The sequence below is a fragment of the Culex quinquefasciatus genome, chromosome 1, assembly GCF_015732765.1.
Source record: "Culex quinquefasciatus strain JHB chromosome 1, VPISU_Cqui_1.0_pri_paternal, whole genome shotgun sequence".
NCBI classification, from domain to species: Eukaryota; Metazoa; Arthropoda; class Insecta; order Diptera; family Culicidae; genus Culex; species Culex quinquefasciatus.
Window position 1 is genome coordinate 72,444,456 of NC_051861.1, and position 65,173 is coordinate 72,509,628.

At 39.2% G+C, this 65,173-nt stretch overlaps 2 protein-coding genes across 2 annotated transcripts in view; one reads left to right on the forward strand and one right to left on the reverse strand.

Moving 5' to 3' along the window:
• The window catches only part of LOC119770379, a 15,838-nt gene extending 13,636 nt beyond the window's left edge, over positions 1–2,202 (forward strand). The window contains exon 3 of the mRNA XM_038265115.1: positions 1,931–2,202. Within this exon, the coding sequence (XP_038121043.1) occupies positions 1,931–2,202 (272 nt within the window). The remainder of the gene's footprint in view (positions 1–1,930) is intronic.
• An 18,341-nt stretch (positions 2,203–20,543) lies between these two features.
• LOC6031419 (acetylcholinesterase) lies at positions 20,544–45,951 on the reverse strand. The gene is given in 12 exon segments (XM_001842175.2): positions 20,544–22,066; positions 22,125–22,300; positions 22,373–22,472; positions 22,475–22,535; positions 24,453–24,605; positions 24,715–24,857; positions 35,936–36,143; positions 36,232–36,515; positions 40,982–41,219; positions 41,573–41,717; positions 44,995–45,704; positions 45,811–45,951. Coding segments are annotated over 11 exon segments (1,905 nt in total). The 5' UTR covers positions 45,276–45,704; positions 45,811–45,951; the 3' UTR covers positions 20,544–21,950.
• Positions 45,952–65,173: the final 19,222 nt, after the last annotated feature.

The following is a 65,173-nucleotide window of genomic DNA, read 5'->3' on the forward strand; positions in this document are numbered from 1 at the left end:
TCTGGTCAGTTTAGCATACGATGATTCAATTTGCTGTCTGGCTGGAAAGCTAGCAGTCATCTGAGACTAAAAGAAACAGATGCAACATTAGCCAAAATATATGACAATAAAATAAAACCGATGATATACAGCCGTATCACACGTGCAAAGGGAGCTTTCCCAGCCTCCCCAGTCCTCTCAACGATTTGATTACAGTCGTCCCGGCCATAGTTCGCAGGAGGTAGCTGAATTAGTGTTCGATTAAAATGTCAAATAAATTATCTTCACAAATCCAGGACCGGGTGATGTCAATAATCGTGCTGGCAATGTGTTTTTTATGTCAAACACATATACTCGATTATGGATCCACACGCGATGAGTCACACTCAATTTTGTATTTGAGTCCACGGCGGGGGTCGGTTATCTAATGGTCCGGTGTCCACCAGATCCGACACAGACATCATGTCTGCCATACGGTTTGATTTTGGAAACATCTTTCCATCCCTCATACCAACTCACTTTAAAGTTGGTGGCTTAACGAAGGATTAGCATGGAATACGGTGTTAACGAAGTGAAATATTGGCGTCATCAGCAGATTATCATAGCCAAACAAGACATGTAAGTTCATGTGTAGTTGTTAGATGATAGGTTTAGATGATTTCTAAAATAAACGCACTAAACTTTTGCTCAAGAGCATGAGAGACCACCCATGGTTGCCCCTCCGGTGCTGAACAGAACCGTAATATCCTTTTAGCACTACTGATCATAGGCTTCGACGATCTTGTGGTGTTTCCCTTATCAACAGCATGTATGAATGCGCTGAAAAGATAAAACATCATGATTGTTAAAGCTAGATCAGTTGCAAATAGATAACAGTCGGACAGGGAAGTAAATGTTGGCCCCGATCTAACCTAAAGGGTTAGGTCGATAGCTCAGTCCAGGTGTAGGAGTCGTCTCCCTGGGTCCTGTAACAGTTGCACTTGTTAGCATTTATCTATTTATTCATTTCGGTTTTTCCGTTCGTCTTTGAATGTAATTTGATCTCCGTTACCACGGTAATCAATGTAGGTGATGTTAGCCCTCACGATCGTTGGTAACTTTCGTTACCAGTTCAAGACCTGGAGAGAGAATCTCGCGGATGTCGCTCATATGTTGAATCCTTCGGGAAGACGGAAAGGGACGGTCAGAGCCATTGGCGACCGCTAGAGTGGGACGAGAACTCAGATCTTTAAAGATCCGAAGAAGCCCGAGGCAATCTCCGGGAAACGACGTACCAAAAGTACATCTGGGGCCACTTTCCCCGTTCTGAGGAACCTAGTACTCGTTCACTTTGTCCCAGACCTTTGTGAAGTGTGGAGTGCGCGGACTTTTATCCCGGGTTTCCTTTTTCCAGTCCTGAGGTTTGAAAGTGGCGTGGTAGCGTTTCTGGTTAGGTCTTAAATTCTAACTCCCCCCCCCCCTAGGTCTCGTCGAAGCTAGAATTGGGTCCTAAAATGAAGCTTAGATTGCTGATATTATTGTTTACAGCGATAAAGCTTATTTTTCTGCGTACAATGACCCTTTGTACATCCACAATGAATTTAAAATGGATTTTAAATCAATTTGGAAAAATTAACCTCGCGGTTCTTCTTGACAGAAAAGTTCCTACTTGACAGCTCGTTCCAAGGGGACCATAGTTGATCAATTGAAAAAGTGTTGTCTTGTCAATTTTTTTTGCATTATAATGAAAAAAATGATCAGAAATGGTTTTTAATCGTATTTTTTACCGTTGTACATAAAAATTTACATAGGGCTTTAGCACCCAATTGTGTGCGATAGTGTGTGCGGAGAAGTGAGCCTTAGTGCGGCCTAGCTAGAGATCAGGTAAAAACCCGTTACCCCATGCTATTATCCCCGTGCATGTGCTAATCCGTTGCGAAGTTCGTTGGCTTCGCCTCTCTCGCCCTACCAGCCAAGCAGCACCTGCAGGAGATCGAGTGCGCGTCCACCACCGCCCCGCATCGAGTGTGGGACAAGTGTTCATCCCGGCGCACGCTACATTGCCGGAAGGGACGAGCCGTCAACATCTCGTCCGAAGGAGTGTCTAGGACCTCCTGGCGGTTGAACCGCCCACGTGCTGGCCCGGATAATCCATCTCCGGCTCACGCATCGCCATCGAAGTCGACCTCTCAACCGCGAGTCGAACCGGCAGCGTCGTCCGCGCCGTCCGCGAACACGCGGTGAGGAACAGCAGCAGCAGCATCAGCAAGTAACAGGAGCAACATCAGCAGTCCGGTGAGTCCGTTCTATTTGCTCGGGGAAGGGTGACGGCCATGAAAGGCGTCATGAACGTTTTTCCGTTCCAGCTGCGGCTGTAGAGCGGACGCCATTTTGATGGAGGGCGTCCAGTTTGTTTAAGTGCGTGTTGCGTGGAGTGTTTATTGATACGCCCCACACGTCCACGACATCGCACTCTAGTGCTTCTGTCTGCCGCAGTCCGATTGACTGTTGGTGACGTCAGCGATCAGCTGTTCCAGCTGGCGAGCTGAAGATTTGAGGTTCGGGAGCAAGCACAAAAGCACGGGGTAACAGAAGAACGAAGAGTAGACAGTAGGGAGAGCAAACGCACACAGTAGGGAGATGTCTAGACGCTAGGAACAGAACAATGAATGAAATACAAAACCTTAGACCTTAGACTAGTCCAATAAATGAGCACCTTTTCTGATTTCCTACCTACTAAATAATGAGTTATTGTTTTGGAGTTATATAAAGTCCCTGCAGTTAAAATGAGCTCACGTGTTAGTTTTTCTGGTCGATCCGGAGCACTGCTTCCGTCACTTTAGGGTCCGTTCCCAGTCCTTTCCTCCCCAATGCAAAAGTTCTGCGTATCTCCCATGCTTCGTGAAGTTCTCTGGTGGCGGTTGTCGGCACTACCCATGATGATTGGCGGATTTCTGAGAAGCTTTTTCGGGAGGCTGAGCTTTCCGTACCGTTTTTGTGGGTCACTTTGGTACGCTGGCCGATTCGATCTTGCTTCTTCCCTGGGAAGAAGTTCAACCGAGCACCTCTTCGAGAGTCTCAAACCGGGCAAATTTAACATGGCGGGCAGTCTCCCTCACGGGAGTGGCGCATAAGCTGCACCGTTTCCAACCGATCGAATCGCAACGGCTACAGTCCCTCGGTGGAGTCGCTGGTAGGCAGTTGGACTAACAATCCAAAGGTCGTCAGTTCGAATCCCGTGGTGGATGGAAGCTTAGGTGTAAAAAGAGGTTGGCAATTGCCTCAACGAAAGATATACAGTTAAACCTCGTATAAGAGCGCCTCGCATATGCAACTTTGCATATACGAGTCATTCCACCTGATTCGGTTTTGTCGCAAGAGTTGCATATGCGAGGTACAGAGCTTATGGGATTTTGGCTATATGGGAGACATGGGCTATATTTTTATAAAAAATCAACTAAACTATACAAATTTATACTGTTTTGGAATCGTTATGAAGTCAGCTATACAGCTACACCAAATTTACATGGTTTACGATGTTCTAGGTCATCCGAAACTTCGTCAAGTTAAGGCCTATGTGTTCAACGCCGTACAAGTATGAGTTAGGCGATTTGACTGTGGTTTTTGACCACAGATCATATCCGGATAGCCTCAGGGAGGTTCAGGGACTAGTCTACCGATATGTGGTGATGTTCTGGGTCTTCTGTAGAGTCCCGGGAGGTACGACCGATGGGTCTACCGCCGTAACACGGCAGAGGTCGGTGTTTTTTGACCTCAGATCATATCCAGATAGCCTCAGGGAGGTTCAGGGACTAGTCTACCGATATGTGGAAATGTTCTGAGTCTTCTGTGGAGTCCCGGGAGGTACGTCCGATGGGTCTACCGCCGTAACACGGCAGAGGTCGGTAGTTTTAGACCTCAGATCATATCCAGATAGCCTCAGGGAGGTTCAGGGACTAGTCTACCGATATGTGGAAATGTTCTGAGTCTTCTGTGGAGTCCCGGGAGGTACGTCCGATGGGTCTACCGCCGTAACACGGCAGAGGTCGGTAGTTTTAGACCACAGATCATATCCGGATAGCCTCAGGGAGGTTCAGGGACTAGTCTACCGATATGTGGTGATGTTCTGGGTCTTCTGTAGAGTCCCGGGAGGTACGACCGATGGGTCTACCGCCGTAACACGGCAGAGGTCGGTGTTTTTTGACCTCAGATCATATCCAGATAGCCTCAGGGAGGTTCAGGGACTAGTCTACCGATATGTGGAAATGTTCTGAGTCTTCTGTGGAGTCCCGGGAGGTACGTCCGATGGGTCTACCGCCGTAACACGGCAGAGGTCGGTAGTTTTAGACCTCAGATCATATCCAGATAGCCTCAGGGAGGTTCAGGGACTAGTCTACCGATATGTGGAAATGTTCTGAGTCTTCTGTGGAGTCCCGGGAGGTACGTCCGATGGGTCTACCGCCGTAACACGGCAGAGGTCGGTAGTTTTAGACCTCAGATCATATTCGGATAGCCTCAAGGAGGTTCAGGGACTAGTCTACCGGTATGTGGTGATGTTCTGGGTCTTCTGTAGAGTCTCGGGAGGTACGACCGATGGGTCTACCGCCGTAACACGGCAGAGGTCGGTGGATTTTGACCTAAGATCATATTCAGATAGCCTCAGGGAGATTAAGGGACTAGTCTACCGATGTGTGGTGATGTTCTGGGTCTTCTGTAGAGTCCCGGGAGTAACGGTCAATGGGTTTACAGCCGTGACTAGTCTACCGATATGTGGTGATGTTCTGGGTGTTTTGTAAGATTTAGGGAGCTACGGCCGTTGGTTCTACCACCGTAACAAGATAGAGGTCGCAGGTTTTTGACCTCAGATCATATCCGGATAGCCTCAGGGAAGTTCTGGGGCTAGTCTACCGATGTGATAGGTCTTTTGTAAGATCCCGGTAGTTACGGCCGATGGGTCTACCGCCGTAACAAGATATAGGTCTGTGGTTTTTGATCTCAGATCATATCCGGATAGCCTCAGGGAGGTTCAGGGACTAGTCTACCGGTATGTGGTCATGTTCTGGGTCTTCTGTAGAGTCCCGGGAGGTACGACCGATGGGTCTACCGCCGTAACAAGGCAGAGGTCGATGGTTTTTGACCTTAGATTATATCCAGATAGACTCAGGGAGGTTCAGGGACTAGTCTACCGATATGTGGAGATGTTCTGGGTCTTCTATAGATCCCCAGGAGTTATGACCGACGGGTCTACCGCCGTAACAAAGCAGAGGTCGATGGTTTTTGACCTTAGATCATATCCAGATAACCTCAGGGTGGTTCAGGGACTAGTCTACCGACTTCTGGTAATGTTCTGGGTCTTCTGTAAAGTCCCGAGAGCTACGATCAATGGGTCTACCGCCGTAACAAGGCAGAGGTCGGTGGATATTGACCTCAGATCATATCCGGATAGCCTCAGGAAGGTTCAGGGACTAGTCTACCGACTTCTGGTAATGTGTTGGGTCTTCTGTAAAGTCCCGAGAGCTACGGTCAATGGGTCTACCGCCGTAACAAGGCAGAGGTCGGTGGATTTTGACCTCAGATCATATCCAGATAGCCTCAGGAAGGTTCAGGGACTAGTCTACCGATGTGTGATGATGTTTTGGGTCTTCTGTAGAGTCCGCTCCTGGGACTCTACAGAAGACCCAGAACATCACCACATACCGGTAGACTAGTCCCTGACCTCCCTGAGGCTATCCGGATATGATCTGAGGTCTAAAACTACCGACCTCTGCCGTGTTACGGCGGTAGACCCATCGGACGTACCTCCCGGGACTCTACAGAAGACCCAGAACATCACCACATATCGGTAGACTAGTCCCTGAACCTCCCTGAGTCTATCTGGATATAATCTAAGGCCAAAAACCATCGACCTCTGCCTAGTTACGTCGGTAGACCCATCAGGCGTAGCTCTCGGGACTCCACAGAAGACCCAGAACATTTCCACATATCGGTAGACTAGTCCCTGAACCTCCCTGAGTCTATCTGGATATAATCTAAGGCCAAAAACCATCGACCTCTGCCTTGTTACGGTGGTAGACCCTTCAGGCGTAGCTCTCGGGACTCCACAGAAGACCCAGAACATTTCCACATATCGGTAGACTAGTCCCTGAACCTCCCTGAGGCTATCTGGATATGATCTGAGGTCAAAAAACACCGACCTCTGCCGTGTTACGGCGGTAGACCCATCGGTCGTACCTCCCGGGACTCCACAGAAGACTCAGAACATTTCCACATATCGGTAGACTAGTCCCTGAACCTCCCTGAGGCTATCTGGATATGATCTGAGGTCTAAAACTACCGACCTCTGCCGTGTTACGGCGGTAGACCCATCGGTCGTACCTCCCGGGACTCCACAGAAGACTCAGAACATTTCCACATATCGGTAGACTAGTCCCTGAACCTCCCTGAGGCTATCCGGATATGATCTGTGGTCAAAAACCACAGTCAAATCGCCTAACTCATACGTGTACGGCGTTGAACACATAGGCCTTAACTTGACGAAGTTTCGGATGACCTAGAACATCGTAAACCATGTAAATTTGGTGTAGCTGTATAGCTGACTTCATAACGATTCCAAAACAGTATAAATTTGTATAGTTTAGTTGATTTTTTATAAAAATATAGCCCATGTCTCCCATATAGCCAAAATCCCATAAGCCCTGTACCTCGCATATGCGTGCTTCGCATAAGAAACCCCCATATGAGGTGCATATGCGAGGTTTAACTGTAGTATTCTCAAGGCTGGCAATCGGATGCTGCTGTTGAGAAAAATCTCGTTTAGGTTCTTGTATTTATTAATTTTAAGGAGTTAATTATTATTCTCTAGGCAAATATCTGATGCTAATTTAGAGTCAATTTAAATTTAAATGATGAAATATTAAAAATGCCAAAACGTTCTTTCTTAGACAGCCGGCTGTGGAAAAAAAGAACCAGAATAAAAAAGATTTACATAGTAATAAATTAAACTCAGTGTAACTACCCAAATTCTTTTATGATGTGTTTCCCGTTTAGATGCATTTTATTATAAAAGATTTTCTCAAATAATGCAAAACGCGGTACAAAAACTAATAAAACAAAATTACCCGTTCAAATCAAAGAATTCTACGATAAGTATTACTATTTCAGAAGACAACCAGCGGAGCACGACGCGATCTTATGATTATTATATTAAATTATGATATTAAACATGTGTAACGTGGTGCAATACTATGAATAGGAACTACAATCGCGTTGAATTTAAGTTAACCACCAACGCGCTTCCATCAGCAAAAATGTAGGGAGATTTCTCCGAAAACGCGATTTCCTACACTCGACGGGCAACTCATGAGCCACCCTATTCAGCCATCAAGAGCTTTTTGGAAGCTCACCAACACCTGGCTATGTCGCGCTTAATCTGTCACTCCCACACACTCGCTCCACACATTCTCATAATAGAACACACATCGACATACATCCGTAGCAAAGAACAAACTCACAAAATTTAAGATTTTTCCATCGCTTCATCACGACCGCCGCTAGAGGTTGGTGCAGAGGACACTTGCAATCCTCCGGCAACTTTTCCAGGAGACTTCTTACAATGAAAAACTGCTGTATTCACTAAATTTCTTTTCCACTTCTATTTTCCTCAATAAAACCAAACCACTTCATTTTTATAAAAACTAACATAATCCACCTATGTGGTTGGTGCCTTCCTCACTCTTTTCCAAAAATGGGTGATATGTGATATGATGGGTTTGGACACAAATTTCGTCTAATTTCGTTAAGTTTCGGAAAAACACACATATCACTCAAGGGCTCCAGAAGTACTCTATAATAATGTATCCCTGTTCAGACGTTGTCCCGATTCACCCCAGATGACGGTACCAGTGTTTGAAGCTATCCACATTTTTAAGCGAAGATAGCCTTATGAATGGTGCACGCCCAAAATGTCAAAATTGCGCAGTGGTACCAACATTAGAAAAAAACAAGTGTGGCAGTTTTTTTTGTCTCGACTTTTTGAGCTCATTTTTCTCCGTGTAGGCTTGGTTGGCCTTAAAGTTGTAGGTGCTACTATTGCAATACCTTTTCAAGTATAACGCTACCAAATTAATCAATTTAAATTACATTTCTTTTTTTTTAACCACTGAAAGAGAATTTGAGGAAACGTCACATCCCGCATCATCTGAACATCATCGATATTCCTGTGTAACAAGCCGCGCATCAGCAGCTTAATCTTCAATGGATGGGCCATTTGTTGCTAAATCGCCTAAATCAAGTTCTGACGCGGGGTTCTATTTGCCTACCGGAAGATTTATTGTCCGGTGGCGTGATGGATGATCCGACCGTTTTGCTCGTGGCACCAGTTAGTGTGCAAATGGGCGATGGCCAATGGTCAAACCACCTTGCTCTGGTGACTTCACCCTTCAGTTTGAAACAAGAAGCCATCCCGTCCCGTTATCTTATCACGCAAAGTTCGACATTTCAGGCACATGATTTATTGTTGACAGATCTGGCCAACAATCCTGTCACAAGTTCCGAATCGTCCGGAAGCCCGGAAGGTGGCTTAGTAGATCAGAAATTCTGAAAATCTCAAACAGTTTGACCTATGTCAAGAGGACCGTTGCGACGTGGGCCGCGATTAGTGTCGTGAGAAACGCGCGGGAAATACTGCTCGTGTTGGGATTAGCATCCATCAATTTGGCTTGCGGCAGCGGGTCTTGACGAAGTGAGTGCTGAAACATCAACCTCGTGGTCGAGAACGCGATTGGATTCGAAGCCCCGGAAGGTCAGGGTCGGATCGAATGGGCCGCAAACAAACGCAACAACAAGAAGTACAACAACAAAAAAGAGGGGTAACCCAGCTGTGTCATTAATGGTGATGATTGAATATATCAGACAAATTGTATAATGAAAACGTTTGCAGCAAGCTGCCACTACTTACTGACAGCGCGGAATGAATGGTTTTGATGGACAAATATGGCCGATTGGATGATTAACTAACTGGTACTTATAAACTAGTCATCGGCATGAGCATGTTCAAAAGAAATCATAACATGAGAAACATGGCAGGCTAATTTAAAACAAGTGGTGGTTTTGCATAGTTTGATAAATTTGGTACAATTGCCCTTCACAACATGTATAATTAATCAAAATTAGTTAAAACAAAAAACTACTATTTAAAAAAAGAATTCAAATTCTCTTTGTAATAACAATAACAAATGGCAAAATGTCATTTTTGATTAAAAAATAGACAGGGTTTTTTTCGAGAGGTATTGTAGCTGGAGTTCTTGAACTGATCCAGCTTAAAAAAAGGGATGAGAACTCACTCATCGACACCTAATCGAAACCTAGCCAATGTTTATGACTGTTCGTGTCCCAACGAAATTGGTAAGCCAGTGCAGTTTTGCTCTAGTACAGCAGCACAAAAATAGACAGCATAACACAAATTTAATAGAAGCATAGCATATCCAGTGAGTGCCTGGAGTTCTTTAGTTAAAATTTAGTAGCTTTGGGCCAACTGGTCCTACGAGGCTCTAAACCTAATGAAAATACACAGATATTTTGAGATAAATGTGCATTTTGTGCATCAGGTTATTGCGCTCTACTTATGTGTATTGTTCTCCTTTTCTTGGGATATGGAAGTGTCATCCAAAATAACGTAACTGAAGCGTACTTTAAATTGTATTTATTCATTTTTATCATTTGATAGTCTGTATTAGATGCTGTCAATTTTGTTACCATGTATTTTTTGTAAGCCTTTATATTTCTGCTACCTTCAACTTGCGGTAAATACCACGCTGAAAATCAGCATTTAATAAATTGTTGAACTAGATTCTTGCTTGATAAGTTGTTCTCCATTCAAGTGGTATTTACTTTATAATTTTGTCCCTTTGTTATCTTTAGTGAAACATTTTCTGTGTGTTTTTTATTTGCATTTCTTGTTTTTTTCTGCTTTCGTTTTATTTTTGATAAAATATGGATGTGAGGGTAGCATTTAAGTTTTTTTTTCATATTTGTTCTCTAAATATATATATATTTGTTGTGTTACATTTTCGTTTACCGTTTTACTCTGTTATTTCCTTATAAAATATTCTCTTCATACTTTTTCCGTTCGCAACGGCACCTTTTTATTAAAATAATTTATTCTACAAAATACATATGTCGTATGTATAAATATATAGTAGATATGTATTCTTTTCCTAGTCTCTGATACGTGTTTGGGTACAAACATTGTTTCTTGTTGCTTTTCCACTAACTTTTTTTCTCAGTTTAAACATCTTCAACTCGATGTGATGTACACAGAAGTGCTGGCTAAAGAACATTTTCTTTGTATAGATCTGCTAGAAGTTGCTAGTATATAGTACGGCCCTGCGGTGTGCCTACCTACAATAAATCAATCGTTCTTGGTTTTTTTAAGTTTACTATTTCCGTTCAACACGTTTGACGGTTCGACGGGCAAGCCTCCGTGTGCAACAAATGTTGCACGCCTGAGGGAAGCGTTGCATGTCAAGCGTCGCGAGACGCAACTGTTTCAAGCGAAGAGGCAATTCGCATCGAAGTACAGTATGCGAAACGTTGCATGGCATATCGCTGTTCGAGTCTAACGCGATCAACTTTCATTTCTGAAACGCTTCGAGTTGGTTAAGCGCTTCAGCAATGTTGCTATCATCACGTGCCGTCGTGTAAACAATAAATGTTTTTTTTTAATCTACTCTCTGATCGGGCTCGAACCAACGACGTTTAGAATGGCAGGCTAGCACCGATTCCCTATTGTGTGTGTGTGTGTGTGTGTTGTGTGTGTGTGTGTGTTTGTGTGTGTGTGTGTTTCGTTGTGTGCAGTGTAATTCCACAATAAAAGCATTTGTCTTTTTTATCGTATTTTTTTTATTTGTTAGTGTGGATTTGGTATACACTAGATATATATGATTTGTGATTTAAATAAAGTAACAATGCTTTCAAAAGAATGGAATCGTTTTTATATCATATTCATCTCATACTAAAAAAACATTAAACATGTATCATATATAAAAATAAGAACTAGGCTTTTGTTTGCAACTGATACTTTTCACTTTTATATATCTTTGAATTAGACCACGGAAAATAAAAACTTATAATGTTGTTGAAACAAATTGGCAATTAATAAAACTTGCCAATAAAAATGTGAACGCATAAATTTGTTTTCCCAATTTTAATTAATCTAACAAACGGTTTTTTGAAAAAAAATGTCAAATAGATTTCAAAAGAAATTCCTTTGTTCCATCACGGATGAAAGCACTGAAACTGTACAGCCTACTTGGGTGAAACTTATCTTCCTGTGTCAGGACAGATGTTTCCTTTTGAACACATAATATTTGCAATGTCACGTGTATGCCTGTGTGATGTTTGTGTATGTGTATAAAAGAACAATAGTGTGACAAAACTTCATACACTGCAAACTCTCAAATGCATATAAAATAATGCGATAATTTCCAAGATCTTGTTGTCGACTTGTTGAGCATAGATTTCACACAAAGGTGTAGTGTTCGTCTTTTTTAACTTTTCTTCCTTTGGAAATGCATTTTTTTAAATTATTAAAAGCTTAAATTTGGCAAGTTGCACCTAAACTCAAGTTTCCTTTTTTGGTATAAATATGTTTTGTTTCACATGCCCTCATTATGATTTGTTTTCCACTAATAACTAGGATTCTAAAAGGATAGCCTATAAGGTGTTTGTAAAAGTCATCATAAGCATCATTGTTATGTGTTATTACTTTATTCTAATTGTTTTTTTTTTCAAATGATTTTCGCACTGATATAGTATTGTATTTTATGTGTAAACACGTCATGCGTTTTAAATTTTACCGAGAATAAAGCACATTAACAGGCTTATTGATCTATATACGGTTGTTCTTTAAAACCATTTTTGTTGTGTGTGTAGCTTACTTAGCACATTTTTCGACCTCTACGTTGTGTTTTTTGTTTGTGTTGATATTGTTTTCCTTTATTTTTCTCTAAGAGCCTTGCACAGATTGTTCTATAATATAATCACGTTTAGTAGATATGTTTACCATGCATCTTTCGTAATTATTTTGTTCATTTTGTTCGAATACTGGAGCGATCACTCTGACTCATTTTACAAAAAGATTTCGATCTGAAATCTGCTAGGAGTGCGTTGGTTTCCTTTTTGTTACAAAGTATTATGACAGGTTTCAAATAACAAAGCCTTTCAAATGCAGAAATTCTTTGTTTTGTTTTTGCTTCTGAATAATACAACTTTTATGCATTTTTATTCAGAATTAATTACTCGCTACTATGCTAATTCTCTACGGCATTCTTATAGTATAGGTAGCAATTTTCTTTCAATATAGAGTCATTCATATGTATAAAGCGTCGTATTATATCAATTTTACAAAATACCAGCTCTAAAAGTGTGTACGTGTGTGAATGCATTGATGAGTTTAGTTGCTATTTATTGTTACGATAGCTAGTACTCTAAATACATAAAATTGACATTTGTTTGCTGCTTCATTTTCTCTATACTTTTCCATCATGTAGTAATTGGATACTTCTATTGGATCTTTCAAGAATTCAACAAAGTAAGATTGAGTTTTGATTGTTTTACTCACTCAGTTCAAATAGCCAGCAACTTTATCCATTTGTTGGAAATATAATTGAATGCAATTTAAACTAAATCAATTTTGTTAAAATAGTTCTCGAGATTTCTACATGAACTTTTCAACACCATGTAACAAAACAAAACATCTTACCAAATGAATCAGTTTTTTAAAAATCAAGTTTCTCTTATTGATCTGACCAATAAGCAGCTATTAGACTATGAGAAAAAAAAAAACAAATAAACTCGCCCTTTTCAACAGTTTGAGAGTTTTCCTGCATTTTTTTACAGAAAAGTCTGCATGAATTTGGCTATGTTTGCGAGTTGACCGCGCACAAGTTTGTGATTTTGGCAAACAGTCAAACACCAAACATTGCGAGTTTATTTGTTTGTTTGTCATAGTCTTATACCTTCTTTATGTGGCAGAACTATCGAGCATGAGGATTTTCAATTCTTAATTCCAGCTATAATTGTTTAATCAAAGCAGGCAATTATGAGGATAAAAAATGGCCATCTAGTTGTGAACAAGCACACTGAACAAAATTACCGTTAAATTTTTGGTTGATGGATTTTTAATCAGATTTACATCTGTTTATCTGTGGTCATTGCATCATTGTCTTGGCATGTGACATGATTCCACCAGTTTCTTTTTGTGTAAAAATACTTTTAAACTTTTAAACCTTAATGCATTAATGGTGCATTAAATAATTTAGAAGAAATATCTACACCGTAAAACAATTTTTGGTGATTTTTTATTTAACCTTTTGTCACTAAAACTTGATTTGCAAAAAACAGTATTTTTATTTTTTTTCATATTTTGATATGTTTTAGAGTACATAAAATGCCAACTTTTCAGAAATTTTCAGGTTGTGCAAAAAATCTTTGACCAAGTTATGAATTTTGGAATCAACACTATTTTTGTCAAAAAATCGAAATATTGGTCGCAAAAAAATTTTGAGGTTGAAAAATTTTTGCGACCAATATTTAGATTTTTTGAAAAAATCAGTATTGATTCTCAAAGATTTTTTGCACAACCTGGAAATTTCTGAAAAGTTGGCATTGTCATGTCCTCATGTCCTCTAAAACATATGAAATGAAAAAATAGTGTTTTTTTTTAAATCAAGTTTTAGTGACAAAAAGTCAAATAAAAAATCATGGCGGTCAATTATGTGGCATTGTGTGTGAAAAGAAGAGAATTTTATTTCGTGTTTCATCCTGGTTGGCTTGCCCACAAGCAGAAGAAAATCAGTTCAATTTGTTGGGTGGTGACGCGTGGTCAATTATGTGGCATTGTGTGTGAAAAGAAGAGAATTTTATTTCGTGTTTCATCCTGGTTGGCTTGCCCACAAGCAGAAGAAAATCAGTTCAATTTGTTGGGTGGTGACGCGTGGTCAATTATGTGGCATTGTGTGTGAAAAGAAAAGAATTTTATTTCGTGTTTTATCCTGGTTGGCTTGCCCACAAGCAGAAGAAAATCAGTTCAATAAGTTGGGTGGTGACGCGTGGTCAATTATGTGGCATTGTGTGTGAAAAGAAGAGAATTTTATTTCGTGTTTCATCCTGGTTGGCTTGCCCACAAGCAGAAGAAAATCAGTTCAATTTGTTGGGTGGTGACGCGTGGTCAATTATGTGGCATTGTGTGTGAAAAGAAAAGAATTTTATTTCGTGTTTTATCCTGGTTGGCTTGCCCACAAGCAGAAGAAAATCAGTTCAATTTGTTGGGTGGTGACGCGCGGTCAATTATGTGGCATTGTGTGTGAAAAGAAGAGAATTTTATTTCGTGTTTCATCCTGGTTGGCTTGCCCACAAGCAGAAGAAAATCAGTTCAATTTGTTGGGTGGTGACGCGTGGTCAATTATGTGGCATTGTGTGTGAAAAGAAAAGAATTTTATTTCGTGTTTTATCCTGGTTGGCTTGCCCACAAGCAGAAGAAAATCAGTTCAATTTGTTGGGTGGTGACGCGTGGTCAATTATGTGGCATTGTGTGTGAAAAGAAGAGAATTTTATTTCGTGTTTCATCCTGGTTGGCTTGCCCACAAGCAGAAGAAAATCAGTTCAATTTGTTGGGTGGTGACGCGTGGTCAATTATGTGGCATTGTGTGTGAAAAGAAAAGAATTTTATTTCGTGTTTTATCCTGGTTGGCTTGCCCACAAGCAGAAGAAAATCAGTTCAATTTGTTGGGTGGTGACGCGCGGTCAATTATGTGGCATTGTGTGTGAAAAGAAGAGAATTTTATTTCGTGTTTCATCCTGGTTGGCTTGCCCACAAGCAGAAGAAAATCAGTTCAATTTGTTGGGTGGTGACGCGTGGTCAATTATGTGGCATTGTGTGTGAAAAGAAAAGAATTTTATTTCGTGTTTTATCCTGGTTGGCTTGCCCACAAGCAGAAGAAAATCAGTTCAATAAGTTGGGTGGTGACGCGCGGTCAATTATGTGGCATTGTGTGTGAAAAGAAAAGAATTTTATTTCGTGTTTCATCCTGGTTGGCTTGCCCACAAGCAGAAGAAAATCAGTTCAATAAGTTGGGTGGTGACGCGCGGTCAATTATGTGGCATTGTGTGTGAAAAGAAAAGAATTTTATTTCGTGTTTCATCCTGGTTGGCTTGCCCACAAGCAGAAGAAAATCAGTTCAATTTGTTGGGTGGTGACGCGCGGTCAATTATGTGGCATTGTGTGTGAAAAGAAAAGAATTTTATTTCGTGTTTCATCCTGGTTGGCTTGCCCACAAGCAGAAGAAAATCAGTTCAATAAGTTGGGTGGTGACGCGCGGTCAATTATGTGGCATTGTGTGTGAAAAGAAAAGAATTTTATTTCGTGTTTCATCCTGGTTGGCTTGCCCACAAGCAGAAGAAAATCAGTTCAATAAGTTGGGTGGTGACGCGCGGTCAATTATGTGGCATTGTGTGTGAAAAGAAGAGAATTTTATTTCGTGTTTCATCCTGATTGGCTTGCTCAAGTCCTTCCTACATCATCGTTGATCGGGAGGCACGACGTCGTGTGAATTGTTGCATTAAAATAAGTTTAATTATTACTGTAAATGACTGTAAAAAAGTCCTTCCTATATCATCAATGTCGTCTGGGTAATCGTGATGAAAAATTACATTTATTCAATATTTAAATACCTGTGCGCGAGTGTTTTGGTGTGCTAATAAGAAAGACCTTCCCATAGCATCGTTGCTCGGAAGGCTCGCCGACGGGTTTGTTATGAAAGTCCTCCCCATAGCATCGTAGCTCGGGAGGCATCGAAAAGCCAATACCTTATCCTACTAACCCAAAAAAAAATCACGTGATGCTTGAAGGAGATGCTGTGGATTCAACGGTCTCAAGCGGTATCAACAAGTATATAGCGAAAAACTATGTGCTTGATGAGTCTGCAACTTCAACTATCGGACTAACATTCCTCCCTTTTGTTGAACTGCAGGCTTCTTGGGAGGGCGCCGGTATTGACTAATAAAGTCGGGGTCTTCAGGGGTTAAACAGTGAACGGATGGTTGGCTCCCACTGATCATTTTTGATTCATTGTTTAACTTCAGCTGATCTGTCAATAACGGAGTAGCAGCTCATTGGCAGTCAACCATGCTCATGCTCATGCTCAAAAGTCAAATAAAAAATCACCAAAAAATTTTTTACCTTGCATAATTTTTTTTCAGTGTAGTCCATATCCATACCTACAACTTTGCCGAAGACACCAAATCGATTAAAAAATTCCTTCAAAAGATACAGATTTTTGAATTTTCATACATCGTTTTTGTATGGACAGCTGCCAAATTTGTATGGAAAATTATATGGACAAACTAATGATGCATAATGGCTTCTTTTGGCATACTGAAGGCACCAAAAAAGTTTCAGTCGGATTAAAAAATACAAAAATTAAAATGGAAAAAAAGACCGATTTCGTAGAGGATTGTACTTTATGATTAATTTATTTTGAATAATGCGTTTTGATTGATAACAACAAATAAAGCAAGCAAAATCAAATTTAATGATTTTTCCACTCAATTCCTTAGTCCCAACCATTTCAACAAAATTCATTCATTCGTGCATTTACAATAACTGATGTCTTCTGGAGACCTTCTATAACACGATACCAGTGTGCTATCTTGTACTATCTAAATAGCAATTCCAAAAGAGCACAACGGCATCGATCAATTCTTTCTTCGTAGTATACAGTGATACAGTACTTGTTCGGTAACTTGGCGTTGTTTCAATGGGCTGTTTTTCAACTAGGCGCTCGAAAACTGGGCGTCAAAAATACGTCAAAAAACCAAAACAAACCTAAATGACCGAGGAGTAATGGATGCAAAAATCATGTTCAATAATTTAAAAAAGACTTTTTTTAAACTCTTATTTATTTTCAAATCGCAATTAAAGAAATATGAAAAGCAAGCATTGTGAACAATTTTGAGTAACCTTTATTTTAACATTTCATCAGGAAAATATTATGCATCTGTGGACCACTCGTATTTTTTCATTGAGCCCAGTTAGCGAGCAGCATTCGGTGACTAGCTACGTTCTCAGCCCAGTTCGGTAACTACTGTACTGTATTATTATGCCAAATATGAAGCGCATGAAAAGTTTTTAAACTTCAACAAATCGGTGTACATGTTTTCAACAAATATAATTGATTGAACTTTGTCCAGAAATAGCATGACTCGAATGCTATAATTTTTCAATCAATTCCATAACAGAACTTTTCAACCAAAATTTCTTATTCTTCAGTGAGTTTGGTGTATTTATGTGTACATTTCTTAAGATTTGTTTGATTTTACTGATGTCGGTAAACGGCTCGATACATTCCTACACATCAAAACTTTCTCCATGTACATTGCAATGGTTCATTTGTCCCATTTGCCGCATAATTTCTACGTTTTTTTGTATTATCAGACCAGCTGATCATCTATAGATGCACATTCACTAGCTTATTATTCGTGTGCTTTATTTTGCCTATATTTTTACACTTAATTTTCCTTTTAGCATATTTGTTACTGGATGTGTTAGTTTGGTTTGAATATGGATTTATCAAAAAAATGCTTTGCTTACTGGCTACAGAGATATCCACGTGTATTGTGTGTGTATGTAAGAATAATATTTGCTGCATTTAAATTGTTTCTTTTTTTACTTTGTATACAATTTGTTTACAAAATGGTGTGTCCTATTAAATCTTGCTAGATAAATAAATAGAAAACTCTACTATCAAGTGAAAAGGCTCGGCTTGTCTAATATGCATGTTCTGTGTGTTTTTAAGCACTTGCTGTATTTTTTCAAAATTGAGTTAATACGGGCGATCAGTTAGAGGATGCATCCAATAAGGAAGTGTGAGTTGTAGTGCAAGCGTGTGTGTTTTGTAAGTGTCTATTAGCAAATCTACCAATCTACCATAAAATTCAGTTTTTTTCTTTTTCTTGCCTTAAATTACATTTGCGTTTTCATTTAAATATTTCCAAGAGTTATTGGTTTTGTTTTTGTTTCTTCACTAGAGTGTAATTTAATATTGTTTCTCACAGAACAGATTTCGTACAATGATTTTATATATACAGCAATTCCATTTGAAAAGAGCCTAAACCGAAAAAAAATGTTGTCCGATCGGGTGCCAGAATAATTAGACCCATATTTTTTTTTGGTCATTAGGGTGACCTACATCGTGCTAAGTTGGTTCGAAAAATGGCAATTTTCGTCATTATTCGCAAAAACCACTTTTTTCAAAAAATCATATCTCCTCGTCATTTTATCCGATTTTAGCTGTCTTAGACGCAAAAGAAAAGTGATTAGTTTGGCTATTTGGAAAATGACGAAATCGGCAAAAAAACTACTTTTTTTACTAAAACAGGAAAATGACGAAATTACAAAAAATCAACATTTTCACTAAAACTGCGATAACTTAAAAATTTCAGCGATGACCCAAACATGTAATTAAAATACGCAACTTTTGGTACCCTTAAATGAATAGGTCATCGCTGAAATTTTTAAGTTATCGCAGTTTTAGTGAAAAAGTTGATTTTTTGTAATTTCGTCATTTTCCTGTTTTTGCGCGTGGAGCGTCGAAAAACTCAGTTTATATTTTCAAAAAATCATATCTCCAAAACGTACGGTTTGACATCGCCAATTTTTTGATATGTTATGTGAAATTTTACAAGGAATCCGATAAAAATATTTTCAGACATAGGCTCTTTGGTCCAGACACGGTCAAGTTTTCATACGACTTTTCAAATATTAAGCTAGATTTTTGAAACTTGTTTCTATTTTTCTCGAATAGCGAAACTAATCACCTTTCTTTTGCGTCTAAGACAGCTAAAATCGGATGAAATAACGCGGATTTACTATTTTTTGAAAAAAGTGGTTTCTGCGAAAAATGACGAAAATTGCCATTTTTCGAACTATCCTAGCACGACAAAAAAAATCGGGTCTAATTATTTTGGCCAAAGAACCCCCAGAAAAATTATGAGCCCGATCGGAGAACTTTTTTCGGTTTAAGCTCGTTTCAAAATGCTGTATATGTATATATATTTTATTTGATATGTTCCAGTTTGTTTGCAAACACTTGATACTTTTTTGTTGTTGTACATTTGTTTTGAGAACAGTGCATTCCACATTCTATCGCCTTTACTTCTGCACATTCTACCGCAGTTAGGCACTAATCTAACCAGTTAGCATTAACTTAGATATTACAAAACGATACAATACTTAACCATACAATTACTAACAGCCAAACCTCGTTTTACGCAGTTACATTACTTTTAGGTTTTGAATGCATTTCTCTAAAACATTTCAATATATCTGCATTTCTTGTTTTTTTTGAACAAATTAAATTTTTATAGAAGACATGCATGCAAGCATACAAGAACCAAAAAGAACAAATTAATATGCATTGCTATCTCTACAAGGTTTTCCACAAACCTTTCAAAACCAGTTATTTTGGAAAATGTTAGTTTACTTACATATAAAATATTAAATCTTCAAAATTTTTCAACAATCTTTTTGTCTCTTTATAAATAACAATTTCTCAAATATTACTGAATACAGTCCAAACGCGATTATCCGAAGCCTCGATAATCGTTTGATTATCCGATGGTTTGTATGGGACTTCGGATAATCGAATCATGATCAAAATATAGAAAAAAAATCTTTGTTTTCTTATTTAAAAAAATCAGATTCAAGTTCTACTACCCCATTTTAGTGCAGCTTGCATGGTTGATTACCTATTGAAGTACATTCTATATAATACAAATAATAATATTAATATTAATAAATACAGATTATGTTATTTGTTGCTTCAAGGACCGTCAAACATTCGTCGAATCATGTTTTAAAATTGCAAGTAAATATGGAATATGATGAAATGTTTTAGAAAACTCTGGGAAATTAAAGCATTGCGAAAACAGAGGTTTTGCTACAATAGAAAAAAAAAACAAGCTGCAATAACAATTTAGAGCTATTCTTTTCAGTCAAAGGTAATATTGATCAAATTTAATATTTTGATGTAAGAGAAAACATACGATCAAAGCAAAACGATACTTTCAAAATTATATTTTGTTTTGTTTAAGACATACGATGAGATTCATAAGTTTCGATGAGTTCTGTTTTTTTTTTATAAAGTGTCAGCTTATCTAAAACCTGCCAATATTATCATAAGTTTTGCTTTGGGGAACGTGCACAACTAACAACAAATGCACTTTATTTCTTCACTTTCTTTTTCTGTTATTTGGTTAGAGCTCTTTTTATTACTAAAATGTGTTTATCATATAAGTTATCCTCTATTTGTCATACAAGTTGGTGGAAGGATAGTGAAATCAGTTTGTGGCTTTTACTTTTTAAACTGGTGTATAAAATGGTATGTATATAAAAGGAGGGTGGGTTATGGCGTTTCAAAACGGTTATTTCATCATCCTACCTTCCACGAAGTGTTACGATATTAGTTCGCTCGTTTAAATTTACGACACACAAAAAAGCGTGCGGCCATTTATATGTTTTCTTCGTTTCGTTTTTTTTCTTTCAATAATAATGATATGTTTGTGACTTTTCCTGCTCATTGATATGTTTTTTGTTTTGTTTCACATTGTTTGCACCTTGAAGAATTTTTTTTTGTTCCAAATAAAAAGGACATACTGGTTAGGTCTTTAGAAAAATCTTCTGTTGTGTAATTTTACATACTAATACCCTTCAGAATAATACTCATTTTGTTTTTTTCTGTCATTTTGCTATTTTCAGTGAAAGTTTGCATACTTAAAAGCAAATAACTTGCTTTGCACTTACGCGAACTGAAACAAAATCAACGTCAGTCAAGGGTGATACGTTTGTAACTGTTGAACAATTTTACCTTACACTTGCCTCGGTTATCAGTAATACACTACACTTGATATGCATTCTGTATGTGCAGTTTTATCTTTATTTCTATGGTTCCACAATATCGCATATTTATATTCTATAACACTTAAAACATTGAAACAGCTATTCATTGCTATATTGCTGCAGAAATAGAAAATAACGCATGTCCAGCTGACATGACTCTTATCAAACTGAGAATCTTTCAACAAAAATAAAACAAAAAACACTTGATGCATTTGAACCAATAGTACATCTAACAAGAATTTTTTTACACGTTGAATTCTGAACGTTAGCTTACCTCCACATTTTTTAACTTTCATAAAACACGTGATTCGACATTTCCTTTGATCATGCAAACAGTTAATGGTGACTTTAGCGATTTGCATATACTTACTTCTCTAACAAACATTTGTTTATTTTTGTTCCTGTGAGGTTACGGGGGAGTATTTTGTTGTGGCCTGTACCACGTGTATTTGTTTTTTTTTCTGATGTGTTGCTGTTTGTGTGTCTTTGTTTTTGAACAAAAATTTTTTTATGGAAAGCGCCCGCGCCTCACCAGTCAAGCTCGGAACATTCACTTCATATACTTTCTCCGTCCAAATCTCATCCCTCATCTTACGCACAATCGGAAAATCAATCGCTTCCATCCATTCGAAACAACAATCGCGGCATTCTAAGGTCAGCAAAACCTCGATATCAACATTATTTGCAGATTTTTTGTGTGTCTATTTTCTCATTCTTCTTGTTTGTCTTATCATTAAGGGTCTCGTCACCGCGTGCCACCATGTGTTGAGAATACTAAAAAAATGGTTATATTACTATGTCCCTTGTACTAAAGTTAATCCTACGAGTGGGTGTGTAGGATGGTCACGTGTAAAGCTCTGCTTCACCTGCTGCTGCCTCCTCTGGCATCCTTCTCGGGTAATTTTGGTTGCTGCTGGTAGTTAGTTTATTGGTTGTGGTGGGTGGTGTTTGTTGTACACATTATCTATTTAGCTCAGCGGTGTTTGAGGGGATGGTGGGAAAGGTCCAGATAGGTGTGATTCATGGCGTTTGGATGCGTTTAGAATAATCTCAGCACGATTAACACCGTTAAAACTGTTAGCACCTTAATGTCCACGTAGCGCACTGGTGCTCCCGACGTCGGTTCTAGCAGATTACACGAAGATTTTGGTGGAACTAGAAAAATAAATTTGCATTAAATCTAGTTTAGAAAGGACCCCATACAGCCACTCACTTGACCATGCCCTAAGTCGGGGCAAGAAATCGTTCCAGAACGCGCACGACGTAGCCATCGGACCCCGGCCGTATTTCTCTCCCCGCAGATCGTCCTCTCCTTCCGCGTTGAAAATGAAGTAAATCGGATTCTCTTTTGTGTACAACGGCCAGTGTTCACCCTCCAACGCTGGATTGCTGCAATAACCAAACAAAAAATTAAGTTAAATCATTATCTCAAAGCACCACGAGGACAATTCAAAGTCTTACCCGGATCGCGCAAATTCACTCACGGAAAGGACCATGCGCCGGCTAAGGTCACGCTCTCGCTGTCGGTACTGCAGGGTTGCGTTCATCGGCTGGCCAAAATGTACTCCACTTCATCGCCGTGCAAAACGCCCATCCATTCGCCCCACAAAGAGGTGCTCGTGCGCTGGAAGTATCATAAAAAGAGTGTTTGAAGCTACCTTATATTTAAAACCAATAAATGTGTCAATCTTGTGTCAACACTCCATATTAGATGGTGTAACCTTCTTGAATCGATCTATATATTATGGATCGTACTCAATCCGGATTGACAAGAATAATTGAAGAAAGTAATTGAAAGTGCCTTTTCTATCAGTATATCGTCGCTTGTGTGTGGTGTGAAACATATTTGCAACGACTTTACTAGAGGTGGGTAAAAAAAGAGCGAGCCGCTCAAAGAGCCGGTTCACTAAAAAGAGCGAACAAACTGGAGCTATTGATACTATCAAAATATGTAAGAATCCTTATTTTGAACCAAATTGTACCACCCCAATTTTTTTTAGATTTTCGTCATTTTTCAAAAAACCTCTTTTTCAAATGTCCATATCAACATTCATAAAGCAAAACTTGACAGTTATTTTTAAAGGAAATTTGACGTTTTTTTTCAATACTTGTGCTCGTGGACTTGTTCTTAAATTGAAACCCCATTTCGCAAAAAAAGCGTAAAGGTTTAGTTTGGAACAAAACAAACATTACTGTACACTCAAAAAAATGAGTTCGCGTAAACGTGAACAGAGTTCATGCCAACGGGAACCAGGAAGCAAACTATTCACTTTCATGGTGCAATGCACTATAAAAGTTGAACAGTTTTCTTCCAGGTTCCCGGTAGCATGAACTCTGTTCACGTTTACGCGAACTCATTTTTTTGAAAGTATATTTTTAATAAAGTGGATAATAGCAACATAACCAAAGCTTGCAAACTCTCAAAAAACAAGTTGAATCGCCAAACCCATAATATCCTAAACATTTAGGAGTTCTTTACAATGCTTTTTGGAAATCTAAAATTGGTTAAAAATAATGAATTTCGATTGCAGACCGCCTAGAAACTCCAAACTCGATTCAATCTTTCTTCATATGCAACGTAGTTTCGATCAGATCAATATCTTGGACACACCATGCAATTGCGACAAGACAATTTTAGTCAGAGGCCGTTTTATCATAGTTGATTATAACTTGGAACTCCCGCCCAAAATTTTGAGACATTGCATAGAACAATCAACGGAGCCAAAGTGATTGTTGTTTACATTGCGTGATCTAGATTTTATTTATTCAAGGTCAAACATTAAAACGCGTTTTGCTCGAAACGTTAAAAAGTGACATAAAACAAGATAACAAATTCACACCATGTTGCTAGTGATTGTTCTGAACCACATATTTCAAAAATTCATACTCGATGAGGCAGCAAATAACCGCCTGGGGTTAAACTTGTCAAACATTAATAATCAACTAATTAACTAACTTCTGAATGTCATAAACTATTGTAAAACAAGGGAATGGTGGAAAGAGAGGAATCACAAATCCGTATAAATAATTTCAAAATTTTTCAGGTGTAAACCGAAAATGCGATCAAAAATTAAAGTGGAAAAATAAGACTTTTAATTGCTTATTTAATTGTCGGTGTACAGGACGCCGCACTTTTTAATCATTTTCTGACGCGTCCATTCAATTTTGCAGTCCAAACCCAGTCATTGAATTGGGAAAATAAAATTCTTTTTCAAATTTTCTTTTCTTGATTTGTGCGCACCTACGTCGAAGACCAAGATTGTTTACTTTTTGCTCTTTGGTCTGACAGTCTTGGTCTGACAGTCTTGGTCTGACAGATTCGGTCTGTCAGCTTTATCATGGATTTTGGTCTGGTCTAGGCGAGGGATAGGACACAGCACCTTCCTGTTGTAAAACCATTAGATGTATGATTGAAAAACATGGATTTCCCCAAAATCATGAAAAACGCATACTCAAACATTCGAAGTTTGATAAAATGTTACTTTCTCACAGCTTCTCAGAATTGCTGTTAGCCCCAGCGTTAAAACATCCAGTTACTTACATGCGTAAAGTAGTAATAATGCACCGAAGCACCCTGCTCTGTAAGACCCAGCGCAAACTCGTTGGTAGGACAGATGAAAAAATGATCGCCGACTGCTCGCCCGACTTGTTGCTGATTTTGGTATCCATCGTTGCCACTCTCCCAGCCAGTGTACTAGAATAAAAATTTAACAAAAATAACGTGCAAAAACGAGCGTGTTAGTCACACCGAAATGAACCATCCATAGTCATAGTTCCATCCCTCCCACTCCTCCCCTTAATACCTGGAATATAATCGCTTCACGCTCAGGTTCCGACGCCTTGCTGAAAATGGTGTTCATTATTTCCAAGAACTTATCCCTCGGCAACGACGTGGCTGCATCCTTCTCGAAATAATCGATGAAATCGTACAACAGGAAGTATGTGCCTGTAGAATTGAAAGGTATGGAAAGGTGGTGGTAAAAAGAGAAAGAAAAATACGTTAAGTAAATAATACTAGCCCGTGTAGAGCGCGAAAAGATGTGGTATCAACCGTTGTCTGCCGGCATTCATTCCTTGGGCGGCATCGTTTGACTGAAATATTTAGTACCCACCTTTATAAAGATACGTCAGCTTAGATTGCCTCACTACTCACATTTTAAAACCATTAACTGCCCCTGATCGCATGAATGTCCCATATGCACTTTCATTGCTTTTGAGATATTGATGCGATTTGGTTCAACATCTTTTATCGCGAAAACTTAACACGAAGCCTTATGTGTGGGACAAACTTCAAATGCGTTTTTCTCAGCATACTGTTTTTGCATATGGGACATTTATGCAAACATTGATAGTTAAGGTGAAACGGAAAGAAGCTACCTCCATCTCCTCCCCCGTTAAAAAAATCAGGGGGCAGTGCGTGGCCGAATGGTTACGCTGTCCGCTTTGTAAGCGGATGATTCTGGGTTCGATTCCCATCTGCTACAACCTTCCATCGGATGAGGAAGTAAAACGTCGGTCCCGGCCTTGGTTGTTAGGCCGTTAAGTCATTCCAGGTGTAGGAGTTGTCTCCATGCCATAAGTACAAACAACACACCAAATCAAGCCTACTCCGGTGGAATCGCTGGCGGCGGTTGGACTCGCAATCCAAAGGTCGTCAGTTCAAACACTGGGGTGGAAGGTTCCTTGGAGTAAAAAGAGGTTTGGGTGTTCTCCCCATTCAAGCCTTCGGACTCCTAGGTTCGAGCAGAAACTTGCAATAGAGACCACAAAAGACCCGGAGGTCGTTAATGTGGATGGTTTGATTTTTTTTTTCCAGATAGCTCAACTTTTAATGCATTCAATGTACAATCACCTTTATACTAGCCGCTCATTTTCGTACGCTCATTAAAAAGAGCCGCTCTTTTGAACGGATCTTTCGCTCATTTTTCAAAATATGAATAAAAAGGTTATTTTAAAAAATGGTTTGATTTTGTAAGCTATTTCACATTGGAATTATAATGTTTTTTTTTTTTAATTTTGTTTAGGAAATCATTTACTTTGATTTTTTTTTTCAAATAGTAGGAAACTTAAAATCTGGAGTTTTTTTTGAAAAGGTCCAATAAACCAAATTTCCAGTTTTTTCTTTTTGGGTGTTTTTAGAACCGCCTAGAGTCAGGGGTATTAAAAAACACCCAAAAAGCAAAAATTGAAAATTTGGTTTATTGGTCCTTTTCAAAAAAAACTCCAGAAATATGAGTTTGAAAACTTTTATGTGGTGTTCGAAAATTGACATCAATGCTTTTGAGAGTTTTTCAATATATCGATGCCAGTGTTCTCTCATGTACTATCTCGATAGGAAGCTTAGTACAAAAGAGCACACCGGCATCGATATATTGATGAGAAAGTTGCTATAGACACCTCAAAGAATTATGACGATTCAGATCTGAAAATGTCGGGACCTCTTTAACCTGCTGTTTTTTTATCTTTAGGATAAAAAACAATTTTTTTATTGGCATTAGCATTAGCAAAACAAATTTTTACACTACAATTGGTTAAAAATTCAATATATTTATAACAAGTTAAAAAAATATTCCATCTTGGAACGGTTCTTACAAAAAACCGGAATTTAAAAAAGAACCACGGTTATGTATGTTTTTCCTGTATTGATAATATTTCATTAAGGGGTTAAATACACGTGAATCAAAAAAAAGTCAGAGGTTGGTGTGAGCACACACTTAATTTTATTGCAAATCTGTTTTCAGAGCATTAAAATACGCATTTTCATCTATCATCAATACAAATTTGAAGACATTTGGTAGTACCCATGAGGAGATATAGCTATTAGGGTGGGTACGGATTTTGAAAAGTTCTCAGATCAAGTTCTGGTGTGGTTCCCCTTGTAGGAAATACCCATAGGGACTCTCATGCCAAATTTCAGCTCATTTGGTTGAAAACGGGCTTGTCTCAAGCTGGTTCAAGTTTACATGGGATTTACTATAGGAAATTTTGAATTTTCGTTCATTCGCTCCTACAGGCCTGGGAAAAACACGTAGAATCTTCTAGGATGGCCAGAAATGAGTGGAATCGTCTGGAGAATAACTTACCCTAAGAGACCAGGTCGATTCGTTCAACCCCCATCGAGCTCAACGGCCATACATCCGGGGTTTTCGGAACCAACGGTTTTCATCAGAAAAGCATAAAATTTTCCTTAGCATGCTATGAATGCTTGATGAACACCACGACGCCACATGTCAAACAGCTGAAGATTCGTTAAACCGGTGTTGTGAGCATGACGAAGGCCGATTTTCAATAAACTTATTTAAAAAAAAGATAAAAATATTTTTGTGTATTTCATATAAAAAAATCGTTAGTTTTTGATTTTTGTATTTAAAAAAAGCAAAATTTCAAAATCGGGCTTCGTCATGCACACGGAATATGTCTTGAGAGTCTTCTCCCCAAATTTTAGCCAATTTGGTCCATCCCATCTCGAGACATCGTAGCACCCGTAAATCAACTTCTCTTCTCTAACTAACTTCAATCATGTAACATCTTCATGAAACTTTCAGGAGTCATTAAAAATCATCTTTTTAGTGGATTCAATACATTTTCTGTAATATAAAATTTTGTGATTTTCTTCATGTATGTAACCCCTTAATACCATATTACTGCCCATAATTGAAAATTCGGCTATTATGCCAAATCAAGTATTCCGAGAAAAACGCGTTTTAGTGTTTGTCACAAAATCTCCGTCAAGGCAATTTCCCATAAGAGTGGCATATTAGCCGTTTGGTTTTTCGCATCGGCAGCCAAATCTAAACATTATTTCTGTGAAATTCAAGGTTCAGAAGATGCATTGGAACATCCTCTGCAACCTGGTGCTAATATCTCGTTTTTGCCAAAAGTGGATATTAGCCGTTTTTTCAATGGTGGGCAGATTAGGACTTATTTAAAAATATTTGTAATAGTTGTTATTTTTCGTATAGAAAAGTAAAAAGATTTTTAGCTTAGCGTTTCTATTTTAAGTCTAGTACGTAGCTCCACAGGAAAGAGGTTGAGAAACAGCTCTGCGATCAGCATCGAATTCTTGGGGCTTATTTTTACACTCTCTGGCTTGCTTTCGCTACCGCTACTGCCCAAAGGAATTAAATTTCCTTGACTGGTTCCTTACCAAGTGTGTCCTTTCTATCCAAGAGTATTCATCAGGAAATGGTGACAGGTTTCGTGTCAAAAAATGTGTAATATAACATCAGAAAATGAAGAATTTTCATCAGTTTCTGGTGAATATTTATCAGGTTCACATTTTTACACATATTTTAGATAATATTAATAAAAAAGAGGTAATATTCAACCTACCAAATTTTCAAATTTCCTAAATTCATCTTTTTTTTGCTATGTACTTGAAGAGAGTATTGTAGAACTTTTTAAACGTTTAGCATCTCGGATATCTCAACTAGAGTCGACGGACAAAACTTATAAATTTTCTTGCTTGCAAAAAATCCTTATTTATGAATATCAAATATTAAATTGATCAATTTAGTTTAACAACATTACACGTGTTTATTAAGAGTAAAAAATAAAAAAGCAATGTATTCACCGTAGATAATCATGCTTACGCGCTGGGTACATTGACCGCCCTTCTCCAAAATCGATGATATAATCCAACCGTATTTTTTTCGGCTCTAGGCATCCGTAGTAAAATTGGTACGCCCACGCTTTCGTCTGCCATGTGCTGGCTGAGTCTGATCGGGGATTCGTTTCGAGATAATCCCTTTCCCAGTGCTCAGCTGCTATGTAAGGTAAGCTTTCTTTCAAAGAGGTCCTTTAACGGATGATGTTGACCGCTAGAAAAGTTCCCAACAAATGTGCGTGCTTTTATTCCTAACTAGATGAATTATAACCTCAAAGGTCACTCACAAAAATTGGAAAAATGTCATGATATCATGCCTCGGTCAAATACAGCACAGCTAACCTTATCACGAAATGGCATCAAGGTTATTTTGTCTATCTCTCTCTCTCTCGACTCTCTGTGCACGACTCTTTTCTGGGCTCAGGCGTTCAGCGTGGTATCGAGCGAATTCCCAGGACGAGCAAAGCGTTTTCGGAGGAAGAGTAAACAAACGATTTGGCGATGTCTTGACATTGAACACGCCGCACCGCTTGGCTGTCATATGATCTTGGCCACTTGAATTTTCTTTTTGCGAATTTTCTTCTTTGCGAATTCGGCGTACCAACAATTACCTGGCTTAGAAGATTCCGATATAACTTTAACATTGAAAAAAGGTTGAAGGGTAAGATTTAAGATTTAAGATTTTAAGGTTGAAGCCAATTTTTTAAAATCTTGAAGCAAAAAAAAAATGCTGTAGGCATGACAACAGTTATATTAATGTTCAGGTTGTTCAGGTATGCAAAAAACTACACATCTCAATTTTCAAAACTTCAGGAAAATTTAGCTATGTTCAATGGTCGTCGTATTTCCCAACCATTTTGAACTGAAAAAAGCGCTCTCGGTTCAAGTATCAGGTAAGCTTCAAGAAGAAAGACACGGAATGAATTCACGATTGCAATGTGGCCAGGCCTCCAGCAGAAGTGACGGGTCTTTATATATCGCGACTGATTTTTTTGTGAGTGAAAGAGCGCTTCACAGCTGGCAGGACATTGTCAGTTAGAACGCGGCAGGGCGGGCTAGGGCAAAAAAAGAAGAAACGTTAGAAATGGCACAACTGAAGTGTGCACTTCTCCCGCTCTACATTTGCATCACTAACGACAATGATGACGATGCAGCCAGAACTTGAAGATCTTTGTAGCACCAAATCTGTGTCAGTTTGCTCGTTTCGAGGAAAAGTTAAGATTTAGTTGGCGAATAATTTTATTTGAATCATTATTGGATCATTTTCTAGCAAAACAATCCCGATAGCGTCTTTGAATCATGTTTCACGTTGCTGTGGGACACGTGTTCTCGTCTGTTAAATTGTTGTCGACTGTGTTGGAGCTGAGTCACTCTTCTTGTGATTTAAAGTAGACAAAATTCACGGTCAGACATTTTTTGTAGTGCATAACCGAATTACGCTGGAATTGTATGGAAGAATTGGCAAAAGTATTCAAATTGGCGAATTTATGCAAGTACTGTAATCTGGGGTGAATCGGGACTATAGTTTAAATAGGGACAGCAGTTTTTAGAGCACTTAAAGCTTTTAAATTTAGAAATGGATGTACACATTTTGTTGGCCTGAGTCTGTTCTAACCGAAACCAACTAGAAAAATCAAAATATTGTGCTCCAACATGGTTACTGCTGTCTCAATTCGCCCCATGTGTCCCGATTGACCCCAGTTTACGGTATATGATTCTAGGAAAGTGTGGAAAGTGAATTAGAGCTGACAAACAGCTGAGTTGCTACTTTAAGTAGTTTCACTTGTAAGGTATTACATTTACCTAATTTTGCATATTTCTTTCTTAGAATATTACATACGAAACATTATAGGGTAGAGGACCCAGTTTTCGCCCTGCTCCAGTTTTCGCCCACCTACTGGATTAAATCTGTATTTAGCGAACTTATACCATTTTTTGTTTGAATTAATTATGCAGGTTTACATATTCATTCATTTCTAGTACTAATTGAAACTTTCCTAATGAATTTCTATTGTTTATCACATTTTATAAGCACGTCTAAAAAAGCCTTTTTACAGCCGCCATATTTTTGTCAATATCGACTACAGCGGGTAATAATGTTAATGAGGGAAAACAACTCATTTTGTCCGAAAATAATGTAAATGTGTAATTCATTAGTTCACTGTTTGTCTGAATTTCATGAAAATCTATCGATTTACCTGTTTTAAACGTTTACCAAAGGTTATTTCAATTGAATATAGTGGGCGATTTCTGGGGTCATGAAAAAACAAATCAAATCAAATTATTCGCTCTACAGCATTGCCTTGGCGTTCTCGATTACGAGATTCCTACTCGAAACTAGGTGTCCGAAGGCTTGATTGTTGAGGCAATTGCAAACCTCTTTTTACACCTGAGCTTCCATCCACCCCGGGATTCGAACTGACGACCTTTGGATTGTTAGTCCAACTGCCTACCAGCGACTCCACCGAGACAGGACCCAGGGAGACGACTCCTACACCTGGACTGAGCTAACGACCTAACCTTTAGGTTAGTCCGGGGCCAACATTTACTTCCCGTCCGACGGAAGGCGTGGTCAGACAAATCTCGTCTCGAAAAATGCCACCGGGACCGTCTGGGATCGAACCCAGGCCGACTGGGTGAGAGGCAATCACGCTTACCCCTACACCACGGTTCCCGGCATGAAAAAACATGAGATCCAATTTTCGCCCAGGGCGAAATCTAGTATTGCGTTTTCAGATTTTATCTAGAACCAGTTTTCGTTTGCCATAAAAACTAATCTAATCGCAGCGAAATGTGCTTGAAAATATATTTGAACATTCTAGATTTTTTTAAAGTTAAATAAACATTTCATTTTATTTCTTTCATTAGGAACCATCCATAAAACACGTGGACATTTTAGGGAGGGGGATATGGCGATTGTCCACGATCGATACAAAAATGTTTTTTTTGTATGCACAATTGTCCACGAGGAGGGGGGAGGTAACAAATTCCCAAAACAGTGTCCACGTGGTTTATGGATGGTCCCTTAGTGTGTTTTGGTATAAACAACCTAAACTTAAGAGCAATTCTCTACGAAATCGGTCTTTTTTCTTCAATTTTAATTTTTGTATTTTTTAATCCGGCTGAAACTTTTTTGGTGCCTTCGGTATGCCCAAAGAAGCCATTTTACATCATTAGTTTGTCCATATAATTTTCCATACAAATTTGGCAGCTGTCCATACAAAAATGATGTACGAAAATTCAAAAATTTGTATCTTTCGAAGGAATTTTTTGATCGATTTTGTGTCTTGGGCAAAGTTGTAGGTATGGATACAGACTACACTGGAAAAAAATGGTACACGGTAAAAAAAAATTTGTGATTTTTTTATTTAACTTTTTATCACTAAAACTTGATTTGCAAAAAAAACACTATTTTTAATTTTTTTATTTTTTGATATATTTTAGAGGACATAAAACGCCAACTTTTCAGAAATTTCCAGGTTGTGCAAAAAATCATTGACCGAGTTATGAATTTTTTAATCAATACTAATTTTTTTCAAAAAATCGAAATTTTGGTCGCAAAAATTTTTCAACTTCATTTTTCGATGTAAAATTGAATTTGCAATCAAAAAGTACTTTAGTGAAATTTTGATAAAGTGCACCGTTTTCAAGTTATAGCCATTTTTATGTATTTTTTTTTTCAAAATAGTCGCAGTTTTTCATTTTTTAAATTAGTGCACATGTTTGCTCACTTTTGAAAAAAATATTTTTGAAAAGCTGAGAAAATTCTCTATATTTTGCTTCATCGGACTTTGTTGATACGACCTTTAGTTGCTGAGATATTGCAAGGCAAAGGTTTACAAACAGGAAAATTGATGTTTTCTAAGTCTCACACAAACAGCCCACCATTTTTCAATGTCGATATCTCAGCAACTAATGGTCCGATTTTCAATGTTATAATATGAAACATTTGTGAAATTTTCCGATCTTTTCGAAAATAATATTTTCAAAATTTTTAAACCAAGACTAACATTTTAAAAAGGCGAAATATTGAATGTTTTTTTGATTGCAAATTCAATTTTACATCAAAAAATGAAGTTAAAAAATTTTTGTGACCAAAATTTCAATTTTTTGAAAAAAATAGTATTGATTAAAAAATTCATAACTCGGTCAATGATTTTTTGCACAACCTGGAAATTTCTGAAAAGTTGGCTTTTTATGTCCTCTAAAACATATCAAAAAATAAAAAAAATTAAAAATAGTGTTTTTTTGCAAATCAAGTTTTAGTGATAAAAAGTTAAATAAAAAAATCACCAATTTTTTTTTACCGTGTACCATTTTTTTCCAGTGTAGTCCGTATCCATACCTACAACTTTGCCGAAGACACCAAATCGATCAAAAAATTCCTTCAAAAGATACAGATTTTTGAATTTTCGTACATCATTTTTGTATGGACAGCTGCCAAATTTGTATGGAAAATTATATGGACAAACTTATGATGCAAAATGGCTTCTTTGGGCATACCGAAGGCACCAAAAAAGTTTCAGCCGGATTAAAAAATACAAAAAAAATCGAATGACCGAAATCCTAGAGAACTGCTCTTAACCTAAACTGAGATATGGGACACCTATTTCAAATGTGATAAAAGTTTACTGGTACATAGAAGAAAAAATCAAGCAGACGATGGAAAAATAGGCACAAAATATTCTTTAAAATAGCACATATGCTTTAATATTTTTATTAAGAGGTACTTGAAGTTTGCTATTGAGTCAATTCGGGAGCGAATAAACCATAGGGCTACAGCTCCCCTAATAAAATCAACAACAACATGTAGCTAATTGTAACTGTGTGCTCTTATCTTGGGTGAATAGGGACAAATGAGCTCTATCAGGAATTTTGATTTAGCCATATTTTTCGTTTTAATTAGAATATACAGACAACCTCAACATTAGTAGGATATCTGTTAAAAAAACTCCCAGGGTTTTATAACCTTCAATTACGACAAAATATGTGCACATCAATGAAATTGAGCTTTGGGAACATGTTGTGTACCAATAGGAGACCATATTTGCTTAGCTTTGTACCATAATTTCATTTTATTTCTTGATTTTTGTCGTGGACGAAAACTGGTTCCAAGGGTGGGCGAAAATAGGCACTTCAGAGCACTTTATTAAAACGCAAAATTTTAACAAAAATGAACTTGTTCATGATAAAAACCTTGTGGAAACTTAAAATCAAATAGTTTATCAACACTCTACAACAAATAGAAACGAAAAAAATAAATTATCACTAATTTCTCGAAAAATTTCCTGGCCTCCTACTATAAAGTGGGCAATTTCTGGGTCCTCTACCCTATGAACATTATTTTTCCAATACTACTCGTGCTGCTCGTTGTTCTAGGAATCAATATTATTAAACACATTGCGAAATTCTCACGCAACATTCGTCGAACCATACACATCAGACAAAGGCATCGAGCCGATAAAAATAATAATACTCCCATTGGGAAGTACTAAAAGCGAGACACTTGATAACAACTACCAATCTCATCTCATGCACTAAACCCGACCAGGACAATTACAAATCGAATGGAAAGCTTTACACTTACACTGAAAAAATCAATAACTATTAGTAGAATGCTTTGAATTATTTCATATGAGGCCATAGGTAGATACACCCTAAACACTTGAATAAAGCATAATGATAGGACATAACTTCGAAAAGTAGAATCCAACGTGACTTGACAAAGTTTGGTTTTCATTCAATTCCAATATCACTACACTTAACAAGCACTTTTTTATATAATTTAAATAAAAAAACTTCAATCAATGGGATGTAATCGACAATTTCGTCGACGTTACTTAACCCCACCACACGATAATCGGGACAACCTTGAGCAGGAATTAAAGTGGTCACGAGACTCACAGAACCCCGTGCAAGTTTCCCACTTTATAGTTCAATCAAAGGTACTACACACTCTGTGGTATCGCGCGTTACGATATCGAAATCTTATCCCCATACATTAACCTTTCGGTAGGGAGTAGTAGTGCACGGAATGATGGATCAAAAGTATGGCCATAGTCGAGCGTCGGTTGTCTACCTACGATTTCATTTGAGTTAAATTTTCAGTTGAAAATGCCATGGTTCAGATTGAAAACTGCTTTAAACTTGTTGTTTCATGTTTTTAATTTACACTTATTAAAGGTGACGACTCCCATAACTGTCATAATTTTTCATTCGCTGATATTGTCCCAAAATCAGACATTAATTTAGAAAATTTTAGTAAGAAAAAAAAAATGTGTACGAACAAATTGGATTGGTTATTCTTATTTTAATAATATTGTTCTACAATATTGATAATAAAATTAACAAATATTGATTAAAGAAGTCAACTCGTATGACACTGCTTGCGAGTTATTACACATTTGAAATCAGCGTTGATAACCTTCTCAGAACCAATATCAACCTTAAATTATTATTAACCTTAAAGTCCTTTACAAGAAAGCAAAAGTCCACCCACATCAGGTCGACAAAAATCTTCATTCCAGACACGCCACGCTTCCAAAGTGTGCAGTTCCCTTGTATTCCTTTCTTCGGGTCACCCCGGGCCACGCGACTCCGACGCTAATGGTCACCACCATCCGAGGTTCCTTCGTTGTACCCACCCTCGAATTTATCGATTGCTCACAAGCATTATTAATTTATGTGCTTTGCTTTCATTTTCCTGCGACTGACCCGATCCAACTCGGAGGGATGGATATCCTAGGACCACCCGCCGGTCGGCCGGTCAGTCCTTGAAGAGACGATGGAGCAAGGTTCTTGCAAGATATTCCACCGCCTGAGCCATTATCCGACTGAGGCCCTGTCTGCCGGTGTCTATTGTGTGTGTGTGTGTATGTGTTATGCAAACACACATGACCGAGGCAGGATAATGGATTGTCATCCAGTGGTGTGAGGATGGGCACTGCCATTGCCATTGGGCAGCTTTTCATGCGAGGTATTTTCTTCATATTAGTGTGGCCCAAGTTTAAGTATGTGTGTTAAATGCGACAAAGTGACAAAAGACAAAAACTTCTTTAAACTCATGTGACTCACGCAAATATCAATGCATACATAGCATAGCAACATATATTTTTAAATTTAAATTGTTATTGTTCGAGTAAATTTCATAGTAGTTGTATAACAAAGTTATGATTTTTGCATTAATCAGTGTTTCGGTGAAGATACTTTGTTTTGAAGCTTGGCAACTCTCCAAAAAATCACTACCCAAGATTCCAATAAAAAAAAAATCAATCACACATTTACGCAAGAACTTCGGAGTGTTTATTTTTTGTTCCAAAAGTTCGAATCAAACCAACCGGCAGAATTTCAGTCAAACGATGGGGTCGTCAAACAATTTCCCATGAATAAAGAACGGCGGGCGCATGCATTAAACATACCTTCGTCACGGTTACTTCCCACCAAAATGTCGATTCCCTCCAAATTGGCCTCGCGCAGCATGGTCATCGGGTCGGCCGTCATAAACACACCGTCGATTGTTGGCGCCGACGGGAATCCCAAAATGCCTGAGTACGAGTTCCACTGCTGGACCGAGATGGTTTTTGCGTCCACGTTTCGCATGCAATGCATCACTGAGCCGGGTGAGTCCTGGTTTCCGCAACAGGAGAGAAAACGGTAAAGTTAACTCTAGGTCAGCCCTTCTTTTGCGATAAAGTCTACTTTTAAAACAACAAACCTTCAGCAGGGTGACGTTGCAGTTGCAATCGTCGATTAGCGATTCCGCCACCGACAGGGCCTTCTCCGCCGTCATGTGGCTCCAGGGTGCGTTCAGGGTTCCAGACTGTAGGATGCCACGGTGGGACAGCCCACGCGTTGCCGGGGACAACAGGTGCAAGCTGACCGAACTGCCCCCGGCCGATTCGCCAAACAGTGTGATCAAATCCGGATCGCCGCCGAAGGCCTTGGCGTTCTCCTTGAGCCACCGAATAGCCAGCGCTTGGTCCCAAAGTCCGACGTTACCTGGAGGAAAGGAAGAATGATAAGAGTTGTATACAAAGCTCAGAATGGCTGCTTTTAAAACAAATCCTTGATAAATATGTATTTTTTATATATATTTTTTTGATTGCGCATAACCATAAAAGTGATAAAAAAAATTTAAAATTTCCGAAAATCTCAAGATATACCCCCTGACTCGATTCTTTAGGCAAACATCGGTAACTGTTCCAATTTTGAGACAAATTGGTTAAGGTTAATCGGTTTCAGAATTTTGGCAGCAGGTGGTGCAGTAAATTTAATTTCCTACAACTTTATCCAAGGGTGCAAGAAGATCCGAGTTGATCCTGATGAGTTATTAGCAGTGCGACGAAAAGAAATCGGCTTACAGTATGTAAAAATTAGTATTTACACCCCTTGGGCATTATGCAATTGTTGTGTTGAAACATCTAAACAATTTAATACCAATGTCATTTAATGTCATTTAATCTGCCCATAATTGAAAATTCGGCTATTATGCCAAATCAAGTATTCCGAGAAAAACGCGTTTTAGTGTTTGTCACAAAATCTCCGTCAAGGAATTTCCCATAAGAGTGGCATATTAGCCGTTTGGTTTCGTTTTTGCCAAAAGTGGATATTAGCCGTTTTTCAATGGTGGGCAGTAATGTAGTTAATAAACTTTATATTCAATCCAAATATTTCCAGTCAAGGATGCCTATTTGCAGTTCAGAGACTGGATTTATGGTCACCAAATAACTTTATTTATGTTAATTTTTCCGACAGGTGTAAAATAGGGTGCCCAGAAAAAATGACCCCCTGCTACACAAGCGGAAAACGGTTTTCTGGGTTATTTTAAGCATCTGTTTAAATTTTGAGAGAAATTGGTTGAGATTAACCCATTGATACCCGAGCCAAAAGATGGACATGTTTTTCATAAAGATAAACATGTTTTTCATACAAAAATGACTTTTTTAAATCGCTAATAACTATTTAGGATCGAGTTTTACAGCTTTGGTATGTTCTACAAAGTTGTAGAGCATTCAATTTCAAATGAGAATCTCACTTTTGAAAATATCTGGATGGAAGTAGCACACCGCGCAGACCAAACCATAAGAAATTTGGATTTTCCATACATTTTTTCGATTTTTTTTCCATACGAACTCCACCTTCGAGTATCAATGGGTAAATGTTGACCAATTTTGCTCATATTTGGCCCAGAGTCCTAAAATATCACAAGGAACAATAATCAGCTTGTGGAGCGAGGTTTTGCGAAAAAATCCCATATTCTGGGCACCCTAGCGTACAAACTTTTTTTGCACCTTTTCTGATTTTTGTAATAGTTTTTTGTTATAGAACTTTTTATAGAAATTATTTGATGACTTTTTACTATACTTAACCTTCCGACGGTAGACCCGCTTGGATCAAGTAACCCTTGTCAGTTACATGATCTCTAAGTATGGATTGTAAGGAGTTTTTTGTTATATTATTAAATATTAGTTGTAACAGATCCTCGGTCCTATCCTAAAAAGCACCTAAAAGGACCTAATAAAAATAAGTTGGGAACCTTCCTTCCTACGGTATTGGGGTCCTTTTCGGCCTTTTTGAAAATTAAATTTGTAATGGGTAATTCTCCGCCAACTCACACAGCAGTTGCCCCGACCCCTCTTCGATTTGCGTGAAACTTTGTCCTAAGAGGTAACTTTTGTCCCTGATCACGAATCCGAGGTCCGTTTTTTGATATCTCGTGACGGAGGGCGATACGACCCTTCCATTTTTGAACATGCGAAAAAAGAGGTGTTTTTCAATAATTTGCAGCCTGAAACGGTGATGAGATAGAAATTTGGTGTCAAAGGGACTTTTATGTAAAATTAGACGCCCGATTTGATGGTTTACTCAGAATTCCGAAAAAACGTATTTTTCATCGAAAAGAACACAAAAAAAGTTTTAAAAAATCTCCCATTTTCCGTTACTCGACTGTAAAAAATTTTGGAACATGTCATTTTATGGGAAATTTAATGTTCTTTTCGAATCTACATTTACCCAGAAGGGTCATTTTTTCATTTAGAACAAAATTTTTCATTTTAAAATTTCGTGTTTTTTCTAACTTTGCAGGGTAATTTTTTAGAGTGTAACAATGTTGTACAAAGTTATAGAGCAGACAATTACAAAAATTTTGATATATAGACATAAGGGGTTTGCTTATAAACATCACGAGTTATCGCGATTTTACGAAAAAAAAGTTTTGAAAAAGTTGGTCGTCATCGATCATGGCCGTTCATGGTCACCCGCGACAGACACGGACGACGAAACTAAGAGAAACGCAAAAAGTAACTTTTTCAAAACTTTTTTTCGTAAAATCGCGATAACTCGTGATGTTTATAAGCAAACCCCTTATGTCTATATATCAAAATTTTTGTAATTGTCTGCTCTACAACTTTGTAGAACATTGTTACACTCTAAAAAATTACCCTGCAAAGTTAAAAAAACACAAAACTTTAAAATGAAAATTTTTGTTCTAAATGAAAAAATGACCCTCTGGGTCAATGTACATTCGAAAAGTACATTAAATTTCCCGTAAAATGACATGTTCCAAATTTTTTTACAGTCGAGTAACGAAAAATGGGAGAATTTTTAAAACTTTTTAGTGTTTTTTATGATGCAAAATACGTTTTTTCGGAATTCTGAGTACGCCATCAAATCGGGCGTCTAATTTTACATAAAAGTCCCTTTGACACCAAATTTCTATCTCATCACCGTTTCAGGCTGCAAATTATTGAAAACACCTCTTTTTTCGCATGTTCAAAAATGGAAGGGGTCGTATCGCCCCTCCGTCACGAGATATCAAAAAACGGACCTCGGATTCGTGATCAGGGACAAAAGTTACCCCTTAGGACAAAGTTTCACGCAAATCGAAGATGGGTCGGGGCAACTTTTCTCGATTTCGTGTGAGTTGGTAGAGAATTACCCTAATAACTTTTGCTATACACATGCTAGAGCCTAAAAATTTTCTGACATTAAATTCATAGCATAAATACACATTTCACAAACCAAATAAACCTCGGACAACCCCTAGGGGAGCGTCCATAAAAAAGTTACTTTAAAGGTATTGGGGTCCTTTTCGACCCCAAACTTTAAAAAAATCGTTAAAAATCCAGTTTTTGACCGATTCCGGTTCTTTTGGTCATAAATGAAAGTTTAGGACGTCCCCTTCCCGAAACCGACCTGGAAAACCGGATTTGGTCACTGTGGCCACCGAGAATCTGCTACAAACGAAAAAGTCCATGTTTAGACCCCAACTTTGACGACCTGTATCTCCGGCAAAATCCGAATAGTTCATGTTTTACTGTTTTTCACATATATGCGATATCAATACTCTCATGATAGTTGAAATTGATCCATAAAACTTACTTAAAACACAATACACGATTGCCAAAACCACTCTGGAGTGTTAATGGCCACTTCCGAGTAACCTGGAACCGGTTCCCGGGTACCCGATGAACGGCCAACTTGACTTTTTTGGTGAAAACCCATCATGTTGCACATCAAACTCCATGGAATTGAAAGATATGCCAATCTACGGTCATGCTATTGTTCGCTGACCCATTTTGGCCAATCTGGAACCGGTTACCGGTGGCCTCTTGGGGACACTTCCGGAATATGAGAGAAACCCTATCATCCGACATATGAAACTTCATGGAATTGAAAGATATGTCAATCTATGGTCATGCCGTTGTTCGCTGACCCATTCTGGCCAATCTGGAACCGATTACCGGTGGCCCTTTGGGGACACTTCCGGAATATGAGAGAAACCTTATCATCCGACAACTCAAACATCATGAAATTGAAGGATATGTCAATCTTCGAACATGCCGTTGTTCGCTGACCCATTCTAGCCATTCTGGAACCGGTTTACAGTGGCCCCTTGGGGGCACTCCCGGAATATGAAAGTAACCCTACTCTGACCCCTCTGGGTTCGATACTTTCCCAGAGGATACTTCATAAAAAAGAAAAATTGAAAATGCAGCAGCACCAGTATATGTTGATTAGCATGCACCACTAGGCTGTAATAACAAAATTGATTTTCCAGCAGAGCAATTTTTTAGTTCATTTTAGGATCCTAAAAAACTGCCTTAAGTTTTGGAACGAGTGGTTCAGCAAAGCGATTCAATTTTTCATAGAAATTTGTATGGGAAAAGCATTTTTTCAATCTAAATATTTAACAAATCCACGTATCACGCTATATCAAAACCGGATTCAAATTCGAAAGCTCTGGAAGGTGCTCTACAACTTTCCCCAAGAGAGTATGGTTCTAACTTGCTCCTAAAAAATACAAAATTGTAAATGAGTTCAAAAACCAGTTTGGAAATCTCTTGGCAAACAAAAAGTGCTACTAAGGAAGGAGCAAACTACTATCAACTCAATTATCTATACCGATGAGTGCAAATTAAACCGCGCGCGCGTAAAGCATCAAAACATCGCCATCATTAACCCACCTGGAGCCTCCTCTTCACGGCCGTTCAAGTAGGGCGAAAGGTAGAAGAAACCGAATGCTCCCACTCGGTACTGCATCGAGGCCACGATTACGTTTCCAACGGCCGCCAGTATTTCTGCGTTGTAAACGTCCAGCGTTGATGTTCCGCTCATAAACCCACCCCCGTAGATCCAGACCAGCATCGCGAGGCCGCCCTTGGACTGGTGCTGCCGCTGGAAGTCCTCATCGTCCTGGAAGTACTGCAATAAAGAGGTTGCCACAGCCATTCAAGAAGGGAAAAACAAGAAAAGAAAAAACCTTGTGAATTATCTCCTTTGTGGGTGCATAAACGCCTACGCTACTACTAAAAAATACACTCTGGACCTGTCTCTCTCAGAGCCGCGCACAACTAAATCACCACAAGCACAGCTCGACAGAAAAATTTTAAAAGTTCAGTTAGTTCTCATATTTAGTATCATGCGTCTCAACCATTTTACTATAAATTCCTTCGAATCATCGAAGAACCAATAAGCGATTGTCAAAAAAATCCTAACAGAGCATCATCGATATTTTTCTGGCGTTCTGTGTACTAACAAGAAGAAGTAGTACTTACATCGTTGTTTCCAAAGTTTAGTCCTCGTCCATGGCGCAAACGGGTCTTCGTTGGTACCCAAATGTTCAGATACAGACAGTCCTCCGATACGTTCGTGTTGGGATTCCACATTTCCTCGCCGGCAAAACCCGGGAAATATTCATATCTGAAGAAAGATAAAAACACAAACACACACACGGAAAAGAAGAAATAAAAATTGATATAGAGCTCATAAAATCAGACATTCACCGCGCAAAAGTCGTTGGGTATTAAAATCTTTATGGAACTTGCAACCAACTTGCAACCACAGCCATCGATCAAGTTATTTAACCAAATTAATTAACTATTTGTACATTGCCACAGGGCAACTGCTTTCACCAAATTTTAGACAAATCAAATCATAAATATTTAGCTCGTTGCGAGAATTCTACGTTTCAAAATGGGTAATTTTATTTGACAGATTATTCACAAATCCCCCAATGTCTAAATCTCTAAATAATGCGCTGCAAAATCGATTCATTTTTAGTAAAAAAAATGGTAGAATTACATCTGGGACATCTTTTATATCAGGAAAAAAAATAATTTTACCTCTGAATATTTGTAAAAACACCTTTGTAATTTTCCATCTAAAAAATATGTAAATTTGTCACTTTTTTTCCATGGCACTTTTCTAGTCGAATGAAAATTCACGAGTTCCTGACGTATAACATATTTTTATTGACACCAAATCTGTAACCATTTCCTTAATAGCGTCATCCATAAAGTATGTCACGCTAAAATCGGCCAAAATAAACCCCCCCTACCTCCTATGTCACACTTTGTCACGCTGGCTCCGACTCCTCCTCGAAAAGTACGTTACGCTTAGTCGGACACCCCCCTCCCTACACCATCTTGATTTTTTATACAATCTAGATTAAATTTTCAAAAGGTTCTAACTGTTGTTTTGAAAATTTACCTCAAAGCAATTGTTGCATGATTTATAAATCTGGAGCAACACGAGAAAAGGGCGGATAAGCATTTTGATGGCTGGAACTATTTCGCAAATTTCAAGCCAACAAGTAACTTTTTTACAAAACTCGATGTGTTAAACAATAACTGGCCTTCCTAGCTACCTTCTGACGCTGCGGGTTTTGTTAAATAGTTACCTGATGGCTCGGAATTTGCAAAATAAACTAACATTCCCGTCCCTTAAAATCGAGATCTACAAACTGACATGGCGGGCGCCGTTGGTGGCCAATGACTGTTACCTATTCGCAACTCATCTTGTTCTGGAAATCATGGTGTTTTATCTTTTCAGCGCATTCATATATTCTGTTGATAAGGGAAATACCACTTGATAGTCGAAGCCTATGATCAGTAGTGCTGAAAGGATATTACGATTCTGTTCAGCAACGGAGAAGGACAACCATGGGTGGTCTCTCATGCTCATGCTCATGCTCATGCTCATAGTTACCTGATGGCTCGGAATTTGCAAAATAGTTCTAGCTGTCAAAATTCTTATGCGCCCTTTTTAAATGTTTCTCCAGAAATGTAGGATTATTTTTTTATTCTGAGTTCAATGGAGGAAGTTTTTATTTTTGCAGGTTGTATTTTGATTTTTTTCAAACTTCGATTTAAGCATATTAAATCAATTAACAAACAATAAACTTTTTTTAAATATATTTTTACGCTGAATTTTCAGCATTGCATTCAAGAAATAGTCTAGCGTGACGTCACAGTCTCGCGGGCCCCTCATCCTCCCTTATTACACTTCGTCACGCTTGCAAAAAAAACCCTCCCCCCTTCCTAGAGCGTGACGTACTTTGTGGATGACGCCATTATGAATATGTATTAATAAGGCTACCAACTGTACAGAATTTTTCCTTACCGTACGGATTTTCGATCCTCTCCGCGGATTTTGAACAAGCCGGATTTTTTGTACGGAATTTTTCGCATAGTACGGATTTGTACGGAATTTTAACAATTTTTAAAAAAAATCATTGCTTTTTTGATTGGGTCAAAGCTTTTGCTAATTAGACATTTTTATTTAACTGTCAGTTTGATTTTAAAGAGATAACTTGCATAATTTTCGAGTTTTATTCAGTTCAAACTTGATTGTCAATAATTGTTCTTTTCAAATTCCTTACAAAACATTTTTATCAAATAAAAGATCAAAAGGCTTGTGAAAACCTTGTGTTGTGCTTGTATTTATAGGACCTTCCCAATAAAAGCTCTTGAAATGTTTTCGTGCAAACACTGATAACGATATTATTCGTAAAAGCAAACTTGATAGTTCGTAAACTTTTAAACGTTTAACAAAAATACTTCTAATTTTAAAATTTATCTAAATAATTCATTGACATTTTTGTAATACCATGGTGTCATGTCGGTAAAGTATACGGATTTTTGCTCAGCAAGAGTTGGTAGCCTTATGTATTACCATGTTTTTCTGTGTATACCGCACTTTAACAAAAAGATTATCATTTTAAATATTCGAAAATAATGTTTTTTTTAAATGTCTTTTTCAATTTGGTCCTAAAAATATACAGTGGGATTATGGTTTCTTGCAAGCCATAGAATGCGATACACCAAAAACATCGTTTTTCAGCCGGAAATCATTTTCCGATAAAAATTGGACTGCACATCAGATGTCTTCATAATTAACTTTGTTATTGAATGAATCGACTAGAGAATACATCCTGAAACATTGGGAAAAGTCGTTTCATTCGTGAGACCGATTCCACGGTGGAAGCATCCAACACCGTATATTGGCAAATACCATAAACATGTCGTGCGACATATCAAACATCTTGGTTTTTAGTATTGAAGTTGGAAGTTCTGGCAAGGTTTTTAAAAACATAGGTTTTTTTTAGTTTTCAGCAGGGCTGGTTAAACTTATTTATCACATGAGATATATTTATTCATTCTTTCAGGCCAATACTTTAAAAATACTTAACTTTACCCATTTTTGGTTTGGAGTGATGAAGTCATCAACCACAAAATTGCATTTAGTTAGTTTATGAAACTGTTTTTGCGTAGTGGAACTATGATACGAGCAAAAAGCGGCTTTGTTTACAAATTAAAATACTCTCGAGTCCTTTGAAAACGTATCCAAGATTTTTTGTTGGATTGCTTAATTCATTGCAAGATAGTACTTTCAGATAATACTCAATCAAGAGTAAATTTTCACCTATCTGCTGTGGGTTTCTTGTGCAGATAGGTTGAAACGATGTTTTTTATTTGTAGAAAACATGACATGGACTCTTGTACAAAAATAATAATCTGATAATTCGCTTAAATTAAGCCTCTCTGAAATAACTTTTTTATACATGGATTTTTCCCCTTTATCCAGGATCGAGAACGCAATCGACAATCAAATAGCCATTTAGATTATTATCATTTTGTTGCATAAAAAGAACATACTTTCAATCATAATCGAAACAAGTTGTAACGACATATCTTACCGCTCCTGAATACATGACGGAGGTAGCCTTGTGGCGTCCAGCACCCCATGCCATGGTTCGGCTGGGACCGGCTTCTGGAAGCGTAATCCATCGACGGGTGGTTTCGCAAACGGTACCCCGTTGAACACGTGCACCTCCCGACCCTGCACCATCGTTGACCGTCCTCGGATTGGTCCACTGCTCGTTTGGACTACCAACCGGTCGAAAATTCCATACACTGGACTTATCACAGCACTACACAGCAGTAAGACTGCTCCCACGACCATGCTAATCGACGACATTATCTCTTCTCTGTGGTGCTTTGCGTAACACTCTTTTTATCACCACAATATCTCAGAAAGGCTAAGCCCACTTTTCTTCACCACAGAAACCTTTTATGCTTGCCTCCTTTTTGCAATTGATCGATTCATTTGCGTTGTTCACATATTATTTCACTTTTTTAAAAAAACATTCAATTATGACGGAAATAAGGGTTATACTCCAAATCAGTCGACTGTACTCACTTCCCACACAACTTAAACGATTATGTATTCAATCTTCATATGCCTGTATCACATAATTTACTCGAAACAATTGAACTAAATTAACATTTGATTCTTTGCCACACTTTTAAGCACCACCAATGTGCACAGCCAAAGCGCCTTTGCGGTTGCAGACAGTCTTACAGTTTGCCACTTGAATTCCTCTCGACCTCAGCCGATTCCATTCACCTGTTGGAAATAAAATAAGATTTTTTTTTGTAAATCACGCCCAGTTATTAGAAACAAGTTCACATGCACTCAACATCAGGCTCAAACAGCACTCTCATCTTCTGACTTGCATAACTGTCCTCTGTTGCATTCGCACTCTTATCATCGATCGACTGATTCTTGCAATGGAAATTCTCGTTTGATGTTAAAACACAAATCGCGCGATGTGCCCATGTGCCATCTCTCTGCATCATTCCCGATAGCATCTACAACACAGCAATCACAACAATGAGTAGTTCGCTGATGCGCTATAGGGATGTCGCCTTTGATTAAACTGATTATGCCATGTTACTATAGTGAAACCCCTTGTCCATTTGCCATTAATGCTTGTCTTAGCACCCAGGTTACACTTTAAATGTGAAAACCATTTCTTGCTGAGCGAGCACCCCTAGGGGACCAACGAGTGGAGATAAAGAGAGATGCAGTAAAATTAAATTAACGCAAATTGAATTCAATTCAAACATCCACAACAATCCGTCAGATACAAACATACACACACTCACATTCACTGGAGCTCGCTGCCTGGGACTCGATGCTAAACGTAAAATTATGGCTAAATTACTTCGGCGTCAGGTCTGTGTGGATTTGGAAACAAGTTGAAACAAAAGGTCACCTAAATGTTTAGTGCAATACTGATACCTGACTAATACATTTTGAAAAGTCGTAAATTGATTTTCCAGCAACATTTCAAAAGAAAATGGCATGACCTTTCACCAACGCTCATATGACCCGTTTTGTTTCATTTGCATAAAGGCATTTGGGATGCTTGATAAGATTAATGAATGAATGAATAAATGAAACAATATGCAACCTGAAAATTATTTAAACGTTGTAGATTAATAAGAAACGCTCATTAGCTTAAAAATCACAACATTTAATTCGAAAAATTACATGCTCATAAATTATTATTCTAAAAAATAAGCTTCTTTCTTGTTTTAACGTTTACGCAACTCATTACTTTGCCTTTAGCGACATAATTTAAAATAAATCTCTCTCGTGTTCATTAAAAAATACATAGAAGTTAAACAATGAGAGGATCCTTCTTTCAAAAACTTACAAAATGTAATGGTTGGATATAGTGAATTTGGATGGAAACCTTAACCTGCCTAACTGTCATTTAAATTTTTATACAAATATATTTTTATTTTTTTCTATGAATAAGCAACTCAGTCATAACTTATTCCAAGGGTGTTTGTCTCACTAACTTCAGAACGAGCTCCGAAACCTTACAATATCAACGAAAAAACGCCACACGATGTCAATGACCACACCACTCCCTAATTAGACACGAAACGATCGTTGCAGTGCAGCTTGTAGAGCGAGAGAGCACAAGAGAAGACAAGACTCAAGACGTGGCTTGATTTGCATGCTGGAAGACATGATGTGCCAAAAATGATGTTAAACGGTTATAGACCTATCTGTTGTTTTGTGGAGCTTTTTCTTATCTTCTACACCGAAATATATAACTGGAACGCGTGATATGATGTTTGAAAAGAGAACATGTGAATGTATTTATTGCTCATGCAGGGCTGTGAACTGGATTCAAATTTGTGTTGTATTATCGAGCTAAATTCTCTGTTATCAGTTTTAAATATTTAGTTCCATGAACGAAAAACTGAGGCATAAAGACTCTGCTAATATTTAGTTGGAATATCTTTTATGTAGACTATTCAAACTAGTTCATCTAAAATGAATCTCGTCAAACATGTGCACACATTTGCTTGAATGAAATTTAATGTTGTTGGCACATATCCTTTTTGTAGCTGTTCCTAGGAGGCAATTTACTAACAAACGATTCGAACTAAATGGCAGTCAATTTTGGTGGATACTACTCGATGAATATATATTCCTCGGAAATTTACTCTATAAGAGTAACTGAAAAGGGAAGCGTAACTTCGATTCCATTTGGGATCGTCCTTAAAAGTTTGTGCAAGCACTGTCAAACTACTTTTTCCGCAAATGTCATTATTTTACTCCCAATAGAACGCCTTTTCGGTGCAGAAACCCGCAGTTCAGAACAACTGTCCTGCCGTTATAAGTCATCACATGCACTGCAGACAGAAACGTGGTAGTGCGTTCGCACCAACGAAATCTTTATTTTTGGCAAAAGTCACGTTCGTACTTTTTCCCCATTTCTACATTAGCCAGAGGAATAAAATAAAAAAATAACAAGAAGAAGCAGATAAAAAAAACCCGGTGCCATACCTGTCACGAAATAAGCTATGTGGATGAAAACAAATTCGCTTTCCTTGCTTTGGCGCGGGCTACACCTACAATGTGTAGGGAAAATAAACATCTTAAGCAGGTCTCAAGGGACACCTGCCAGCAACCATCGAAAATGTAAATGTCCGTGCAAAAAAAAACTGTTTGGAATCAAAATTTATATTTTGGGGACTGCTAAGACCAGAGGAGAGGTATAATTTTTTCAGTGATTTGTTGTTGTTTTGGTGAATTCTTACGGTATATTGATAAAGGTTTAATGGATATGATTTTTTTCAGAAATTAATTAATAGCATAGATGTTCAATTTTCATTGTCTGCCTGTGTGGATCAATCGGACCGCGCACTGGACTCACAATCCAGAGGTTGCCGGTTCGAATCCCGGGGCGGACGCAAAAAATTCTAAGTGTAAATATAGGTATTCGGTGCCCTCTCCCCGTGCCCATACCTTCACACTTAGGAGACCCGGGAGGCGGAGTCTTGTCGCAAAAAGAACGATACACGCCTGTGGATCCGTTGACGAAACCGCAAGGTTTAAGAGAGCCACATTATAAGGTGTTACGTCGATTCCGTTCCGTTCAATTTTCATTCGAGTATTTTTCAATTACAATTTCCAAAGTCATAAATTGAAAACAAATGTTCAAAATCTTATAACAAACAATTTACAAAACCTGAAATAATACGAGAAAAGTGCAAAGAATAATTTTGGCAGTTTAAATAATTTGCCTGGAGTTTTTTAAAAGGTCCAATTAACCAAATTTCCAGTTTTTGCTTTTTGGGTGTTTTTGAAACCGCCTTGAGTCAGGGGTATTAAAAAACACCCAAAAAGCAAAAATTGAAAATATGGTTTATTGGACCTTTTCAAAAAAAACTCCAGACTTTAACTTTTTCACAAAACTTGACACTGCAGGTTTTGATAATTTGTTACCTGTTGTTAGGGAAATTAAAATTTACATCTTGGCTGTCAAAAATGTGTTGTTCCAGGAATTTATTAACACTGGAACGCCCAACGCACCTCCAACTTACACGGACGCCCAAGCCTCCCAAAAAAGTGGAACGGTAATTTCAACTCGCTAGTTCTCGGGCATTACTCAACCAATCGGGACGATTCTTGTTTCCAGTGATTTGTAAGAATGTCTAGATGATCCTGAAATTTTGCAGAACTTTAAATCTTTTTTAAAACGACTGCCTCCGCTGATTTTTTTGGTGAATTTATTTTACACGCGAAAAAAAGTTGGAACGATGTTTTTGATTGCAAAAATTACAGATTTGGTCAAATTAAGTTCTTCAAAGTTCTAGAATCATCTAGACATGCTAACAAATCACTGAAAAGATGAATCATCTTGATTGGTTGAGTAATGCCCGAGAACCAGCGAGTTGAAGTTACCGTTCCAACTTTTTTGAGGCCTTGGGCGATGGAATGTTAAACACCTTTACAGGTTTCATTCTGAAAGAGTCCAACATAAATTTGTCTTAAGTAAGCTTGAAATCTATTTCTAATCTGAAGTATTTTCCAAAATAAGATAAATTTGTGTGTCTTTGGTCGACTTGTTTGAAAATTTAAAGCATGAGGGCATCAAACGTAAATCACTATTGAATACTGAATACTTATTCCAAGTTCATTCTCTGAATGGAGTACAATTGCTTTTTTTATGTTTCGTTCTGTAACGTTCTGTGCAAACAAATCAGTTTTTACCATTTGACCTTCACTTTGACCAAAATTTGAATCATAAAATTATTATTCACTATGATTTATTAGATTGTGTTTAGGGAATTCCAAATAAATTCTACAGCTTCTCATAATTGATAACAGTCCAGAATCCAAAAGCCTTGGAAAAATTTCAATTCGGTTAAATAAATAACTAGATTTTTTTTGTTCAATTAACTTTTATTTGTCATTATTGAGAAATTTGCAAGGAAATTTGTCTTTATTTCGAATTTTGCTCAAGAACCCCAAAATCGGACGAATAGGAGAAATTCGCATGTGTTTGGCACTCGCGAACTCCATCCAATATGCTGATTTACACTATTTAAGGGGTTACATACATGTAAATCAGCAAAAATGTCAGAGGCTGGTTTGAGCACAAATTTAAACTTATTTTAAAATCTGTTTTCAGGACATTAAATTACACATTTTTAACTAATAACAAAATAAATTTGAAGACATTTGGTTCTATCATAGCCGAGATACAGCTATATGAAGTTAGCATTTTCAAAAACCGGTGCCACGATATCTCAACGCTGCCTTAACCAAGCCTTAACAAAATCAACTCAAAATTTTGGTGGAGACTCTTTAAACCAGTCCTGTGGGCATGACGAAGGCCGATTTTCAAAAAGTTTATTTTAAAAAATGATATTTTTTTTTTATGTTTTTCGTATAAAAAATCAAAAGTTCTTGATTTTTGTATTTTTAAATATGCAAAACATCAAAATCGGACTTCGTCACACACACGGGATATGTCTTGCGAGTCTTCACCCGAAATGTCAGCCAATTTGGTCTATCTCATCTCGAGATATCGGGGCACCCGTAAATCAACTCACAGTTCAGAGAAAAACGCTCGCAAAGTTTGACAGTTCGCTTTGCGCATGGAAAAATTTTCAACTTAAATCGTCTGTAACTTACATTAATCATAAAATATCTTCATGAAACTTTCAGGAGTGATTTCAGTTGAAAACGCTTTTACTTATCTGTAATTGTAGGTCAAAGTGCTGATATGGCAACATCAGACGCACGTTGGAATTAGGTGCTGTTCCCCTACATAGACTAGTACAAATTTTGTTTAAAGTTGTTGTTGATTAGACTTTTCGCCATAAAATTAAATCGCAAACCAGCAATGTGCATAAAACGATCAGTGTGAACAGTGTTCTGTACTACGCAAATCGCACGGTATGTTTTTTGAATCATAAAAAACATATATTGCATTATTATTATCATGAATATAAGAAAAAAGTATTCGTTTTGAAAATATATATAAAAAAAGTCTGTAATAATATTCATTGTATTTGAAAGGGGAATCACCAAACACTTACAAACACCCCTTTCTTCCTAAAATGCTACGTCTGTTCTTAATGGAGCCAAAAGAAAGTTGACCATACGAACGAACCTATACGAACCTTTTCAAGAAATATTATACAGTATGTAAAAAAAAGTATTACACCCCTTGGGCACTATGCACATTTTGTGATGAAACATGTAAACTATTTAATGTTGACAGAAACCTAGTACTACGTTTTGCATTTGTATTTAATAACTGAATGACATGAAACGTTGTAATTTCCATCAAATAATATTAAAAAATGGGAAAAAATATTACATATAAATTATGTAACACAATAAACGCTTTCTAATCACGCGTTCACTTTTTGTATTTATGTTACATGACAGTCACGGACCTTTTCTTATTATATTTATTAGGGTGGGTACGGATTTTGAAAAGTTCTCCGATCAAGTTCTGGTGTGGTTCCCTTGTAGGGCATACTCATAGGGACTCTCACGCCAAATTTCACACATGTGTTTGACATGTGGCGTCGCGGTGTTCATCAAGCATTCACAGCTAAGGAAAATGTAATGCTTTTCTGGGGAAAACCGTTGGTTCCGAAAACCCCGGATGTATTGCCGTTGAGCTCGATGGGGGTTGAACGAATCGACCTGGTCTCTTAGGGAAAGTTGTTCTTTAGTCGATTCCGCTTATTTCTGGCCATCCTAGAAGTTCCTACATATTTTCCCCAGGCCTGTAGGAGCGAATGAACAAAAATTCAAAATTTCCCATAGTAAATCCCATGTAAACTTGAATTCGCTTGAGACCAGCCAGTTTTCAACCAAATGAGCTGAAACTTGGCGTGAGAGTCCCTATGGATATGCCCTACAAGGACACCAGAACTTGATCGGAGAACTTTTCAAAATCCGTACCCACCCTAATATTTATATATAACTAATATTCTTATATAACTAACTACACTTGATGACCCCATCCACACTCACCTCACGTCGGCTAATGTGCTCTAGATGCAACCCCATTTTTCCTTAACTGATCCCTTTTCTGAGTTCGGGCCCGGGCCCAGGCAGGATTTTGCCGCTCACATGCTTCATTAAATTACAATTTATGAAAACTCGTCATCCGAAGGTTATTAGCTTAAATCCGTCTCCGTCTACACGCGACGGCGACGGCGACGACGACGACAGAATGATGGAATGACTAAATAAGCGATGCTAGATGATGATTAAGTGTGTTGTTGTTACCTTTGGCACAACGGATCAAGAATGTGCCACCGCGGCCAGAGAAGAATTGAGCTTTTTTTCCTTGCTTCTCCCAATTTCAACATTACGGAGTGGTGGTGGTGTTCAACCTGACCTGGCCTGGTCGTAATGTGGTCTCTCCACCCGCGTGGAGGAGCTTAACGTGGTGAGGACCACTATAAAGTTTGTACTGTTCTTCGCGCGTGCGTGTGTGTATGTGCATTTTTGGGTGTGTTTGAAATAGTACTCTCTGTGTACATCTCGCCTTATGTTTTGGTTGGCTGATCCTGAGTTGCCAGGGATGTTAGAATGATTTCACTTGTGTATTCTAGCTTTGATTTTGTCCCTTTTGACAATTGTAATTTTATTTGAGCTATAATAACAGCATGGAAACCAAATTAATTGTAAATATGAAGCCAGCTAAAAAAAATAAAACATCTTCAACAAAAGGTTCTAATAACCTTCGAATAAAGATAAGATATTGCTAGCAACCCAGTACGGAACTCCAAAGTGATTTTTTTTCTTATGATTTAAATTATGTTGTAAATTATGATGAAAATTACTTTCGGAACCTTCTTCAGATTTGTATTTTAAAACCCTCTCCAACAGTCATTAAGTTTGAAAATTTGGCAGCACTATCATGGTACATCGTTACTCAAGATGAATCTCATAAAAAATGTAGCTTTCAAAATGTTCAATACTTTCACCTACTCGTGGTGCATTTGGCTCCGGCAATCACATCCTCGGCATCCACTTAATTTCCAGGACTTACGAGGAGAGGATATGCCTTTTTGTAGTGGTGGTGTCGATGGTACCGGTGTCGTGCAATTGTGTGGGTGTACGAGAGTCGTGTTGCCCGAGACCAGAATAGAATCCCGCCGGAGAGCACCGGAGATGCCCTGAAATATGTAGGTAATGTGCTGGCAGAGCGCGCGGGCTTCCACCAGAGTCAGGGTCGTCCTTTTATTTCTATTTATCTTTTCGTCCTTTGCGTTCTTACGTGATCCGGCCACATATACACGCTCAAACCAGGGTACACAAACAAACGCATACACACGTATAGTATACAATGTGCACAGTGTGGATCTTTTCGAGTGGGACAAAATCTAAGAAGCTGCCGTACACATTTCAACGCGACAAAAGTACTTTTCACGATTCCGGAAACACGATATTGAGTGTTTGATTCCTAGGAAAGCTTACGGTTTTGCTCTGACTTCTGGCAGCCTCGAAGAATTGAAAGTACATACACCATTGCAATTGTGTTTGCTAAGTGGCTTTTGAACTTAAGAAACTAACAATGTATGTATTTACAACCGAAAAAGCGAAATCACGCTGAAAGATCATGGATGAAATCATTTTCCTATCAATTTTCTTCATAATTACTATGTTTAAACATATCAGTTTGAAATATCAATACATAGAGAAATAAGAATTCCTGTATGGAATAAAAATCTAACGCAAAAAGTATAGAATCAAGAAATCACTGATTTACATAATCAGCCAAGCCAAGGCATCCCAATGAAAATATAAAATCATCATATTTCTCTAAAAATCTTTATTTATTTGTCAACCGACATTATGTTATCAGTACATAATTCAAACGATATGGAAATTATTGGAATTATTGGAAATTAGAAATCAATAAATAAAAAAAACAAATTTATGACTACTGTCCATTACAATGAAAACTGACCAGTACTGTTAAATTTTAGATGTAATGTTATTTAATAAAGTTTGCGTCACATAAGTAATTAGCATATTTAAAGCTTAATTTTTATCTATTTCAAATCGATCTTGAGTCGATTGTCTTTCATCTGCACAGGAGTGCAAAAATAATGATCATTGGGGGGCGAACTGAGCCCAAACTAGAATTATAAGCTTGGTGAACGTAACAGAAGCTAGCGTTCCGCATTTGTTTTTAACTGTTGATTTCAAAAGTATCACATTTTATAAAAACGTCATATTTTATTTTACGAAAAATCGATTGGTGATACTCTTAATGGCGGAAAATGACGGCAAGGGTCCATTTTGTCCCATTTGTCCCTTTATGTGTTTTTCTTAAAATAGCTTAAATTGCTGTAGTTTTCTACAGTTCAATGGTTTATTATTGTTTATATTGTTTTGGTCACCGATGAATGATGCTAATTAATTTTATCATCTTTCATCATTGTTTCTTCTAAAATTCGTGTCAGTTTTAACCGAAAAAGTCCGATTGAAAATTAATTAGCAGTTAATTATGTGTAAAAAATCACGAGAAATTTATTGGTGGCGTTCCCATAATCTGCAAATGACGGCGAGGGCTAATGTTGCCCCATGTACCCCGTTGTATGTGTTTTTCATCAATATCTTAATTAGCGTTGTTGCTTAAGTTAAAAAAAGCAATTTTATACAGAAAATCACGAGGAATAGATTGGGAACACTCTTATTTGCAGAAAATGGCGACAAGGGCCCATTTACTCCATCTTTATGTGTTTTTGACATAGGACTATGTCTTTACTTACTATATTGGGGGGCCAGTTCAGAAATTCGATCCAAAGCGTCACTTTAAAGCGTTAAAAAAGGGGACATTTTGAACGCTTATATCTTTTTTCCCTGTGAATCAATCCAGATGGTTGGACCACCAATCGAAAGAGGAAGACTTCAGCTATTGTTTAACTACATAGATAGTCTGACTAAACATAGTTAAAGCACTTAAAACATGCAATCAAAATGAGTAATTTTTCAGTACAAATCGGACAGATGACCAATCAGAGCAAGCGTATGCATTCGAGACCGCGCCCCTTTTGTGCCATTCTCCGGCTGTGCCGCTATTTAAGCAGAAAATTTCGCAAAAGCAAGTCACTTTGGAACGAGCACTCGAACTGTGCACGTCGGGCCGGCGCGGAGCAGCAGCAGCAGCGGCCAATAGAAGAAGAGGACCAGCAATCAGAAGGAAGAACCACCGGCAGCAGAAGGAGGAAATTCGAGCGAAGCGGACGGCGTGGAAGTCGCTATGATGCGGCGGTTCTCATGAAAAATGGCCAATTCGACAGTGGTGGCCAAAACCAGGAGTGGCCGATGCCCTCAAAGAAGGTTCCCCCGGGGCCTGGGGGGACATTTACAGAAACATACGAGTTGTGGCAATATGGGTATCAAAATTCATGGTTTTTGATACTGAACATAATAATGGCCATTTCGACAGTAGTGGCCACAACCTGGAGTGGCCGGTGCCCTCAAAGAAGGTTCCCCGGGGCCTGGGGGACATTTACAGAAACATACGAGTTGTGGCAATATGGGTATCAAAATTCATGGTTTTGATACTGAACATAATAATGGCCATTTTGACAGTAGTGGCCACAACCTGGAGTGGCCGGTGCCCTCAAAGAAGGTTCCCGGGGCCTGGGGGACATTTACAGAAACATACGAGTTGTGGCAATATGGGTATCAAAATTCATGGTTTTGATACTGAACATAATAATGGCCATTTCGACAGTAGTGGCCACAACCTGGAGTGGCCGGTGCCCTCAAAGAAGGTTCCCGGGGCCTGGGGGACATTTACAGAAACATACGAGTTGTGGCAATATGGGTATCAAAATTCATGGTTTTTGATACTGAACATAATAATGGCCATTTTGAAAGTAGTGAACACAACCTGGAGTGGCCGGTGCCCTCAAAGAAGGTTCCCCCGGGGCCTGGGGGGACATTTACAGAAACATACGAGTTGTGGCAATATGGGTATCAAAATTCATGGTTTTTGATACTGAACATAATAATGGCCATTTTGAAAGTAGTGGCCACAACCTGGAGTGGCCGGTGCCCTCAAAGAAGGTTCCCCCGGGGCCTGGGGGGACATTTACAGAAACATACGAGTTGTGGCAATATGGGTATCAAAATTCATGGTTTTTGATACTGAACATAATAATGGCCATTTCGACAGTAGTGGCCACAACCTGGAGTGGCCGGTGCCCTCAAAGAAGGTTCCTCCGGGGCCTGGAGGGACATTTACAGAAACATACGAGTTGTGGCAATATGGGTATCAAAATTCATGGTTTTTGATACTGAACATAATAATGGCCATTTTGACAGTAGTGGCCACAACCTGGAGTGGCCGGTGCCCTCAAAGAAGGTTCCTCCGGGGCCTGGAGGGACATTTACAGAAACATACGAGTTGTGGCAATATGGGTATCAAAATTCATGGTTTTTGATACTGAACATAATAATGGCCATTTTGACAGTAGTGGCCACAACCTGGAGTGGCCGGTGCCCTCAAAGAAGGTTCCCCCGGGGCCTGGGGGGACATTTACAGAAACATACGAGTTGTGGCAATATGGGTATCAAAATTCATGGTTTTTGATACTGAACATAATAATGGCCATTTCGACAGTAGTGGCCACAACCTGGAGTGGCCGGTGCCCTCAAAGAAGGTTCCCCGGGGCCTGGGGGACATTTACAGAAACATACGAGTTGTGGCAATATGGGTATCAAAATTCATGGTTTTTGATACTGAACATAATAATGGCCATTTCGACAGTAGTGGCCACAACCTGGAGTGGCCGGTGCCCTCAAAGAAGGTTCCCCCGGGGCCTGGGGGGACATTTACAGAAACATACGAGTTGTGGCAATATGGGTATCAAAATTCATGGTTTTTGATACTGAACATAATAATGGCCATTTCGACAGTAGTGGCCACAACCTGGAGTGGCCGGTGCCCTCAAAGAAGGTTCCCCGGGGCCTGGGGGGACATTTACAGAAACATACGAGTTGTGGCAATATGGGTATCAAAATTCATGGTTTTGATACTGAACATAATAATGGCCATTTTGACAGTAGTGGCCACAACCTGGAGTGGCCGGTGCCCTCAAAGAAGGTTCCCCGGGGCCTGGGGGACATTTACAGAAACATACGAGTTGTGGCAATATGGGTATCAAAATTCATGGTTTTTGATACTGAACATAATAATGGCCATTTCGACAGTAGTGGCCACAACCTGGAGTGGCCGGTGCCCTCAAAGAAGGTTCCCCCGGGGCCTGGGGGGACATTTACAGAAACATACGAGTTGTGGCAATATGGGTATCAAAATTCATGGTTTTTGATACTGAACATAATAATGGCCATTTCGACAGTAGTGGCCACAACCTGGAGTGGCCGGTGCCCTCAAAGAAGGTTCCCCGGGGCCTGGGGGACATTTACAGAAACATACGAGTTGTGGCAATATGGGTATCAAAATTCATGGTTTTGATACTGAACATAATAATGGCCATTTCGACAGTAGTGGCCACAACCTGGAGTGGCCGGTGCCCTCAAAGAAGGTTCCCCGGGGCCTGGGGGGACATTTACAGAAACATACGAGTTGTGGCAATATGGGTATCAAAATTCATGGTTTTTGATACTGAACATAATAATGGCCATTTTGACAGTAGTGGCCACAACCTGGAGTGGCCGGTGCCCTCAAAGAAGGTTCCCCCGGGGCCTGGGGGGACATTTACAGAAACATACGAGTTGTGGCAATATGGGTATCAAAATTCATGGTTTTGATACTGAACATAATAATGGCCATTTCGACAGTAGTGGCCACAACCTGGAGTGGCCGGTGCCCTCAAAGAAGGTTCCCCCGGGGCCTGGGGGGACATTTACAGAAACATACGAGTTGTGGCAATATGGGTATCAAAATTCATGGTTTTTGATACTGAACATAATAATGGCCATTTCGACAGTAGTGGCCACAACCTGGAGTGGCCGGTGCCCTCAAAGAAGGTTCCCCCGGGGCCTGGGGGGACATTTACAGAAACATACGAGTTGTGGCAATATGGGTATCAAAATTCATGGTTTTTGATACTGAACATAATAATGGCCATTTCGACAGTAGTGGCCACAACCTGGAGTGGCCGGTGCCCTCAAAGAAGGTTCCCCCGGGGCCTGGGGGGACATTTACAGAAACATACGAGTTGTGGCAATATGGGTATCAAAATTCATGGTTTTTGATACTGAACATAATAATGGCCATTTCGACAGTAGTGGCCACAACCTGGAGTGGCCGGTGCCCTCAAAGAAGGTTCCCCCGGGGCCTGGGGGGACATTTACAGAAACATACGAGTTGTGGCAATATGGGTATCAAAATTCATGGTTTTGATACTGAACATAATAATGGCCATTTCGACAGTAGTGGCCACAACCTGGAGTGGCCGGTGCCCTCAAAGAAGGTTCCCCGGGGCCTGGGGGACATTTACAGAAACATACGAGTTGTGGCAATATGGGTATCAAAATTCATGGTTTTTGATACTGAACATAATAATGGCCATTTTGACAGTAGTGGCCACAACCTGGAGTGGCCGGTGCCCTCAAAGAAGGTTCCCCGGGGCCTGGGGGGACATTTACAGAAACATACGAGTTGTGGCAATATGGGTATCAAAATTCATGGTTTTTGATACTGAACATAATAATGGCCATTTTGACAGTAGTGGCCACAACCTGGAGTGGCCGGTGCCCTCAAAGAAGGTTCCCCGGGGCCTGGGGGGACATTTACAGAAACATACGAGTTGTGGCAATATGGGTATCAAAATTCATGGTTTTTGATACTGAACATAATAATGGCCATTTCGACAGTAGTGGCCACAACCTGGAGTGGCCGGTGCCCTCAAAGAAGGTTCCTCCGGGGCCTGGGGGACATTTACAGAAACAAACGAGTTGTGGCAATATGGGTATCAAAATTCATGGTTTTTGATACTGAACATAATAATGGCCATTTTGACAGTAGTGGCCACAACCTGGAGTGGCCGGTGCCCTCAAAGAAGGTTCCCCGGGCCTGGGGGACATTTACAGAAACATACGAGTTGTGGCAATATGGGTATCAAAATTCATGGTTTTGATACTGAACATAATAATGGCCATTTGACAGTAGTGGCCACAACCTGGAGTGGCCGGTGCCCTCAAAGAAGGTTCCTCCGGGGCCTGGGGGACATTTACAGAAACATACGAGTTGTGGCAATATGGGTATCAAAATTCATGGTTTTGATACTGAACATAATAATGGCCATTTCGACAGTAGTGGCCACAACCTGGAGTGGCCGGTGCCCTCAAAGAAGGTTCCCGGGGCCTGGGGGACATTTACAGAAACATACGAGTTGTGGCAATATGGGTATCAAAATTCATGGTTTTGATACTGAACATAATGGCCATTTCGACAGTAGTGGCCACAACCTGGAGTGGCCGGTGCCCTCAAAGAAGGTTCCCCGGGGCCTGGGGGACATTTACAGAAACATACGAGTTGTGGCAATATGGGTATCAAAATTCATGGTTTTGATACTGAACATAATAATGGCCATTTCGACAGTAGTGGCCACAACCTGGAGTGGCCGGTGCCCTCAAAGAAGGTTCCCGGGGCCTGGGGGACATTTACAGAAACATACGAGTTGTGGCAATATGGGTATCAAAATTCATGGTTTTGATACTGAACATAATAATGGCCATTTCGACAGTAGTGGCCACAACCTGGAGTGGCCGGTGCCCTCAAAGAAGGTTCCCCGGGGCCTGGGGGACATTTACAGAAACATACGAGTTGTGGCAATATGGGTATCAAAATTCATGGTTTTGATACTGAACATAATAATGGCCATTTTGACAGTAGTGGCCACAACCTGGAGTGGCCGGTGCCCTCAAAGAAGGTTCCTCCGGGGCCTGGGGGGACATTTACAGAAACATACGAGTTGTGGCAATATGGGTATCAAAATTCATGGTTTTGATACTGAACATAATAATGGCCATTTTGACAGTAGTGGCCACAACCTGGAGTGGCCGGTGCCCTCAAAGAAGTTCCCTCGGGGCCTGGGGGACATTTACAGAAACATACGAGTTGTGGCAATATGGGTATCAAAATTCATGGTTTTGATACTGAACATAATAATGGCCATTTCGACAGTAGTGGCCACAACCTGGAGTGGCCGGTGCCCTCAAAGAAGGTTCCCCGGGGCCTGGGGGACATTTACAGAAACATACGAGTTGTGGCAATATGGGTATCAAAATTCATGGTTTTGATACTGAACATAATAATGGCCATTTCGACAGTAGTGGCCACAACCTGGAGTGGCCGGTGCCCTCAAAGAAGGTTCCCCGGGGCCTGGGGACATTTACAGAAACATACGAGTTGTGGCAATATGGGTATCAAAATTCATGGTTTTGATACTGAACATAATAATGGCCATTTCGACAGTAGTGGCCACAACCTGGAGTGGCCGGTGCCCTCAAAGAAGGTTCCTCCGGGGCCTGGGGGACATTTACAGAAACATACGAGTTGTGGCAATATGGGTATCAAAATTCATGGTTTTGATACTGAACATAATAATGGCCATTTGACAGTAGTGGCCACAACCTGGAGTGGCCGGTGCCCTCAAAGAAGGTTCCCCGGGGCCTGGGGGGACATTTACAGAAACATACGAGTTGTGGCAATATGGGTATCAAAATTCATGGTTTTTGATACTGAACATAATAATGGCCATTTTGACAGTAGTGGCCACAACCTGGAGTGGCCGGTGCCCTCAAAGAAGGTTCCCCCGGGGCCTGGGGGGACATTTACAGAAACATACGAGTTGTGGCAATATGGGTATCAAAATTCATGGTTTTGATACTGAACATAATAATGGCCATTTTGACAGTGGCCACAACCTGGAGTGGCCGGTGCCCTCAAAGAAGGTTCCCCGGGGCCTGGGGGACTTTACAGAAACATACGAGTTGTGGCAATATGGGTATCAAAATTCATGGTTTTGATACTGAACATAATAATGGCCATTTCGACAGTAGTGGCCACAACCTGGAGTGGCCGGTGCCCTCAAAGAAGGTTCCCCGGGGCCTGGGGGGACATTTACAGAAACATACGAGTTGTGGCAATATGGGTATCAAAATTCATGGTTTTTGATACTGAACATAATAATGGCCATTTCGACAGTAGTGGCCACAACCTGGAGTGGCCGGTGCCCTCAAAGAAGGTTCCTCCAGGGCTTGGGGGACATTTACAGAAACATACGAGTTGTGGCAATATGGGTATCAAAATTCATGGTTTTTGATACTGAACATAATAATGGCCATTTTGACAGTAGTGGCCACAACCTGGAGTGGCCGGTGCCCTCAAGAAGGTTCCCCGGGGCCTGGGGGACATTTACAGAAACATACGAGTTGTGGCAATATGGGTATCAAAATTCATGGTTTTGATACTGAACATAATAGCCATTTCGACAGTAGTGGCACAACCTGGAGTGGCCGGTGCCCTCAAAGAAAGGTTCCCCGGGGCCTGGGGGACATTTACAGAAACATACGAGTTGTGGCAATATGGGTATCAAAATTCATGGTTTTGATACTGAACATAATGGCCATTTCGACAGTAGTGGCCACAACCTGGAGTTGCCGGTGCCCTCAAAGAAGGTTCCCGGGGCCTGGGGGACATTTACAGAAACATACGAGTTGTGGCAATATGGGTATCAAAATTCATGGTTTTGATACTGAACATAATAATGGCCATTTCGACAGTAGTGGCCACAACCTGGAGTGGGTTGCCCTCAAAGAAGGTTCCCCAGGGCCTGGGGGACATTTACAGAAACATACGAGTTGTGGCAATATGGGTATCAAAATTCATGGTTTTTGATACTGAACATAATAATGGCCATTTCGACAGTAGTGGCCACAACCTGGATGGCCGGTGCCCTCAAAGAAGGTTCCTCCGGGGCCTGGGGGACATTTACAGAAACATACGAGTTGTGGCAATATGGGTATCAAAATTCATGGTTTTGATACTGAACATAATAATGGCCATTTTGACAGTAGTGGCCACAACCTGGAGTGGCCGGTGCCCTCAGAAGATTCCCTCGGGGCCTGGGGGACATTTACAGAAACATACGAGTTGTGGCAATATGGGTATCAAAATTCATGGTTTTGATACTGAACATAATAATGGCCATTTTGACACAACCTGGAATGGCCAGTGCCCTTAAAGCAGGTTCCCCGGGGCCCGGAGGACTTTTACAGAACCATACGAGTTGTGGCATATTGGTATCAAAATTCATGGTTTTTGATACTGTAAAATTGACATTCCGACAGTAGTGGCCACAACCTTGAGTGACCGGTGATCTCAAAGCAGGTTTCCCCGGGGCCGGAGGGTCTTTAACAGAACCATACGAGTTGTGGCAATATGGATATCAAAATTCATGGTTTTGATACTGAACATGAAAATTGACATTTCGACCGTAGTGGCCACAACCTGGAGTTGCCGGTGCCCTCATAGAAGGTTCACCTTGGGAGAACATTTATAACAATTTTGCCGACAAATCTATGAAACAAAATAAAATAATCTTATTTCAGATTTCACTAGTAATCCAAAACACATTCAAATTGTTTGGTCCTATGTCTTTCGGTTATGTCTCTGACATACCATCTTGAACTTTTTGTCAACATCTTGAACGTTCCGTGGATAATAAAAAGATTCGTTCAAACTGTATACGAAATCATGACACGTGCAATATATTGTCACCATTTGCCTTAAATAAGACTGTACAATGTAGTTTTGCAATTCCGTCGTGAAATTACTTACTTTTCCTGTCATTCTTGAACGACGAAATAGCCTACTTTTCTGTACCAAAAATAACAGAATCGAATAGCAACACTTTTCAAAATAAATGCTGAAAAGTTCTACTTTCAGCACTGAAATGGGTGCTGAAAAGTTGAACTTTCAGCACTTGTTTCAGTAACACTTTTCAACATTTTTTGATTCAAACGATTTATTGACGAAATACATGAAAATTTGACATAAAATTTCACTCAATGGGTGTTTTCAGATTGCAAAAATGTTGTATGGAGCTCGTTGCAAAACTTGATTTTTCAGCACTCTTCGTATTTATCCAACTCGGTGACCTCGTTGAATAAATGTACGACTCGTGCTGAAAAAATCATCTTTAAACTTGTTGCATAAACTACTATTATGCAACAAGTTGCAAAAAGAGGATTTTTTCAGCACGAGTCGTACATTATCCAACGAGGTTCACCCCTTAGAGGGGTGACATTGGGTCAAATGAAACTAAAATAATGCTCAAATACGATATGGTAAAAAAAAGTCATCCAACAGTGTTTCTTGTTCGAGAGAATCGTATTGACATGTTATAATGTTTAAAGTGGAGAATTTCAAACATTTGGGTAGTTTTCGAGCAATTCTAACAAAAATATTAGAAAAATGATTTTTCGAGAGGTCATTTTTGGTCAAAAACGTACCTCAACTTTAGACAGCTGCTTGGTGGATCGGTTTCGCTAGAATCAGCGATTAGTTTTGCAGGTCCAGGAAAAGCTTCCAGATTCCAAAATCAACCAGAAGATTCTTCTGCTCGTTTCGGGGGACAATGCGCTGGTCCAGTGGTTTTTTTGATGGTCCAGCGGATTTGGCTCTGGATCAGCGTTTTGTTTCGCTGACGTCTGTTTTTTTTCCGGCGACAGTAGCTCATGCCAAAATAAACCAACCAAACTAAAACACAATAAATATTTGTTGAGTCGGATATTTCTACAAGCTATAGTAATATTTCTCAATTGGTGAAAGTTTGTTGGAAAAATTTTCAAAACATAATTCTGTTTGTTGTTGTGGTTTGGTTGAGCGTTTTAGCAGAATGCATTACTATGAATACAAAGAGACGAGTTGTTCCTTTTAATTCCGCTATATATTTTGAATATCTTGACAGATACGTATTTCATCTACTACTTGCAGACTTCATCAGTGTTCTGTTCTCGACTGATAATTCTGTTTGTTTTGAAAAGTTTGCAAATAAATCCCCTCCTTTTCAAAAAATCAAATTATTCGCTCTACAGCATTGCCTTGGCGTTCTCGATTGCGAGATTTCTACTCGAAACTAGGTGTCCGAAGGTTTGGTTGTTGAGGCAACTGAAAACTTCTTTACACCTTAGATTCCATCCACCCGGGATTCGAACTGACGACCTTTGGATTGTGAGTCAGCACACTGACACCTCGACTCACAGGGACCTGGGAGACGACTCCTAAACCTACACTGAGCTAACGACCTAACCCTTTAGGTTAGACCGGGACCAACATTTACTTCCCCATCCGACGGAATGCGTGGTCAGACAAATCTCGTCTCGAAAAATGCCACTGGGACCGCCTGGGATCAAACCCAAGCCGACTGGGTGAGAGGCAACCACATCCCCCCCCTTTTACATTATGGTATTTAGTTACTAACGAAGTTGACTTTATAGCTGTCGGTCACTATTGCTTGTTCCTTTTATCTACAAGGACTTCGCCGCCCTGGGCTTCATAGTGTTTGATTACGGCACGGAGCGACGGCGCCGAATACCCATATTTACACAAAGAATTTTAGAGCACCCGACGCGGGATTCAAACCAGCAATCTCTGGATTGTGAGTCCAGTGCCCAGCAGGGTAGGTAAACCATCACCATCGCACTATCATTGATGCATATTTCGGTGCGTTCTTCGTCTCATAAAATTTCTCTTCTCTTTCGCAGCCGAGTGGTGGTCGGCTTGCTATCGCGAATATCAGCTCATCACATCGACGAAAAATACCCTATCGCTGGCTCCGATGGAACTATCGTTTCAACCGGAGAGACACGCACACGAAATTGCTGTATACATACACTGGAGCTCACGCACACAAATGAACTAATTTCTACAGGGCTTACGGGCGAGAGAATTTCACGATTACTCTTTCTCTTGCTTTTGAGCGAGGGGACTGGCTGTGTGAGAGTTTTTTCCGTCTTACGCATCGGTTTGTTCGTTGCTCGCTATTTCATCGACGTCGTTATCGCTTCGCTCTCTTGATGCAGTTTTGGGAGAACGCCGAAAATTTGATGATTTTGAGCGAGGGACGATATCTAAAAACCCTCGCCATCGGCGAGGAAACGAAAAATACCATCCCTGGTGCAGTAAGATTGATCCACACGGGCGGGTTACTCACGCGTTGGGTCTGTTGATTTGATAATCCGGCATTGTGTGAATATAA